At 45.1% G+C, this 72,089-nt stretch overlaps 1 long non-coding RNA gene across 1 annotated transcript; it reads left to right on the top strand.

Moving 5' to 3' along the window:
* Positions 1-37,786: 37,786 nt before the first annotated feature.
* LOC109143545 lies at positions 37,787-39,662 on the top strand. Its single transcript, XR_002043792.1, has 3 exons — positions 37,787-37,901; positions 38,598-38,750; positions 39,400-39,662. It is a non-coding gene; the product is annotated as an uncharacterized LOC109143545 (long non-coding RNA).
* Positions 39,663-72,089: the final 32,427 nt, after the last annotated feature.

Here is a 72,089-nt window from a genome sequence, read left to right on the forward strand (position 1 = left end):
GAATAGGAGAAGTTCCCATAGTTTTCTAAACGTTTTGCAATCACTGCTCTCCTGGAGCCCTCTCTTTTCAATGCAAGACTGGCCCTCCTTAGTAGCCTGTGCATGACCACTGTGTTTTCTCCAGCAGCCAGCTGGGCTCTGCCTCCTCTTGTGTGTTGGCACAGTGGTCATGCCAGTTGTCACAGGCAAGCACCGTGCAGCAGCCAGCAAATCTCTCTGGAACATGGCCCAAGTCTAGCTAGATCTCAAGGATGGTGATTGAGAGGCGAAGGTCCCTTTCTTGTTCTGTGATTCCAGGCTCTTGGCCTCACGCAGGTCTGGCCTCGCGCTGCCTCACTAGAGGTATGTGAAGGGCTGCTTCAGAGTTGTGTCCAAGAGGCTCTCACACCCGTGGTGGCTTACACGTGGCACATTCCCTGTGGCCCTCCAGACAGGGTTCACCACCCCAGGGACTGCCAGCCTTCCCAGCAAGCTCAGATGGTGGTTCCCTGTCTTGAAGTCAGCAGCTGCGAGCTGGAAGAGGTTGTGGCCACTCACAGAAGGCACGGATGCCCTGTGAGAGGGATGGCGGTGACCCTGGAGATTGGCTGTAATGAAGGACAAGCTGGGGTTAGCATCTTGCCCTCCCGCTGGCAAGGGAAGGTAGGGCTGTACCGCCTTATCTCCCATCACCTGTAGATGGCTCTTGCATACTCCGGTAGGGCTGGAGCAAAGCTGCCTCAGCCCAGCACTCCTGAACAGCTGCCAGCGATACAGCTACAGTGTCCTCCAAGAAGGAGGAAAGGGGAGGAAAATGACCCCACGCTACCCTTCAAAACTATGTTTGGCTCACATGGAAGCAGAAAGGAAAGCTTAAGTCCTGCGCCTGCCCGTTCCTCTGACTTCCCACGCCTAAAACGAGTAGATGCTTGGCTTTCCTGTGATGATGTCACAGAAACAGAGCTGTTGGGAATGACCTCACGCTTTTGCCCTCCTGCTTGACAGGGACACGGGGCTGCTGGGGCACATGACTGTGGGGCTTCGGTAACACAAGATGGGAGCCATTTGCCCCGGTTATATTAAGAACATTTCACAGGCTCCAGCCTCTTGGTTTAGTTCACTCACTGGGATCTGGTGTCAGCAGTTTTGAAAACACTCCTCTTTCCAATAGCAGTGGAAATTTGTAGGGTCCCTGTGAGACCATCTCAGAATCCACAGGAGTGCCCAGAGTGCCAGAACAGGCTAAACATAGCACTACTAATTTTGGAGAGGTTAGGTGATCACATAAGGAGAGATGGGGGTAGGAGGAGATGAGGAGAGTCAGTGAAACTAGCAGTGTTAGGCAGGGATAAAAGGGAATGGGTAGTTAAAAGGTCTCACTAGTGGTTTCCTAAAAGGAGCAGGGCTATTCAATGCCAGTAGCTGGCTGCAGAAACTTACTTCTCCTGCAGTGCACCCAACAAAGCTTTGTAAGGCAGCTCCCATTGAATGCAGAGGATGTCTGCCTCTCATATAGAATAACCAGGAAGGATCCTGTGGTTTAGGTAAATGACCCAGGCAATGCAGTGCACAAAATGATCTCTGCCACTGAGCACAAAGTTGCACACTCCCTTTGCAAGTGACCAGGAAAAGTTTTGTGATGTTTGCACTCAATACCTACTTGCAATGATGCTTCTGCTGGAGTTTGTACGACATCCCACAGCTCTGCTAGGGTGGTGTTCCTTGGTTGAAGAAGGACAGAGTCACCTTGTTTAGCTCAACCTACTGCTAAAACTGGTTTGCACTAAAACCTTTGCACTAAAACAGATGAGGGAGAGCTCCCATCAGCCAACAGGGAGTGACTGGCAGTTGGGCTGGGTGATATCTTCGCTGGCTCTCTTTAGGACCACAAAAGGATGTTTTTCTCTACCCTGGACAAATCAGTCACTCAAACAGCCTGAATTACTTCTGAAGGCCCAGACATATGGTCTGTCATTGGAGATTGCCTTGTGTCAGCTGGACAGAGGAATGGATTCTGTGTGTGAGCACTTCACAAATATGAGGTGGGGGGTGCAGGTTTCCCCGCTGCCACAAAATGCATTTAAGTCCTCCTTTGCCGTGGGTGAGGAGCCTGGGCATGTCTAGGTACTGTGACTCAGTTGGTATCTTGGAGCTCATGAAGCTTTTACAATCAGTTGATCTTCTGAGCGCCACAATTAAAGCAAAAGAGCAAATCATCTTTATCAGGTGGACTCTGCTCCCTTTTTAATCCCAAACTCACTGATTCAGTGGCTAGGGTGGCAATATTTCTGCTGGTAGAAATAGATATGAGGTCATCTAAAGTGTGAGGGCTCTTCTCACCCAGGTCAGCTGCAAATTCACAGCTGTGCATTTAGTTCCCTGAGTCTGCTCCTGGGACAAGAGCAATTTCCCAGCAGTATCTGCAGGGAGATGAGAGGTTCGTAAGTTGCTTGGCCTCTAGCTGGCTCAAATGTTAACGGAGTTCATGCTCTGGGCAGGTCAGGGACCAGCTTTCCTCAAACAAAAGGGTGAGGGCAGGGGAGAGGGAAATCCTCCTGAGGAGCTTCCACTCTGCAAAATGTTCCTGAATGGCCCCCCACACTCGCATGATTTGGGCATTTGGCGTGAGGACAAGTAAGGCCTGACAAAGCTCATGCTACAGTATCAGGCGCATGCTTTAGAGACAAAAATAAGTATTGGCTTCATTTCCATGTTCCCTTATCACCAAACCCCTGGCTTCAGCCTGGCACTGGCCACTGAATGGCTCCCTTTGCCAAGACTCTGGACATAAGTAAGAAATAATGTGTAAGAGCTGGACAATGAGATTAATAAGATGCCACAGGTGGGATAAAAAATTGTGAGCCCCTCTGAAATGCCCTCTAAGGGCTACTTTACTCACACCTGCTTATTCTCCACCTCTCCTCACAGCCATCTCCCCAGCTCAGCTGGCTCCTATGTGAAGTGCGGTGCCATGTGCTGGCGACTAGGACATGGTGGCTGCTGGTGGAAAGGATGTCATTTCTGCAGTGTTAACTGCACTTCTGGAGTAACCAGCAGCCTGTAGCCATGTATCTGGGGGTCACATCACTTTGCAGTTAATTGATGAATGGATGTTAAAGAAGTAACGAGCAATGTGACCTTCTATTCAATTCCCATGCTAACCACATCATCACAGTATCATTAGATGCTATGCCTAAGCCATACTCCTCTGTTCCATCTTGAGAACCCTACTTTCTTGTGAAATTGAGCAGTAAATGCCAACACATGAAACCATGTGTTCAGATCCCCTGAAAATTATGACCTTTGCATCTAAGCCCCATTTTTGTGCTTTTTCTAAACCTGCTCTTTAAAAACTGGAGCTATCTTTTGTGTGTCCATGAAGGCAAAGCTCCAGTGATTTGGTCCTGCAATCAGCTGACATTTTCCATGTGGTGATTGTCTTACTACTCATTAAAGCTTCTGTCTGAGCATCCAGAACAGAATGTTACTCTGAATCCTGTTCCTCAAACTGTGACTCACTTATGGGTTCTTATCACACCAACTCACTCATCAGGGCTGTAGAAGTAAAGGTTAGAAGCCAGAGACATTTAAAAGCTCAGACCTCAATTTAGAGTGAGATGGCACAGAACTGGATGTTCCCCAGATGACACCTTTACATAAGGCTCCATAGGTCTCATCTCTAGCCAGATTCTTCAGGTGTGTCCTGCCAATACTCTTCCCTGCTCTCCCAGTTCTGGAGAAATGACTGGACTTGGGGTTAGGAAGGTCACCAAGCCTTTTTGTGGTAGCCTTTACTTGGACATTTATTCCAGCAATACTAATTATCGAACAGTTTTCTCTCGCTCAAAGGAGGGCAGAGTTCTAACTGCCTTCATGGAGACAGTTGTAGTCCTAAGGTGAAATAGGCTGAGTCTTTGTATTCACATGGTTTCTTCTCTCAAAGAACCTCCTATCCAAAGGGAGGCTATTACTATCTCTCATTTTCAGAAACACAGATTTTACAACCTGGGGTTTGAAGGACCCTCTCAGTGACTCGGACATCTGCTTCTAACAGGATGTTCTTGAAAGCCTCTTCCCTTAAGTTAGACCCCTGGGCTTCCTATGGTTTGTTTTTAAATTCACCCATTGGTAAATCTTTCCATTCCTCTGCTACGTAGAATCATGGGCCCATTTTAAGCCAAGCCTTCCCCTGTGGCAGGCAGCAGTAGTGAAGGTCAGGTGAAAAGCAGTGCCAAAAGGATGGGTTTATCTCAACAATTCTGGCTGGCAAAAGTAAGCTGCAGGAGGAGCATGGGCATTGTTCAACACTCAAGCACAGCTGCATCTCTATACTCAGGTGTCTATGCTCAGGGGTGTGCTAAAGTTCACACATCTGCAAGCCTTCCACTTTTTTTTTGGTGTGCAGAAGTTTTTGGCATGTGAGGAGGCCTGTGCCTAGGAGTTTGTACGTGTGGCAGCAGAACCTTGCGTGTGCTCATCTCAGCTAATGACAAAGAATCACTTTGATTAAAGCTCTTCTTAACATTTGAGAGCACATTTTCCTGGATATATTAAACTGTGGTCAAACATCATCCACATGCTTTGCAATGGCCTCATTAGAAAGGAGGCAGAAATGATGAAAGCTTTGAGCTAGAGCGAGGGTGTGTCAGGCCTTTGGATCTGGGTGTGTAAACAAGGGTACAACAGATTTTGTGAGTATAAACTCTGCAGACCTATAAGACTAAACTCCTGTGACATATTTATGTTTCCTCATACACAAATCACATTGACTCTCACACTCCCCTATCACGCGGAGTCACCGGACTTCAAACGGAGCGGAGGAGGCAGCTGGATTCACTAAACAACATCTTGGGCACTATGAACGTGTGCCAGATAATAAGGGGAGAATCGCAATTAAAATGTCAAACTGTATCACATTTCCATAACAAAGTCAGAGAGGATTTCCCTCTCTGTGCCTTTCCTTTCTTGTTTAGGGAGCTGAGGCTGCTCTTTCCATGCTGTGGTTTTCAACCCCTGCAAGACATATGAGGGACATTGTTCTTGTGATATTTGCTTCCTTCATGAGATAATTTGTTGAACACTTGAGTAAAACTGTGTAACAGAAGGAGCCAAAGTTGTCTCAGAGGAAACTATTTAAAACCTCCTGCTCAGCATGATGCCTGCTTACAGAGCTCTGCTCTTTGCTCTCTGCTAATAATACCTCCACTTTGTTCTCTGGAACTTGAAGCGTTTTCTGAGCACTCTTACAAGGTATATAAAGCTGATTTGTGTATGAAGCAAATGAGAGAGATTTTAATGTGAAATCCAGTGTTGCACAGGCTCTCTCTCAAGACTATTGCAGATGTTGTCTTCGACCTTTAAACCCTGATTCCAGGCAAAAGATTGAAGCTGTGCTAGGGTTGTCCAAGACTTGGATAAAAATGGAAACTATGGGGAGTTTCAGGTATTTGGCAATGATAAGAACCAATTTAGACCTAAAAATGAATATCTCTATCAAGTATCCATCTTCTGCCCACCTGGAAGTAAAGTGATGACTTGCCGAATAGGGAGGAACTAGGCACTGAAACAGGAAAGAAAAAATTCAACATGGACCAAATATCATCTACTTGGAGAAAAAAAAATGCTTCGCAGGCAGATTTTACTGCAAATACTTAACTGAGTGACCATTTGCACAATGTCTCAAGGCTGTTAGTGCTGTGAGCATTATCAACTCTTGTTTAATGGTTGCTGTTACATTTGACATGCAACTGAGGACTAAGATGGAGGTTGCTTTCTGTAGCAGCTGGCTCTTGTCCTTTTGAAGAATATCTCAAGTTCTGAGCCAGCCCTTTCTGACCTCCATAAACACATCCCTTGGTTTTATATACTGTAATAAAGGAAGTTACACTCTGCTTTGCCTGGCTGTGGCTGCCCTGGCCTTGCAGAAGCACATCCAGCAGCTGGGTGTAAGTTTGAACTCTGGGGTTCCTGCAGCAGCACCATCTGTGAATGAGAGCATGGAAACAGATGCTACCGGATAATGTCTGAAGCCACCGAAGCTGCCTCCCAGCTAGGAAGCTGCAGGCAGACAGCAGCCCATGTTCTCAGGCATCCTGAAGGCTATGGACTTGCTGAGGAGAGCCATTGAAAAGGATTTGGTGCAGTGTTTCTTCCTCATAGAGGAAAATTGGAAATAGGGTTCAGACCTTTTTGTGGCAGAGGACCATGGAAGCCCTCCATGGTGGTGTGTACTAGCTGCCACTCACTCCTTCTGTGGCCTTGTGAAATCCTTCCCCTCCCTGCCACCAAAGGAGGAAAACACCATGGAAGGAGAATGGCCTGTTAAAGAAGAGGAGCAAGATCTCTCCATGTTGCTTGAATGGGTATCCTGTTGTAGAGAGACCTTTGTGGGATCTTGTGAGCTCAGCTATTCAACCAAAAGGGAGAGGAAGTGGTTAAAATGGATGTGAAATCTCTGTTCTGCTTTCATCCCAGTGCTGCAATGGAATCACTTGAAAGAGTGGTAGGCTCTGTGTAAAACAAACTCTAACAGGCGAGTCTGCACCGTTCCTGCCTCTCCATCTTCCCTGTGCACATGACCTCTCCATACTTACCCACCTGCTCTGCTTTTCTGCTTCCCTCTAAAGCAATTCAGGATCACCCACAACATTTTAATGGGGTTTCTCCATGGAGTTCAGTTCTCAATTTAGAGATATCTTTTTTTTTGTTGTTGTTGGGACCCTTTCTTTGTGCGAAGTGTAAACTCATCATATTACAGAGTTACAGAATTGTCAAAGTTGGAAGGGACCCAGAAGGTTCATCAAGTCCAACTCTTACATGAATGGCCCATACAGGGATCAAACCCATGACCTTGACATTATTAGCACCATGCTCTATCTTTCAAAGGGCCCCACTACTACCTGTAAATAGGTTATAACTGTAACATGACAGCTTGCATTTCTACCCACTGACTCCTCCAGCATTTTAACATCAGATTTATCCATACTGAAGCGATAGAGCCCCTTGCCATGGTCAGTGCATGTTCCCATGCTCAAGTTCAACCAGACGTCAATGACCACACAGTTGTAGCAGTCCAGGACTCAGCTGGCCTGATAGGATATGTTTCTTACGTAGACCCTGAAGCCCACACCGAGTTTTACCTTTCCTCCCCTGCTTAGCTGTGAGGTCCCCAGCCCTTGCAGCTGAAACTGCACCTTCCTCCGTTCAAAGCCACTTCACACCGAAATCTCTTGCTCAGCTTTTCCTGGTATCTGCATCTCCCTGCAGCACTCTTGGCCAGGACATCTGTTATATTGTGTCCTGCAGTATCTCATGAGTCATCTTCATCCTGCTACCTAATTGCAGGCACAAAACCTGAGTTTGCTGGCTTGTGAAGTGGCTGGTTTGTGCCCATGAGCATCACAGAGGTATGAGTCACCTCTCTCCCTTGGGAAGCCCCTGCAACATTTAGCAGAAAAACTTAAGCCTGCCCACGCCTGGAAGTTTCTCATGCAGGTGGTGTCTACTGGGGCTGCTGCTCCTTTTGCTAACCTTGACTGTTTCGCAGCTCCTTTGTGTTCCACCCAGCTGTTGCCTGCCTCCACTTTTTGGCTGCCTCTGGCCAAATACACTGATTGTCACTGTTTTGAAGCAGACACCTTCTTTCCAAAGTATGTTCAGGTCTGAGTGTGGCAAGGGTGAAGGGAAAGAAGACAGGGCCAGGCAGTCCCAAATCAGGCACCAGTGGCCCTCTGCCTGCCCAGTCCAGCTGCAGGTTTATTTGGAACTCCAGCAGAGTTTTTAGTGTGATGCACAGTGCAAACATGTCTGAAGGAATTGTTCCTGTGGTCCCCACAGGTTCCTCTGCTGAAGGTTAGGAAGAGGAAAGGCCAAAGAAGCATTTCTGGACCTTATTTTCTACTCTACCTTTCTCCACATTCCAACTTTCATCCCTGCCCTTGCAACAGTTAGGCAATTTCTGTAGCACATCTTCCCACAGCAGTGCCCCACATGCTTGTCCCTCCTTGCTGATACAGAAGGAGCTGCCATTGCATGTTCTCATGCCCAGAGTCTCCCCAGTTTTGTCATAATATTCCATCATGGAGCCCCAAGCCATGCGTGCAGTGTGGCCAGTGAAACCTTGGTGGCTTTTTTATCATTTTTTTAATATACCAGAAAGGGATAAAGGCCGCAGCTGCTGGCTTATCTTAACTATCTGGCATATGGGTGATCCCACAGAACCACTGCTCCCAGCCAGGTACAGGAGCTGAAGCTGCCATTTTAACTTTTGCTATATGCTGGTTATTTTGGTTTTGTAAGAAGGATGTTTTGTTGCTTTTTTTTTTTAACCAGTTTTGTGTATAGTAGATTTCTTTCCGAAAAAGTGGAAGGGGAAATGAAGAGAGCAGCTATTGCTGGAAAGTGTTGTTTGCCTCAGCAGTCCCCTTCAGCCATGAAGGGGTTTCTGTTCTGAGGGGACCCCCGCTGTTTGTCCCTGCTGCTGCCCCAGGCATCCTCCAGGCAGAGAAGGAGCGTAACACAATCCCTAGGCTGGCAGTCTAAGCTGTTAATTTGCAGATGGAGAGCCCAGGTTTCTGTGTGACCCTCCCTCCCAGGTGCCCTTTCAGAAACTTAGACCAAGCAATGTCCTTTCCAAGGCACACAGAGAAGCAGCAGCAGAGGTGGTGACTCCACCCCAGTCTCCTGCTGTGGCTTTAAGGAGGGGACTGTTCCCTCCACATACTAATGGGGTCCTCAGGTCACCAAGCACCCCTCCTGTCCTGGATGCATTTGTCCTTGTGCGAGTGGAGGCTCTTTGCAGTGGGGACACCAATGCAGGCTCTCTACAAGCCCAGTGTTCAAGGTCACACAAAGAGCCCAGGAGAGGAGGGAACTGGACCCCGGCTGCCCTAGTGCCAGGTTACCCCTGCTGCCACTGCATGGCTGGAGTATTCCCCACCATCTGCACTGCCTTCCTAGAAACAGGGAAGTCACTCCTTCTCTGTCTGCCAGATGCTGATGTTGTTTTTTGCCTGCTCTCATTTCTCATGGAGTCTAAACAGAGAAGCTCAGCTCTGAGTCCCTTCTGGACTGTGCACTGGTATCCTGGGAGACCTCAGTGTGGTTCTGGAAAGAGGCTGTGTGCTTGTTTGTGCCTCTGAGAGAGGGCCAGGTGCTGTCTGCTGCAGGTGAAGCTCCTGAACGCAGAACTACATGGGCTTATAATTCCTCTGGGATAAGCCCTGGAAAATGGGGATCAGAGGCATTGCTGCCACTCAAACATCCCTAATGTTCAGCTTCTTCCAAAGGGCTCTTTTACTTTGTTGGATCATCCTGCATGTCAGCAGCAGTTACCAGAGATAGGTAGGCAGATGCCAACCAGGGCACTGGTGCTCGCCAGAACTGCCAGAGCCCCACCTTTGTGTGCGGCAAGGATGGGCAAGCAGTAATGGCATCTCTGCAGCTGCTGCAGACCCATAGCGCCTTGGCTGCACATCTGCCCAGAGGGGGTTAGGCCAAGCCTGTCCGAAACACCTCCTGTGTCTGGATACACCTAATCTCCAAACCTGAAATCTCCACCCTGGAGTTCAGTGTCAGTACTCAAGATGTCTCTTTTTAGGAAAGAAAATAAAAAGAAAATGAAAAATAATAAAAGAGAAGCAGAGAGAAAGAATATCCCTCTTGTTTACTTCATTCTTTGTCAGGTAACCTTGTGATTCTGTGCTATTTTGGTACTGACATTCCTAGGAGCTTACCGTAATGAGAAGCAAACACCACAAACTAAAATAACATCATGAACCTAAGTGTAAGCCCTGGATTCCCACCTAGAGATTGACTCATCTCCGAGGGCTGCTGGGTCTGCACTTCAATATGACCAGTGGGGAATTAGTGGGGCACCTGGAAGGAAGGGAAGGATGAGTGGGGTCCAAATGGTCCAAAAAGCTGAGATTCCCATGGTCCCTTCCCACCTGATGCTCCGTCTGTTGCAAAGCAAATCTCTGTGTTGCCTCTGCAGGCACAATCTCCCCTGCAGTTTTTAAATCTTTCCTGCTCTCATGTCCTGTGTGTTATGTTGTCACACACAGCAGCAGTGCCCTCAGTCACACAGTCAGTGTCACGCAGTGGCAGGGTGGGAACACACTGAGTGTTGGCCAGATACTAATCAAACCCACCAAGGAAGGACAGGACAGTGAGTGTGTGACACAGCACCAGGAGACCTCATGTACCTGATGAGAACAGCAGTGCTCACCCAGCCACCTGCCCCAGGCCCCTGATAGCATGTGCCGATAGACTTTGCAGGTCTGTGGGGTGAAGCACCTCAGAAGGGCCAGCTGGCTGGATGCTAAACCCGCTCAAAAGCTGGATGGAAACCTGTGTGCAGTCTCTTAGACTGAATTGCACCATTTCTGGCTCTTGCTTTGGAAGTGGGCAGCCACAACACAATATTTGCTCTTATAAAACCAAACCATTTTCATTTTCAAAGCCCTGCTGCAGTTTTATGGAAAGGAAGATGCATTTCTCTCCTCGTGAAAATTCATGTCATTGGACAGGGTACAAAACGGAGGCAGACTTTCTCTTTAATGGCCATCCCGGAGCAGGCTGTGCAGCATCCAGTTTATCACCCAGCAAAGTCTCCTATGGATGCTGTTATATAACGCAACCTGAGCCGCCGCAGGACCCCATCTGAATTCACCTGATTAAATTATGAGCCTCATGTCCTGGCAAACATCTCACAAGGCTGCCTTGCGAGCTTCATAAATCTAATGCTGGGTTTCGGGTGTCAGAGCAGCAGGGAAGTGTAGCCCAGCTTAGAGCATTTGCTTCAAAACCGGAAAAGCTCTAAGCCCACGAGACTGCAAAATTCTCGTGAGGCTGCTGCCTGTCCAACAGCGAAGCTGCATCCAGCCTGATGTCAGATCGCCTGCCCCCTAGGGCTGCTGGGACCCCATTCCCTGCACACCATCTTCTGTCACTTCTGGAGGTAGGGAGAAAGGCTGAGATGCAATGTGGAAGCTGTCACAGAGGTGTGTGAGGAGCTCCCTACTGTGCTATTCCCTTCTGACCACATCCATAGGTGTCCCAGAGGGTTCATGGCATTGTCCGCAGGCTGCCTGCTGTGCACTGGCCAGGCTGCTTCCTCCCTGGCATGGTGCTCCCGGCCATCACAATGTCCCTTTTCTCTGCTGGGGACAGAGGTACGGAGCTGCGTGGCAGGAGGACTCCACATTCAGCTCATGACTTCTGCCAGGCTGCGTTCCCCAGAGTACAGTGGGCATTAGAAAATTTCTCAAATTAGAAACTGACTTTTGGGTGTGTGCAGTGCCTGGCAAGCTCTGTCCTGCATTTGTCTAACCTTTGGGAAAGGCAGCCTTGGCATGCTACACCCCCCATCGCTCTCTGACTCTCTTCGGGCACCAGCACCAGGTTAACCTGGGTAACTTTTTTCTGCTAGGCACAGACCCACTTTTCCTCTGACCTTGGCCTCCACCTCTCTGCAGACACTATAGTGCTGCCTTGGATACCTCATGGATGCTTTGGAGAAGCTCCCAGAAGACCTGCAAGTGCGGAGTGCTCACGCTGGCCTTCCCAGTGAGGAAGGGAGCAGGCAATGGCACACAGCAATTCACAGAAGCATCACAAGGAAAATAATTTCTCAGCTCAAAGGCTTCCCCATGAAGCCTGCTCCTGGGGAGAACTTTGGGATGTGTTCAAGAGGAACCAAGGAGTCATCATGGGATTTCTCAGCTGCCCCCACTGCTCTGCTGGATCATCCTTTGTGGGATTGCCCAGCTGCTGCCACTGCTCTGCTAGATCACCCGGCACTGCTGGTAGGAGCAGTGGTCTAGAGGTCTAGAAGAGGCCATAATGTAGCAAAACAGAGTTGTTAGAAAGTGGGAGGGAAATCAGGACTGAGCAGACCTTGCAAAGATCACTTTGATCTCTGTGTATGACAGGATGAATTGATGTCTACAAAATTCAGCTAAAGCAGTTGTTGAAAGAAGCAGTACTGCCTAATACAATTGGCATTGATCTCCCATGAGTGTGAGAAGGCTGCAGTGTGACAGGATATATCCTGGTACATTTTCTGCCCAAGAGATACCTGGAGGTTTGCCTGTGGTTGGCTTTTTATTCATTTCACTTGCTGTAAGTGTGCTCAATGGGGACAAATCTGCTGTTTTGTAAAAGGTTGTCCGGCTCCCAAGCAGCCCAGTGACTGAGTATACAATGCAATCAATGTTACAAGCACTGCTTATGCTACACTCTGGTGCTCTGCCAGGATCCCACACAGATCAACCTGACCCAGCCGGAGAAATCATTGAGAAATAAGAGAGAGGGAGAGGGAGCAAGAAGAAATACCCAAATCCCCAGAAACACAATGTTAAACCCTCCCACCTGATCTGCAAAGCAAAAGCCAGCCCAGACCAAATATAAACCAAGGCTGCACAGCCAAAACAACCAGACTGCAGAAGGTCAGATAATCTGAAATGTGCATATCGCAGCAGGACGGACGTGCCTGCAGCCAGCTTGCGGGGGGGAGGAGGAACGATGTCTCCCTGCATGGGCTCACTTGAGATCCTCTGAAACTCTGGTCCTCTTGGAAATTGCAGGAGTAACTAGGGAGGGAGCCCATAGTCTACACAGCCGTTGGCTGGCATCTATGTGCCTGGCAGCTGCCAGCCCAGATGCATCACTAGTGCTGTCCCTCCCTGCCCACACTGGGATGCCACTGCAATTTGTAGGATGAGTGACAGGAGTAATGGAAAGGCATCTTTGAAGACTCCAGCAGGCTTATACCTGAGGCAGGAGGGCTAAAGCATTAAAGAACTTTAAAGTTTATATTGCTTTTTTTCTCATACAACACGTCTGATCCCTTTTAATCTTAGTAAGTGAATAGTAAGTCCTGCTACAGCAAATGCCCCAGGACTGCCAAAAGTGTTTTCTCTTACTCTTGTTAAAATGTTGTTGTTTACTAGGTTTTACCCGTAAGTCCTAGAACAAAAGTGTCCCTTTGCCACACTAGCAGGAGGAAAGATAATTGTATTTCTAATGGAGAAGTTGAACAGTTTTTCCCAGAGTTGCCAGCATTCCTGCTCCACAAAGACGGGATTGCTCCTCATGATGCTGGTGAAAGGGTTAAAGGTGGTGACATTTCCTTTGGTGTCTGTATGGGTAGTAAGCTGGAATGTTTAGCAGTCACCACAGGTTCCAGCTTCAGCTCAGACCTCAGCAGGACTGTCCCCATGGTGTGGCCTCCCATCAGTGCTATGTAATAAACAGAGACCACCCGTGTAGCCCCTTGGTGCTCCTCCCATGGAGACTGCCATGGGATATAGTTATTTCAGGCCAGCTGGTGACACTGTACTTGAAATACACTTCAGGCTGTCAGGAGTCTACCTTTCTCCAACTCCACTTCTGGCAACCCCTCCCCTACAAAAAGTATCTTCATCTCTGTATGGTAATGGTATCCTTGAAGCCATTGACTCCATCGCCTCCAGGTGCTCCATCAGTTTTGTGCTCCCCACCTGTGTTGGGGATGGGAGCTCACAAGCACTGTAGCAGCCAGAAATTGCTCTCTCCTCAGGCACAGTTTTATCTTTCTAATGGTTTTGGATTCCAGTACCATCCTGAAAGACTTCAGCTGCCCATCCAAAAGGGAGGATTAAGGCTGGAGCTCATAATTTGAATGCCATTCTTTGCCAACCCAGCTGAATTTCTCAGCTGTTCTTTACCAGATAATGCACAGCCCTTTGATTTCATGCAGAGATGTTTAGCCTATGGTGTTTACAGTCACATGTTATCCTTACCATGACAACATCGAAGGGAGTGTCCCTCATATAATGATAACCCCTATCTTCTTAGAAACACTGAGGTTTTCCACCTGTTTGTTCCTGGACACATTCCTGCCCGGAGACTGTGTACTTATACAGTACCACAGTAAAAACATGTGCGACTAGAGTGGTTGGATTTAAAAAAAACACCCCTCAGACCCAAGGCACACAGCCTGTGTTCTGCTATCTTGGCAGGCCAGGAGATGATGGCTGCCCAGGAGAAAGCAGAGAAGCTCATTAAGGACTTTTGCAGCTTCTCAGAGGGGACATTATACAGCTATCCTACAGGGCTCTGACACAGAAAGCTCTCCTCCCACCTTCCCAAATCCCTCTCTCTCCAGCATTCACACAAGCCTCAGTATGTGACGGATCTTTGTTTTCTCACACCATGAGCATAAATTACAGGTTAGGACACTTGTGAGGAACTTACGGTGGACCTTTGGTGAGCCTATATCCATCAGCTGCTGGAATCCATCACTGCATAGACTGTAGAGCTCTTAAAGCAACTGAGAAAATTCCTGCTAATTTTGCTGATTTGCCTTGGAGACTGTGTTCACATGGGACTACCGAAGTGTGCTCATGTGGGTGGGGGGCTGAGGTACCAGGGATTCAGATGAGTTCTGGTACGTCAGTGTGCTGACCTGAGGCACACTGGCACACCCTACACCTGGGGTGTAGGTCATCGGCTAGCAAAGGCATACTGTCAACATTCCACAGTATTTCCCATTTGTAGGTGCTGAAATCAGGTTCTTGCTCAAGGATGGCTTGTTTTATTTAAAGGTGTGTGTGGGGTGGGGGTGTGTGCAGCAGAGAAGGCTGCTCTAGCTCAAATTGCAACTGATGAATGCTGAAAGCTGAAGGCAAACACCACTTCTGGTTTGAGGGTGAGTGGGTTATAACTTGTTATTACAAAGAAAAAAAAAAACACTCGAAGAGGAAATAAAACATGTCCCCAAACATACTCCAGGTGAAAATCCAAAGGGGAGTGAATAGAAGAATAAGAGTTGAAAAAAGGTGAGTTTATCCATACTTGTACAATGGACAGGTAGGGCCCTGCACTTGTTTTGGGACTGCAGTCATTACAGTAACCATAATGTGAAGGAGGGAAAAATACGTATGTCATAGAGAGAAAAGGTGTGAGTAGTGGCACTAGCAGAAGTGCCTTAGCCAACAGGAACCCTTCCAAAGGGATGGCTTAACTCCATGACTTGACTTCATGCTCTGCAAATATTTGCCTTTGAAAATGACAATATTTGTGGGTACTTGCAATTTTCTTTGACAGCTGCTACCAGTAGCTTTCCATAGCAAAGCAAACAAGATATTTAATTTCCTGAGGAAATTTCCACGAAAATGTAGCAGGTAAAAGCTGGCTAATGTTACCAGAAATGTTACCTTTTGCACCATAAAAATGCCTTTCTCTTTCATGCTAAAATTATGGCAAAGGAAAAAAACCTCCTCATTCATACCCCAGAAGGGCAGCAATGAGAACAGGCTTCCTTCCCCCTTCCCCCAACAACCACACTGACTGGGGAGGCAAACGTGCCAGGAAGAGAGAGTTGTGTTGTTGTGATACAAACTTTTTAATTTATTCAAAAGGATACAGGGGAAGCTGGGACGTGCTTACTTTTGCTAGTTGAGAAGTGCCAAGAACTTTCCAGGAGCCTGACAACTGGTAACTGTAACCAAAATGTTAAAAATTACATTTGGAGATTATGAGAGTTGGGATAAGAAGAAAGAGCATAGTGAACAATGATCTAGCTAATGGGCTGCAGGTATTGAATAAATAGAAGAACAAATAGGCACAGAACAAAACCTCATGTGTCTCTCACATGTTACAGCTGAAAAAGATGATTCAGTGCTAACCCAAGTAACTAGAATAAGAGCAACAAGAAATCTGTAGCCTTTTGTGAGCTATTAAACTGATGGATTTAAGAGGAGAGGTAGTCAGACAGGGCTGGCTTGCAAATGTACGTGTCTCTAGGCCTCACAAGAATATTGCCCTGAGCTTTTTGGCTTCGTGCTGCAGTCTCCTCTCTCCCAGGGATGTGTTTTCAGGGAGGAACAGTGTGGATTCACTTCTGGACTGAGGCTGCTTTGCCTTTTCTAACCCCCTAAATCTCCTTAGTCCTGCTGCCTCTAATTCTCCTCACCTGAAAACACACTCAGCAAGGTCACTGAATCACACATATCACACATCTACAGTGTGGTTGGCTTGGGCAGGCACCTCTGGAGAAACCTAGTCCAACCCACCTGCTGACAGCAGGGTCATCTGGAGCAGGTTCTTCAGGGCCATGCCCAGTTGTTTCTTAAACAGCTACCATGATGGATGGAAACTCCATAACCTCTTTGGTCAGCCAGTTTCCAGCTCTCCCTTATTGACAAATCCAAGCCTTTTCAGCCCCTAGCTTGCAAGCCGTGTACTAATAATCACTGCAACAAGGCTGCTCTGACGCCAAACATCTTGCAGGTGCTACAGCAAGAGAAGGCCAATAACCCTCATGCAAATATATGCTAAGAGCCCTGTGTATGCAAAGTGCAGTGAGACGTGCAGATCACCACGCAGTGTGGGAGCCGTGCCCATGCACGCACCGACGGGGAAAAAGCCCAGCACTTCCAAAGGGTTAGTACCCTCAAGGTCACTGCAGCACAGGCTGACGTAAGGCCGTAACCTTGGCAGGGTGGGAGAGGGGGAGAGCAGCGTTTCCATTTTGTGGAATAAATAATACCCAAGGCTTCCCTGATAAGAGGGGCTGTATCAATAGAGAACTTTATTCAGGAGGTTAATGAATTGATCTGATCATTCCTGAGATCATCTATTAGTCCGGTGCTTGCCCATGAAAGAGAACTGCCCTGGAGCATACGCTGCACATCAGTGAATCAAACGTGCAAAGAAAGACACACGACTGGAGAGAAAAGAAGCCTGAAGCAAAGCCTGACACTGAACAGCTGGACAGCAGCATATAATAATGGAGAGCATGTTGTGAATGCTGCATTATCCAAATAAAACAGTGCAGAGGAGATTTAGAAAGATGAGAGGGACATGTGGTAAGGATGTAAGAGCTACCATCTTATTCTTTCCTGAAATAGGCCATAAATATTCTATGGGACCCTTTGTGACAGAAAAGTGCTCTGAGCCTGATTTTTATCTGAAACAAACTGTCTCAGACACAGCAAGAGAGCAAGGACTCAGTACCAGCCTGGAGTACAAATGCCTGCAGTTGGAGCACACCCTGCATCTCCTGCAGCAGTGGGGCCTTCCCCAGAAATCACCCCTAAACCCTGTGGCTGTGAGAGCCAAGGGGAAGCATCTCCCAGTGCAGCGCCGATGGCCACCAGCACTTTGTCTCAGCTCAGCTCCCAGGTGCCTGCCTTGCAAAATTCCCCATCACACTTGTCACTAATTGGTACCTTTGTTAGGAGGCTTATCAAAGAACGGGAGAGCCGGACAGGGTCATAATGGCTGAATTATCTCCTTGTTCCTGGAAGTGACCCTGCTGAGCCGAGGCTGAGGCGACTTGACAGGTCGCTGTAGTGGAAGCAAATGCTCGTGTTGTAGTGCTCTGGGAGATGAAGAGGATTTAAGGCTCCAGGGCTGCCTGTTCAGCACAACAGGCTGCCAGCACTAAAGTTACTGTAATGAAAGCAATAATCATTGTAACCCTGTCTGTGTTAAAAATCCACTTTCATGAGGATTGACTTCATTTTAGGAGTTGTCTTTATGGCTGAAGTGCTCCTTAAAAGACTGAACTAGCTCATTAGGATTAAATTGTGCCTGTGGCATTCAAAGGGAAACACTAGCAATGCATATGCAATACATACAGGCATGTGTCACTTCCAGACAGGCTCTACATGTATCTTGAATTATGATCTAAACCCACTCCAACCAGGGAATATGTTTTTCGGCTCCACTGTGAGTGTTACATAGGAAAGAGAATGGACCTGCTGCTGTGATGAATTATAAAGCAGCAGATTGCCTGTGGTTTGGCAAGGATGGTTATATCGTACTTATTTATTGTTATTATTCATGTGTATGTGAGGTTAAGACAATGGTTTGCCTGAACTACACAGGAGTCCAAGAAACTAGCTTATGTGTCTTCACATCAACCTTTTCTTTGGCCTAGACATAGCGTCTGCTGACCACATGGATGCAGGAAAACGCACTTTCAGTGCTGTGCACTGAGAAACTTCAGTGGCCAGTGCTCGTTTTTCAGCCACTCTGACAGTCCATCCTTTACTTTGGAAGCACTGGTGATGGGTAGGTGAGAGGTAGATTGACTAGAGCCACATCTCTGTTCGTGAGCACTGCATTTAACCCTGAATGGCTGGTTCATTTGCTTGTGTTTAAACCCCTCATATGGAGTTATATAGTAGGCACAAATGCTCTCCTTTCAGCTGCTGAGATCCATGCTCCTGTTGGACACCAGATTGGACCGTGAGTGTGGGTTCATTCAGTCCTCCTGCCCCGACTCTCAGCCTGAAAGCCCCATTGCTTGGTGTGAAAGCCTCATTGTCCAAGTCATTTATAAAACAGAATGGGCATGGAGAATCCATCCGACGGTATTCTGCTCAACAGCAGCAGATCTGACAAAACCCCTTGGCAGTGTCAGCTGGGGCTAGATAAAAGCACCTGGTAAGCTCATCAGCCATAGGGTTGTAAGGTCAAGGAGGAGATAATCCCTCTGAGCCATGTCAATGGAACAGGCTTATTTCCAAGCTCTCCCATTCAGTGGTGGGGTCAGGTCTCGACCAACACTGTCGAGGAAGAGTATTCCCACTCATCCTCACTTTCCAGTGCCTTCTGCCATCGGCTTTTGGCTCACCCACAGAAAGCCCACCAAAAGAGAGTGTCCCACTCTAAAGGCTTTTATCATCTTCACTGGAGATTTCACAGGAGAGTGTGCCTTATGAAAGCAGGGATATCACAGATTCTCTTTGGAGTCACACAGAACAGCCTGTCCCACTGCATCTTCCTGCGTTCAGGGCCAGTCTTCCTCTGAGGGCGGGTCTAAGACTTGCGAGCTAGTGAAACATAATCCGGACATTTCTATGCTGTCCCTGTCACAGCCTTGAGTTCAGGGACATGTTGAATTCTGTGCTTGCTTTGCCCTGCTTTGATGTCCCATGTCGGGGGCGTTGATTAGAACACAGAAAGTAAGTGTATCTGTCCTTTGGTTTAGAGTGTTATTTGTCTCTTCAGCCACTTCAGCCTGTTGATTGCATAGTCCTTCTCCTCTGTAAAGTACAGCTCTGCCCTGAAAAGTAAAAATGGCAAAGGTTGCATCTGCTTGTCAAAAGTTATAATAAAAACCTCATGATAGCACAGCCCATCAGCTTTGTGGAGACATGCAACCTCTGTTGCATGCCCGATCAAAAGAGCTGGGGAGTGAGCTTGAGGAATTGCGCTCAACAGTTGCTCTTTGGGGGTCTTATTTTGCTGTGACAGAAGAAGAAAGTGGAGGTAGCATTGGGATCTTCTATTTCATCTGAGTGGAGCAAAGGGAAGGAGATGCTGCCCTTTGTGTAAATCCTCATTTTTCTATCTAGTTCCAAATAATTTCCATCCTCCCAGCTGTATTGACTATGAATTCAGTCAGGGTCCTTGGATCTGCAGCAAAATCCTGCTCCAAAAGACCACACATTCTTTGCTCCAACACACCTGAAATTCTTCTTCATGCCTATTGTGTGGACACCAGCAACAATTTTCCCTGCTAAGCCAGAATGTGTTGTTTTTGAGGTCTCTTTTCCTGTTTCTCATTGGGAATCAGGTAGGTATGGGAGAGGATGCATTTATTTCATCTCTGGAGCTGCATGATGAAGTGATTTTGAGCTTGGCAGCCTCACTGGAAAATAATTTAGATTCAGAGAAAAAAAACAAATGTAAATTTTTGGGGGTTTAACTCACAGGCAGAGGAAGGGGATCAGTCTTATTGTTTTCAGTTGACACAAAATGTTCCGTGTAATCCAAAATGAAATGCTTTGCAATGGACACATGTGAACAAAGGCAAAGAGGGGGTGGGTTATGCAACTGTGTAAAGAAGGAGCAATTATTGCAATTGCAGACTTTTATCTGTTATAGAGGGGGCTGTAAGAGATTCTCTGTCTCCAAAGGCCCTGGTGCCTGGTGCAAGGCTAGTTCAGGCTGAAGTCCCTGCTTGGAGTAAAGCAGCTGCCCTGAGCATGGGGCTCTGACACCTCCTTGCCCAAGAGTCCCAGTCTCTAAAGGATTCTGGGCTGGCTGATCTTTATCTCTCCACCTTTCCTATTGAAGACATTCCTGTTTAAATACTGATTGGGCCAGAAGACAGCCCTCTTCATCCTTCCAGACAGGAGTACTGTCCCACAAGATGAGATGCACAGATTCCCCTCCTTTTGGGAGGGACTATGAGCTTTATGTCAGGAAACGCCAACAGGAGACTGGAGGCTGAGAGCTACTCTCACATCCTAGGGTGGCCTGGACAGGACACTCTGTGTCCTGCTGCCCATAGCTACGCTGAGAGGCAGGGTTGCATCTTCCCTTGCTGTGTGGGAGTTTAATTTGGTTGTTCCACACTCTTGAGACTAGACATAGAGGTACAGTTTGAAGAGCACTACCTCCTCTTTCCTATTTGTGAAGTTAATTCCATTTTTTTTCTCTTTTCCTTCTCAGCTAGCATCATTGATGAAACACAGTAGTAATAATACATGAACAGTTTCAGGACAACTAAAACCACATTCACAGAGTATGTATTATTCTCTGCAAAAGTAACAATTGTTCAGGTCTATTAGTGAACAGACACTTGCAGAATTAGTTCCATATATCTGTGAAGGAATATTTTCAAATCCTCTTTTGAAACAGAGCTACTGTTGGTTGTAAAAAACTGATCAGAAAAATAGGATGAGACACAACTGGAAGTGCTTAGAAGCTACCGAAGAAAATGTTATTTGCATTGGTGTCAACCTCATTGATATTAACTGAAACACAACTTCATTCACCAAGCTTCTTCCTGATCCTATTGTATTTGCCAGTGGTCTTGCTTATGTGAAGAGGATGTGCTGCCTATTAAAGAGCTGTCTTTGCCCGTGTTATATTGGCAAGGGAATCCACTCAGCGTGTGGTGTGGGATTCATGATGGGATCTGTGGCGCTGAGTGTGTTTAAGTGTAGGCTCTGTCCTCAAAGAGCTCCCAAGCGAAGTTAGAACCAGAGGCACCAGGTGATGGAAAGACAAACAGGCAGTTCATGATGGGATATGAGGCAGCAAATAAGTCAGTGCAGGGAGTCTGGATGACTGCCAGTGTGAAAGGCTTGAGTATGTGTGGGCCACAAATCACCTTGCTCCTGAGAGAACTGAGCAGTGCTAACAAAATATGTCTACCCAGAGAGCTACAAAAATGCAGGAGGTGTGAAGGGAAGAAGAGATTTGATATAAGGAGAAAATATTGTAAGGGCAATTAAACTCAGGTGAGATCATGAGGAGGGGAAGCAGGAGTATGGAGTAATGCAGATGAGTCCAACCACCACTGCTACTTCACTTTCCAATAACACAAGACCAGGAATCTCCTTTTACTTTAAGAAGATAGACTTGAAAGGATAAAGGGAAATACTTTTTTCTGGAAATGCATGTAGTACTTTCAGAGGGCTCTATGCTGCAGGGTGCTATTGAGACAGAGGGTTTAGATTGAACATGTGATAGATGTGGGACTAAATTTACCTTTGCTGTTAGGTAAAGGGGATGGACCGTGTCCTAATAAAGCATGAATAATGGCATCTGCACTTACAGTACACCAGCCATACATGTGCCTTCAAAGTCCAGGCTGGCCAGGATGAAATCACAAGCACTGTCAGTGCCCAGGATCAGGGTGTGAGATAATCAGCCATGAAAGGGGCAGAGTAAGACATCCCTACTAGCGTGGAATTTAGGTAAATGAGGAAGGGTTTTGCACTTGTCCTTCAAGCATCCACTACTGTTAGCAGTAGTTTTGGCATTGGACCATGCGGACAGTTTTTCCTAATGCAGCAGTCCCTTTCTGTCACTTTCTGTTCCCCAATAAGCTGATCCCAGGAACTTTCTGTGCAGCTTAACCCAAGTGGATTTCTGATAACATTTTGTCAAGAAGGCTGATGTGGTTGGCTATTTTATTTCTGTTGAAGTCTGATGGACAGGGTGGGCTTTGTTAAATTTCTGCTGTTACAGGAGGGAATTTCTTAGGGCATGGACCAAGGATATATTGTTTCTTCTGATGAACAAGTTGCTAGCAGCCAAACAAAACATTACAGAACTAAACAGGACAGAGTGTGTTCTGCACTTCAAGAGGCTGTTCTTGTTTTGACAAGAATCTAAAGCAAATGTTAACGCAGAGGACAAATCAGAGAGAACAAAAAGCTGCCTCTCCAGACTCGTCAGAAATCAAGTCAGCCTGATGGGACAATTCAGCATGCAAGACCTGCCTTTCATCTTAGGCTCTTGAGGAGGAGACACTGCTCTCTGAACCTCTTGGCAGGTGAATTCCTTTGCTTAGTCCATGGCTGTTGATATACAAATCAGAGATGCACCTCATTAAATGGAAGACAGCACTCTCTCCTCAGATCTGGTTGTCTGCTCTGGGTTTGTCTCTCTTCCTTGGCATTTTATTCTCACTGGCCAGGTCACTTGTAGCTTCTCTGGCCCCACTCTCTCTCATACTTCTAGGCACATGAAGGAAACAATGTCTGCATCACCCAAACACTGACATTATTTCACCAGGGAGCAGGGAACTACTTTGCTCTTTCTGTTGCCACAAAAGGTCTCAAGAAGTATTAGATGCCTGTGGTCTGCCATAGACCAACCATACTGGAATAAGCAAGATACTCAAGCGACTATTAAAGGGGACATTTTTGGGTTCTGCTCTGCATTACCCCTGTCACTGCTGGGGAGGTGGGCGGGCTTGCCCCCAGCCTGGGTCCTAGCTGGAGCTGTCCCTCTACCTGTGCCCATCCTGCCCTCAGCTCTTCCCGCTATGATGTACCTGATCTGCCAATGGTGGGGGCCTCAGGAGACCATTTCATGCTATTCTAGGCACACTTGCCCTTGGATGCCTGTGCTGCAGAGACGAGGTGTTAGTAGAAGACAGCGGCCATTGCTTCCAGGGTTGGGTGACCCGGACACAGCAGCAGGTGATGCTCACAGATCAGGAGGCGGCCAGAGCCCAGCCCATCTGTTGGCTTCATTTTCATTGGGACCACAGGAGGGGATGGTGGAAAAGGACTGAAGGAAAGGTAGCTCGTGATGTCCTCAGGGGTAATGATGAGCTGGTCACCAGTCAGTTATCAGGATCCATCCCCACAAATTCGCCACCAGTCAGACTCCAGAGCAGTGTTTTCAACCGTGACCCTGATGTGTCTAAGGTCTGCACAGTGCTCAAGATGGGGAAACAGCAAAAGGTAAGTATGTGTACACGTATAATCAAGAATAAAAAGATGAAATACAGAACATGGTTTTCATAATGGATAGGATTTACTGCCTGGCCCCATCCTTCAGGACACAGATATGCAGTCTTCCTTGAAGATACTTTTCATCAAGAGGGGAAAAAAACCTGGATGGGCTGATATTTTTTTAGTGCTAAGAGCTGCACAATACAGTATTTATTTAGCAGAATATAAACTTCAGCAAAGCCAAGTCTGAAACGTAGGAGGGTCATTCTTGTATTATAAAGACGAGAGGAAGTGGTGAGCAGTCTGGAAACAACACAGAGTTGGAGAGGCTGTTTTTGGAGGATTTCTGAAGAAATAAAGTGGTTTTAATGGTTTGATAAATTTCACTGACCTTCCAGTGGAGACAAATCTGTCTTTTTATCTTTTATTTGATTTTGTACACAGATGAGCCTTTTCAGCTATTATTTCAGCTCTTGGAAAGGCATTGCAAACCTAGCTGTGATGACAGACATTTGAACTCAAAACGATCTTTTCCTGAGATACAAGTCCTAGACTTAATGAAATGCTTGACTTCACAACACAATGCATCACAAGATACTGGTCTGTGTCCATAAACTGACCTGCTGGCTTCCCCTCTCTTACTGTGCAGCCATTCTCTATCCTGCTATCCTCTTTCTTCACACTACACTGGCCGCTTTTATTATTTAATTGATAAGAGTTTCACCTGACTGTACTTTTGCAGCTCTCCCTACTTACAGCTGTTGTGCTGAGTTTAATTGCAATGCCTCAGACAGCACATGATAGGAAAAGGGCCAGAAGGGCTGTCCCCAGTTGACAATTCCAATCCCTTGCTATTACAGGCAAGTGTGTCCTGTCACATCTTTCATAAATACAATAAGCTCCGTCATCAAAAAGCTTTTAAAGTAACCTTTTTAGCAGGTTGTCTTGCTGGAAACTTGTTCTGCACCTCTGCTCCTCCCCCTTGGGTGTTCTGATTATTTGTACATCTCTCATTGCACATTGCTTTGTTTTCACAAAGACGGATAAAGAGATGACTTCTTAAAACCCCTCCTTTTATAACTTCGGCACATAGTTAATTCTTTGTTGTTGGTGATTCATCCCCTGGGAGAGCATTCGGAGCCTGGTAATATACAGAGTAATTTGGAGCAATCAGAGCTGATGTTGATTTAGTCCCAATACCAAATCAATGCCAAGGTACATGACTTCTATCTGCTCTCTAATATATCAATAAAGGATGAATGCATCCTGGCATTTGAACAGAACTTAGCAACTACCTCAGCATTGTGGTATGTCACTATGGAGCGCTGAATTTCACCCATAGAGAGCACATTCTTATGTGTGTAGCACTCTGCCTTGGGCTTTTAAAGACCATTTCCAAGCACTGAAGAGCCAGACTTTCTCTGGAGTTAGAGAAACATATGCTGCACGTGCTAATGCACCATAAATCAGTGCTTGCTAATTCTCCATGGCTTTTCATGTCGGGGAAAGTTTCTAGAAAGCAGATAAGAGAGAAGAATTTATCTACAATCAAGGAAGGTGTGAGACACAGGCTGTGAAACAGCCCCAGAAGCTCAGAACTTGCCTGACCTGTTCATGCTTTTAGGTTTTGGAAGTGCCCAGACCTCTGGCCACCACAGCTTGAAATTCCTATAACTTTCTAGGGAATTACACTGTTGGAATATATCCACATTGACTTAGCTTTTCAAATGCAGTCAGTTTAGTGGACAGTTTCTAATTGGCCAACAGAAAATTAAGCCATAAAATAGTGTAACCAGCCACAAATAAATGCCACCAATATTATGTGTCTGGGAGGTATACATCATATACTGTCATTTTCCAGCTTAGTGCTAAGTCAGTATCTAGAGCAGATGCACTGGAGGCATATGATGTTTTTGTAACAAGCCGCCCAGGGTAATGCTCTTGGTTTCACTGTGAAGAAGACACATGGGAACTCACCAAGAAAACACTCCCCTTTGTAGTGAACATTCGCAATCAGTGTTTGTCACAGAAGCTTTTGGAATGGTGAGTAACTGGAAGAAATGAGAGACACAGTATCTGCTTCTTCACACAGTGACGGGATGAGAAGGGTTCCCTGTCCTGCTTGTGGGGAAGAACACACCTCCTTCTGTGACGTGGCCTGTCACTGCAAAGGAATTCAGAACTTAACTAGATGCATGCATTTAGAAAAGAAAAAATTCAGATAGAGGAAGGATCATTAAAAAAAAGAGTGAGTAAAGTTATTCCAGGATTTTATTTGAATGACAACATCAATAGAAGATACCAAAAACTGGCACATTTTTGTGGACAGAACTAACATTTCCAGAAGAAACACATGTTAGACTTTGGGGGATTATGTCAAGCAAAAATTTTTTTTTTTTCTGGTTTTCAGTTGTTGAAAGCCAAATGCAATTACATTTTTTAGGGGCTGGGTACTGAAAATTGCAACCCAACACTGGAAAACTTTTCTTTGCAACCAAAGTAATTTTTCTTCAGGTTGCTCAACAAAAACCTAAAATACTTCTACTTAAAAGATTTAGTACAGACTTTTCTGGACTAAACTTGCAGAAACTGTTGAGGCTGCAATTCATGTGGCTGTTCTTAAAGTCTGAGAGCTCTTCAGACAACTGTAGTTGAGCGGTCACTACATGGTCACAATATCTGAGACAGTTTGCAGTCCATACAGAATCCTTTGCAGAGGATCTTAGGGTTACAGCACAAAAGACACTTATTCTTGCATTAGAGGAAGTTTATATGACTAAGTCAACAGAAAAATGCCAGCACAGAATGACTAGAAAGCCTCAATGGATCAAGAATAAAATGAACAAACCGATCTATCCTACCACTCCGTAACAGTGTGTATGCAGACAGTGGTGACTTACTGCATTCTTTAGGACATAAGAACCCAAAATCCGTATGTGCCAGTGCTGCTGTCAGTGTGAGACAGCTGACTTTTGTACACCCTTCTTTTCTACAGTTTCCAGCATGGCTCTCTCTGTTGTCCAGGAACCAGAAGTTTCTGTTCAGCAGAGGACTTGCATATGAGTCTTACTGGAGATTAACAATATGGCCCCCAGTATTTTCATGAACACTAATGGATGTGAGCAGATCCCTGAAATGAAAGAGAGGCTTTGCAGAAATGGGATTGCAGAACTCAGCGTGACAGAGGAACCACACTGACACAAACCCCTGGGTATTGGTGCCTGGAACTTGCTACCTGGGACTCAAGCACAACCAGTTGGCACTGCCCGTCTGCCAGCCATGTAGGTATGATGGAAGATCCAGTCAAGCACTGTGCAAGTCTCCCAGATTCCATCTGGCAATTGAAAGAAAGGAGATGCTCTTCTACACTCCACAAATATTTCTTGTTTCTGTGCCACAGGCTGAGGAATTGCATGTATGTTTCCTCAAAGCCTAGCATAATGTCCATGTCTTTCCTATATTTTGGGATCAGTGCTAAGCCTCAAACAAGCCAGATTGACTTCTCTTGTGACTGCACTTGCTAAATAAGGCTCTAGAGCTTTTTGTGTGTGGAAAGAGGCCTTTAAAATCTTTTCTGATCATATCTGATGTGAATGTTTGCCAGTGACATTCTTGAGGAAGTAAAACCAACATCAACTATTAAAAGTAGTAGAACCCCTCCTCTTTTTCTCTTCTGTTCCTTTATTCTCTCCTTCATGATGGAGAAACAGGACTGTAGATTAATGCTCCATTGATGATTTTACTGAAGGTCTCTCCACCCATTTATGAATGCCATCTGTATCACTCATGAGGTTTTTGTGCTAAAACATTTAGCATTTCAACCAATTCAAGCCTGCATTTTCTTTTTTCTTTTTTTTTTTTTTTTTTTGAGCTGTAAACTCTTGTAATCAGAGATTTTCTACTTCTCTCTGTGTGTTTATACAGTGCCAAAGGCAATGGGGTTGTTCTTGATTAGGCACCACCATAGTGACAGCAGTATGGACAACCTGCTCTCACCTGCACTTTCACGTGAAGATTTGTAAAATATCTGCTGGTGATCCCTCTCTAATGTGAAACATCACTCTCCTCCAACATCAAAAGTTAGGACATCTTTATCTGAAAAAATTCATTTGCATGATAACATCTGCACACTGTGTTCTGCTCAGAGGGAGAAGCATGCTTATGAATGCCAGTGAGGAGCTTGCTCACAGGTATGAATACGAATAGGTTGTTCCACGCAGGTAACTCAACTCTGATGTTGTTAGGGCTGGTAACCTTGGGTACTGATGATAGCAATCAAGCCTGTATTCCACATGTAATCCTGGGTACCAAGGTCATCCACATTAACTTGCACCATCACCAAGCATAGCTTTTCAATGATTGTGGGGTCATTGGCCACAGTTAAAGAGATCCAGTCAAAGGAAGGTATAAGACTACAGGTCTCTCACAGGGCTTGGATCACCATGAGATGCTCTAGGAGCATTTGCTGCAGAAAAATGTCATAAATCTGAAGGCTATTACCTTGCTATATTTGACAAAGCTGTCCTTTAGAACAAAACTATCAGTTACAAAGGGCATTTGCAGTAGATGGTGAAGGATCTCAGGTGCTTCTGCTTTGGGGAAGCAGGTGACACATCATTCAATGGTCCATCATTGTCACTGATATCTCTCATTCCACTAAGCATCAGTCCTGATTTGTCTCTCCTCAGATGACACAGTGGCTAGATTTAGATGGTGAGTACACATCTTATCTATCATAACGCCTATAAATAGTTATCATATCCATGTACAGTATCTTGCTGGACTATTTACAGCGTTACCCAAAGCCCCTTGAAGCCAATGAAAAGGATGCCATTTACATTACAGGGATTTGGAGCAGGCCATTATAAACTCCTCACTTCTAGGGTATATGATCACACTCTCCCAGGCCTACAACTATGTGCATGGTGAACCACGGTCAGTGATAGGCTTCCATTAGCACCTACTACATTTTTCTGACTATTTTCTGGGTAAATGGTCTCAATGGGAGAGAGGAGAAATAAAAACACAGAATGTAAGCAGATAGGGACAAGGTTTGGAAGGAGTCCATCTTCTGCTTTGATATATTTTCCTGATTACGATAAGAGAAAGATTAGAGGGGAAAAAAAGAAGGGAGAGGGCAAGGTGAGAGCAGGTTAGGAGAATATGTGGTGGGAGGCACCAAACTCTGTGGCTTGAAGTCTGTTTTCTGCATTGAGATGCTTAGTATTTGCTTCTTTGCTTAGTATTTGTCATTGTGTCTCCTACCTCAAAATGGGAACAGCAAGTCCTGAGAGGGCATCTGCCCTTAGTCCTTCTGCATGGCACACGTACCAGCAGAATTGGGCCAAACCCAAGAAAACTCTTGCAGCAGGTAACAATATGTTTTCTATAGCAACAGGGAGAAGGGACGGAAGAAGTGTCCCAGCTTGGAGGACTGTCTTGTCACTCCTCTTCCAGCCCTGTCTTACTCACATACTCCAATATAACCAGCCAGCAAAGTCAGCATTGTACCTGGGCGGTGACTACAGACCCTACTAACCCAGTAAGATCCTTGTGTTTGGTGCTATAAAAACAGAGCGGGAGGATGGTCCCAGCTCCTGGAAAATTGCGATCCAAATATAAATAAAAGTCAGCAGTTCAGGGAGAATGTGTAGAAAATGAGACTTTTCTGGCTAGCACACTAGACAGTAGCTCTCATCTTTATCCAGCACCCTGTAGGCAAAGGGGGGTTTGTATGATTGATATGAAGGAGGGATTAAGGGTATTTTCCCCCCTCATCTTGCCATGCATCAGTGAAAAACAGAGACAAGCATGCTACAAAAATCTTCATCCCTCTGTAACTCAGTGTTTTGAAGCAAATGGGGACACCTTTCATAACCCAACCTCAGTAGGGAGGAAGAAGGCAGCTGATAATGAGGAAATGGATATCAATGCCATGGGCCACACCTCAGCATGGAACTGTAGGCAGGCATAAGGGGCCGATGGGCTCTTCTTGGTGGGAGCAGGGAGCTGGGGAGACCCCCAGTGTCATGCTTTTCCCTCTCAGGATGCAGGAAGAGAAATCCAAGGTGGGTAAGGAGACCCCCACTTCTTTCCTGCAGGCAGCATGTGCATCCAGGTGGAGGTGCCTCTGCAGGTGTGTGTGGACTCAGCTCCATCAGGTCCAGCCCCATGTCTATGCCTTGCCTGGTCTCTAAAGTCTGTGCTTGGAGAGAGGGAGAAAGGGAGTAGGAAAAGGCATCAAGGAAAGTGGGGATGGCTAAGGCTGAGGAGAAAAGAGCAGCAGTGACAGGGAAAGAAAACCAGAAATTTTCACTTTAAGTTGTAGCAAGAGATGATTGACAAAACCCAGGATGAACAGCGGAGAGCTGGAACCAGCTGCATTTGGAGAAAGTGCATGCAACAGGGCGAACAGTCTGCCTCTCCAGGCAGGGGCAACAGCTGGCAGCAAGCAAAAATCCTGATAGGTAGTGCAAGAGGTCAAGAAAACAGGCCAGGAAGGAGGAGAGGAGGGAGGGGATGCAGGTGGTGCTGGCTCCTGTGGAGAAGCTTGTATGAGCTCCTACCCTCAGGCCTGGCAAACCTGCCAGAATCTAAATTGGTTTGTGCCCTGAAGTAGGAGGGTTAACTTCTTTTTCTGTTGCAGTCTTAGCTAGACTAACTGCAGATATTATTATTCATACAAGTATCTAACAAAAGATGTAGTGTGGAGCAGCTGGAGCAGAGTTCTGGAAGGTGAATTATATTAATATTTTTGTTAAGGACTTGGCAGAGTTTAGATCTTTTCATGCTCATCTGTCATGAGACAAGATGGATGACAGAAGAGTGAACAAATAGAAATATATGAACTGGTTGGAGGCTGTGCCTCAGTGCTCAGGAGAAGGCAAGTAGCTGGACAAATTCCTTTTTGCCAGTGTCCTCATTTATCCCTGTCCATGGAGAGGAGACATCACTCCTTTTACCAGAATTGTGATTCACCCATCCTTTTTTTTGTGCCAAAAAGTGGTTGCAGATACCTAGTGTCTATGCATGGGACTTTTCAGGGAGCAGGAGACAGCCCAAACAAACACCTTGGATAAAACAAAGTCAATCCTGAAGCAGAGTACTCAGCTGTTGTTCTGGAGAACACGACCTTTTGGTTTCTGTGAACTATGGGGTCAGAGCCTTTGCTGACCTTCCTGAACCCCTGGAACCAAAGGGGGGAGGGGAACGACTTACTACCACAGAAGACTTAGTTCATTTCCTTTAATAATGCAGAAGTTACTTGTTCGTCAGCCAAATGAAAAGAAAGAAAAAAAAAAATCTCCAAATGTTTTGGTTTGGATAGAAACAAATCTCTTCTTTTGCTTCTCTGTTTTGTTGCTGAAACACTTTTAAAATTTAGTCCAGTCACTGGAAATCTTTAAGTCAACTGGAAGTACCATATGGTGATGAGTGAGTGCCATCTTAAGCTGACATCTTGGCCACCTCCCAGATCTGGGCTCACACCCCCAAGCACTCACCCCAGTGGTGAGTGGCTCTCTAGGACTTCTGCTGATGGGGCTCAATTTTGCAAAATTAATGAGCTCCTCCCTGGATCAGAGCTTATACATCAGGTAACTCCCCGTTCAATCCCAGCATGTTCTAACCACTGAGCCAGAAAAGTAGGCCCTTGCTATATTAGCAAAGCTTGAACTGCTCTAATGAGGTAAAACAGAAATGCCAACTTGGATACCCTTTAGCTCTGTGGCTGCTTGACAAGGGAGAGACTCCAGTTCACTGTTACATGGTCCTATAGAACATCCCTTTTCCTTAGCAGTGAGTCATTCACTGGACAGGTTTCACCAATACAGAGGCTGCTGAAGGATAATTTGTGTCCTCCATCCTGCTGTCTGCCTTTAGGCTTTCATTGTGTTACTTTTGCACGCACAGTCCAGAGTTTCTCTGGTCTTACTTACGCAACTCTCGGAGAGTCTGCTTGAAACCCAAGCCCCAGAGGAAGACTTAATGATAACGTTGAGAGGGCTCTTTTCTTTTAACTTCTGCTCCTCCTCCCCACATTCCTTTGCTCTGGGCTGACATTAGGTTGGTCAGTCTGAAGGCAGGAAACATATCTAGGGTAGTCACCAATTCCAGCTTCAGCTACATGGCAATGGCTCCTCACCAAATTGTCATGAAAGAAAGCTCTTCCACTGACACCACCACCAAGAGTTTAGTTCATGGATCACCAGATGTAGTTGCAACCTCACGTTTTGCTCTGCTTCATGAGTCCCATTCCAGCTACAAACAATTCTGCCTTTCATGGCTATGCCATGGTAATACACACATGAAAAAATCTCCAGGTACAGCTGATCTGGTAGCGAGGGTCTACGTCGCAGTGTGTACTGCCCGGGGAAACAGATCTCCGCATAGCATAGCAATTAGGGGAAGGTGGAAAGCAAACAAACAAACAGGCAAAAATAGTGCTTCACAGTGTCTAAAGGAGTCAGTTTTAGGAGTAACCTAACTGTATAAACCTGTCAAAGCACTTAAGTCACCTGGTGATTTATTAAAGTGGTTAGAGGTGTAAATAAGTGGATAGTGGTGTAGAGCAGATAAAGGTGGTTTAATTTTAGTGACTCAGGTCTTAGGCTACTGTTACCTTTACCAAACATACTGTGAGGGATTTGGAACTCAACCCTGGAAAATTTAACTAATGCATGTGTTTTAACAAAATAAAACATAACCACAGTCTTTGGGGTTCCTCCTGAATAGCTAATTCTCTCCTCTCCTCTCCTCTCCTCTCCTCTCCTCTCCTCTCCTCTCCTCTCCTCTCCTCTCCTCTCCTCTCCTCTCCTCTCCTCTCCTCTCCTCTCCTCTCCTCTCCTCTCCTCTCCTCTCCTCTCCTCTCCTCTCCTCTCCTCTCCTCTCCTCTCCTCTCCTCTCCTCTCCTCTCCTCTCCTCTCCTCTCCTCTCCTCTCCTCTCCTCTCCTCTCCTCTCCTCTCCTCTCCTCTCCTCTCCTCTCCTCTCCTCTCCTCTCCTCTCCTCTCCTCTCCTCTCCTCTCCTCTCCTCTCCCAATCAGAAGGGACAGGATCACATCCTTAGCCTGTCCAAAAGGTCTTTGTTGCACTAACTGCTACTCCAGGAATCCTGGTTTTCCTTTGTCTCACAACTTCCAGGGTAACCACGCTTGCTTCTTCCCATGCAGCTTCCTTCCCTATTTAGTCCTGGAAAATGCAACCGTGCTTACTACAAGCGCAGAAGTTGGCTGCCTGATGCCACACAACACCTTGACAGGTTTCATTTCAGGTGCTTGATGAACTCATGTATGGCAAGCTTTACTGTGCTTAATTGTCTTGTCTTTCTATAAAGAAGTGGAAAAGAATAGCAGTGCTCAGATGACTCTGGAAACCAGTAACAAGATAGAGAAACTCTCACTAGGTTACCAGACCATGTGTGAGTTAGGTGTGGTTTCATGACCACCCTGAACCCCTCCAAATCTGGATTTTGCCAAAATGTGTAGAATTGTTTCTATGTAACCTATGACAGCCCGTCCGTAATTTCCCATCCCTTCCTTTGTGCCAGCCGTAGGGCTCATGCATCTGGGAAATGGAGCACATCAGGCTGAGCCAGATAAATGCTCCACCCAGCAGAAAACAGGAAGAAAAGGGAAGGGTTCCCTCATCCAAATCCCCAGTCTGTCTGACAGATTGACATGATAACCAAGGAACACTGGTGGTGAGGTGGGAACACATGATGCAGGGTTGAGTTATTCCTTTCAGGTGTAGTCCAATTGCTTAAGCAATGATGAAAACAGAGAGAAAATTTAAAAAAACCCTTTTCATGTAGGAATTAAAAGAATACCCATTTGCCATCATTACAATGTCTGATGTCTTTACAATAATTACTGCAATACTAAAGGATGGGGCTCATCTCTGGTCATGGATCCAGCTAGTTGAAGCCAGTTTTGGAGATTCCTCTGGCCAGTGGAGAGAGAAGCTTCCAAAGCAGGATGTATTTCAAACAAAGATGGGTGTTTCAGGGATCTGAGACACCTGGAGATCAAAGAATCATAGAATGGTTTGTATTGGAATGGACCTTAAAGATCATCTAATCCAACCCCTTGGCCATGGACGAGGACACTTTGCACTAGATCAGGTTGCTCAAGGCCCTGTGCAGCTTACCATGAGCACTTCCAGTGATGTGGCATCCACATCATCTCCGGGCTATTGGTTTCTGTGTCTCATCATCCTCATCATAAAGAAAAGAGGAGGGTGGGTGGGACATCTTGGCTCTTTATAACTACCTGAGAGGTTGCAGCGAGGTGGGGGTTGGTCTCTTCTGCCATGTCTCACGTGAAAGGCAAGAAGAAATGGCCTTAAGTTGTGCTGGGGTAGTTCAGATTAGATAATAGAAAACATTTTTTCACTGAAAGAGCAGTTAGGCATTGGAATAAGTTGCTCAGGGAGGTGGTGTAGTGGAAGTGCTCAAGAGGCACCTGGATGTGGCACTTGGAGATATGGTTTAGAGGAAATAATGTCAGTGTTGCATTGTGGGTTGGACTACATGATGTTGAAGGTCTCTTACAACTTTGCTGAGTCCATGATTCTGTGAATCTATCATCTTTCACTTTAAAACTGTCACCCTTTTTCCTGTCACTGTAGGTCTTGGTAAAAAGTCTTAAGAGCTTCCTTTAAATACTGAAAGGCAACATTAAGGTCTTCCTGGAGCCTTCTTTTCTGCAGGCTGAATAACCCCAACTCTCTCAGCCTTTCTTTCAAGGACAGTTGCTCGAACACCTTGATAATTTTTTGTGCCCCACCCCTGGACCTGCTCTAACAGCTTAGGTACTCTTTACTATAAATTCCAGCTCCACCTCCAGGACATCTGCATTTCACATTCCATCTTGTTCTTGACTAGAGTTTGGCTCAGAAATGTTTATGCTCTGGGGACCAGGCTGAACAATGCAGGCACCCTCCACACTGAAGTATTCCTGGTGTATGCCTGTTCCCCTCCATCTCTCTTCCCCTCCTGCACTGGCACTGCACCTGCCCAGGCCTGACATTTTTCAGTCAGCTTTGGCTCAGACTTGTGAGGCCAGCAGCTGGTTCACAGAGGTAGGGTTTATCACACCCTAGTCATCACCACAACAAAAATACCACATCATAAATGGCAGCTTTGTTGTTTCCTGCTTTTTGTTTGCAGCAGAATAACCAGGGACAAGTGCTGGGCATGAGGCACCCCAACTTTCTACCAGAGCAAATCAGACAGAAGTGTATCTTCTCAGAGAGCAAATTATTTGGGAGGGTAGAGGGAAGAGACACTATTTTAGGAATAATTTTTTTACAGATGTTTTCCCTCCGGAAGTCCTTTTCTGCTATCTTAGGGCAAGGTCTAAGAGTGTTTAACTTAAAAGATCTGGTACGGAGATTTTGATCATAAAGACTTAATTAAATGAGGTGTTTGGGGAGTTTAATATTACATCTTTGCTGATGGCTGGCTGATTGTTTTACTTGCCTTTGATCAACTGTGTGAGTAGAGGGTCATCCCAATCACCGCGGGCCTACAGTATCCGTCATCACCCCTCGGTCCTATTTGTCTTGTGTGTGTATGCAGAAGGCCTGCTTTTGATGAACTGTGAAAAGAAAGATGAACTGTTGTAATGAAAACATTCCCTCCCCAAGATCCTCTTTAGACAACATTCAATTGGTTTGACCTTGTCCCCTCTCATGGAGGATGGTAATGATTCCTGCAGATGGCTGGGTCATTCCTTGGACACTTGGGAGCGAGGGAGCTGGATTCTCCATCTGTGTTAGCTCTCCAGCTATGCAGGCTGCAGCTGGGAAAAGCAAGCACAGCATTTGTAGACATACCTGAGGTAGCTGGTTGGAATCCTCAGAGATGTTCTGGGATGGCTATTTACATTTGAGGGACCTCACCTAGGCTTGTTTTGCTCGTGGCACGTGCATGCACTGGCTAGACACAGAGAGATGGATCTCCCGGGTCTGCAGTTTCCTCTCTGAAGCAAAGGCCTGGCCTGAGGGAAGCCATTCAAGATGTCAGCCCAGCTTTCCTTGCCCATCAGCCTTGAAATAGCCAACAAATATTAGTAAATGGTCCATCAGCTGAGCTAGTGATCTCCTCTTTAAACCCTTCTTGCTCCCAAAGAGGCACCCTTCTCTTGATTATGTCACATTTGGAAAAGTGACATAAAAGCTGGTGATGAACACAGCCTTCATGTTCATCATCATAGTTTTAGGGAAATGAAATCCCTGGACCAGCCCCGGGGAGGTGTGCCTGTCCCTCTGTCAGATGAAAAGGTGACTGTGTGGGAATTAGTTGCCCATTTGTCTTCACAGGAGAACACAAAGGCTTTCCAGTACTTTTACTGCTTAGTAAAGAGACAGTGGAAAGAAACAGCTCTATGTATTAGAAACATTTGACAGTATTGGGAAACTAAACTGGTAACTTCATACTTAGAGGCATCAGAGGGCACATGAACCCTTGTAAGAACACTTAGTAATGGCCTGTGCATGGCCTGAATATTTGGTGAGTGTAAGCAAGGAAGAGAAAAGATAAATAGGAAAAAGAGAGCATATGAGAGTGATGGGACTTGTCCCATGTCACGCACATAGAGCTCTAAACCAGACACCGAAGACATCCCAGTTGATGTCCTGTTTGTGAAACCACTGAATCTACTTTGGTGGCCCTTGAAATACTTGGTTTTAGATGAGGTCAGTTCCCACTTCTACCTGAATAGACTGAGGATGTCATGACACATCAAGTTCTTGCAGCCTCATAAACTTGTCCACAGATCCTCTAGCAGCAGTGTCAAACCAACTTTAAGGCAGTTTATCTTCTTTAACAGTGCACTTATCCTGTCCTTCTGTGGCTGTTCCAAAAGCAGCTGCAGCTACTTTAATGACTTAAGTCTTGCCTGTGGAAATATGCACAAACAAAGGGTATGACTACTGGCCTCATCCTTCTGATTTCCTCATACTTCCTCCACTTCATGAGTTTCACGAAAATACAGACACTGTGCGTTGCAGTTATAAGACACCTTGACACTTAAGCACAGGCCAAACACTGACCATTCCTGCTTTGTCATGCTTCAGTGAAGCAAAAATGACACCCTTTTGCCAGGAAATAACACAGATACCAGCATCTTGGTAGCTACAATAAGAAGTGTTTAACAGACGCTGCTATCTGCAACTAAGCGGTAGGGGTGGGATTTTCTGCCTACCTCTGCTGCACAGGATTATGTAGGCGTGACACATTTTATCAGTTTAATCATGTTTCCTTCCATTTTGGGTCCCTCAGATATTACTGCCTAGCCTGGCCTCATTGTCTCTTGACCTCTGCCATAGGCACAAGAAAATTTTGTCTCCCGGAGGACTGCAGCCCTGCCATTTGCCTAAAGTCAAGGGCTTCATAGAGGGGTATTCCAGTTTGACAGGTCCCAGTGGGATATGAGAGCAGCCAGAATGCTTTGTTCTTGTACCACAGCTTACTCCATAGTGCATTGAGTGCTACAATCCACCACAATTGTACTGTGTGAAGAGTTCTTCCTGCTGAGGTGTGCAGATTTAGCTACATTCATTCAGGCAGAATTCCTCAACAACCTTAAAAGTTGTTGTTTAGTCTCGGCATGGTCTGCAGTACTAGGTGTGCAGCTGGCAGGAGTGGCAGTCGAGGAAAGATCTAGCTTGGGATTCCCCTGCAGGATATTTTCCAGACAAAGAACCTTACCCAAACACCATTGCATAAGAGAAGAGGAGGTCCCTCTGACTGGCATCTGAAGCAGTGCCATGAGGCTAAAACCCTGAGCTGGATTCATGAGGCAGCTGCCTGGGTCACAGCAGTTCGTGGTGCATGCGACAACATGCATGTGGAGATTACTTGCTCCAGTAACTCGGGCTGGGTGTTCAGGACCCAAAGTAAATACATGAACCACAGTGCTGTACAAAGGCTTAATACCCTCTCTACATAAAACACCTTCCATTCAGCAGCATTTTAAAGCATTAGTACATCCTGCATACATGAAGCAGAGGGTAGACCTGAACTCGGTAACCTTTGCCCCAAGCAACGCTGGGAAGAACAACCAGGCGCTCATACAGAGCCTGCACCCCAGCTGCACCAGATGCACCCTGCTCCAGCCCTGGCCCTGCCCCTGCATGGCTCCTGGCCATCTGGGATCCAGGCGCTTCATGCTCTCAGAGACAACTTGGGCACACACAGTGTGACTTGTAATCACATCTGTTGTGTGTGTGAGCAAATGCACAGGAAGTAGGTGTCTGGGTCTCATGGGGAGAAATACTCCCAAATATAAAAATAACTGAATGCTTTGGCACCCTGTCAAAGACCCCTCCAGACACAAAATAGCAAAAAAACCTAAATACTGAATGTGATCAGCAAAATTACTTGACTTATTTCATTGGACAGCGCATGAAGGTCACAATCCTTTTGTCCAGGACACACACTTCTCTGTCCTGCTCAGTATTTCTAAAGCATGTGATGGCATTATTATCCCAGCCCTGACTTGGTACCAGAACTAGACTAGTCAGAAAGACAACTTCCTCCTCCCTCGGTGCTTGCCAGCAACTGTGTTCAGAAGCCACATGCACATCCCAAGTACTGAGCTACTGAGAGCCCCAGCCACAGGTCCTCCAAGCATAGAAAGCCTTCCAGCTGCCTGAGGAGAGGAGTGGAAGCAGAAAAAATCCTCGAAGTGTTGCCATCTTGGGAGCATTATTCTACCAGACCTGTATGTTTTCAGATGTTTCAAAGGGGGGGGGGGGGGAGATAAAAGAACTGATGCGCATAATTTGAAAATGGTTTCCTAATTTTCAAGAGGTTCACTATATAAACCAAAAAATCCCTCCATCTGCAATGGAAACTTTCTCCTTGGTAAACTTTCTCCACTCTTTTAGGTGCAATGATAGAACCAAGGTTGTGCATCATTTATATTAAGCTTGCTAACAATTTTAAAGGAGTTAAAGAACGACATGCCTGTTCCTCTGCAAGTATTTTTGGAAGTATTTCCATTTTTTTCCATTGTCTTTTTCTCTAGCATTTATTCTAGATTTTTCAATTACCATTTCCCTTGATCAGCATGATCAGTTTTTCAAAGGCAACAATTAAAAAGAATTTTTTTCTTGAAAGAAAATTTTAAATTTGAAGTTAAGAATTTAATATTCATATTTTTTCAAGTTGAGAAAGATGAATTAAAAAATCTGAGCAACTAGCAAATCCATGCAAAAATAAACACTTTTGAAACCTATGGAAATTCAACTGAATTGCTGACCTTTAAAACTGTGGAAACGAAAGAGAAAAATATCCACCCATTTCTAGTTTTTGGTGAAATTAGAAATTGCATGCCTCTGCACTCCCAGATGAATGTCAAATCTTGCACCTCATCAGCATCTATCATTATTCCTACTTAGAAATGGGTCTGTTGCAGATGAAGTGGAAGGTCGAAGGAGCTAGCTGGCCCTTGGCTGGTGTGTGCGTCTTGAATCTAAATACCAGAAGAGTCACAAGAGAGGACAAAAGGACACAGAAGTGCAACAGAAAGGAGCTGAACTCACAACCAGGGGAGAGTTGCTCTCCATGGGTATGTCTGAGATGCCTTTTACTTCTAAACTAGTCACTGATAATTGTGCTGGCTTAGCTGCATGGAAGAATTCTGCCCAGCAGTCCCTGGCTCGTGGCAGCAAAGATGAGCTCCAGCCTCTTTAGAGAGCAGCATCATGGGCAGTCACAGCCTGGGGTGCCCTCAGCCACCACTGCCACCCAAGCCTCCCCTCCTCCTGTGCTGGCCCATGACTGGGCCGTCCTGCGGGTGAACGCCAGTTGCATAATGTTCCCTCATTAAAAATGGACAGGGTTACAGAAAAGGAAGTGCTAAAAATACAGGCACAATGAACCTGCTGAAAAAGCAGCTTCTTTGTTGGGTCCTAAGGCCCTGCTCACCTCATGGTGTTTAAATCTGTGAGGGTGTGCACACTGCTGTTTTACCCAGGTCTGATACATGCATGCCAGGGTGCCCTTGGCTTTTTACTTTTATTTAATCTTTGAGTTTACAGTGTTGGAACTTGTTTCCCTGTGAAACCAGAGAAGAAGGGATTGTTGTGTGCTGCTTGTTGTGTGCGTCAGGTTTTGCTTTTGTTTTGTTTCTATTCCTTTTATTGAGTTACATAAAGAAACTCAGCAGGTCCTGGCTGCTTGGGTGTCTGTCTGATTCAGTTTGCTTGGGCACCTAGGTGTACCTCACTGCAAGCCCACCATTCCAGTCACTACTGGAGAAATGGTTTAGGACATTGCCCAGGGCAGCTGGTCCACCAGGGAGACATATTTTTACATCAGGTGAGTCCTGCCCTTCATGGTTGTTTGCATCTGTAACTCCCTTGAAGAGGAGCCCCTGTGGTGTTTTGAGGATATTCTTCTGCACAATTTTAGGATGAACAACTAATCTTTTCTCCCATCAGACAGCAGTCTGTAAAACCAGATGGTGGCCTGATCACAAAACACCTACCAGAGAATTAAGAATCGGCTTTGTGACTTTTTGCATCCATAGCAGAAATCACGCAAAACAGAGCTGGAAGAAACTTTTCAAGGTTATCTTGCCCTTCCACCAGCTTCCAGATAGGATCATCCGCGCTGAAGGTGATGAGATACTTATCTCAGCTGCTGCTAAAGCCTTTCCAAAAGAGCACTTGCAGATAGCAGACAATCCCAGGGGTGCACAAGTCTCACAATTGGAAAATGACTTTTAACATCTCACCTGAATTCCCTTTGTTTCACTTTAAGCCAGTCACTTCCTTTCCTGTCCTCAGCAGACATGAAGAACAGCTTATCCTTCCTCTTTGCAGTAGCCTTTCACATACTTGAAGGGTGTTAGCACATCTACCCGTCTTCAATTCCCCAGACTAAACAAACCCAACTCTCAGTCTTTCCTCATAGCACATGTTTTCTAGCCCTCTAATCACTCTTATTCCTGCCTGCTGGACTCTCTCCAGTTGGTCAAAATTATTCCTGAAGTTTGGTGCTCACAAGTGGATGTAGATTGATTCAACAGGTTACTTCAGGCCAAAGGAGAGAGGGGAGTAGTTTCAAAGCTGGGAGATCCTGACTGTGAATGACCTATTCACTCTAGTTGTGGCAGCTCTGCAAAACTTGGCTCTGAGTCAGCCTGGCAGTCTCACAGAGAAGCAGCAGATTCACAGATGGATATCAGCATCTCAGCACCTGGAACCTAATGGGCAGCCATAGAAAGGAAACAAAAAAAACCCAACACAGAAAATCCCACCACTAGAACTGCCATAGTGGACTCACTGCATGATATTCTTTGTGATAAATGCACAGTTAAATTTATTTCTGCTTCAGTTTCTGGATAGATTTACAATGAGTTCCTCTGAAGAGCATGCGAAGAACAAAACAGTCTGTTAGCAATGAATTCAGGGACAAGTGACATTGTCCTGTTGTCCCAGAAAAGGAAATTTGTCCTTTTCATGTCTCAAGTCTTACTCTCTGGGTGAGGGAATATGCTAGTGTGCCTATACTGCCTTTGCCAAAATTCCAGAGCAACCCCCAGACTAGTCTGTAAATTGCGTACAGCACAAAAGCTGAAGGACGGTGAGCTCTCTCCTGAAATCATGGCATATTGCTCTCTGAGCAGACAAGACACTGACACAGTTGTTCTGCTCCTGGTCCTGCCATTATCTCAGTGGCCAGCACTGGGATCTTTGCAGCATGTTTCACTGCATGCTGCGGACGTGCCCCAAGGAGCTTGTTGGGTTTGTGGGAAAGATTCTCACTCCCAGAGTTATTTTTCAAGGCAGCGGGGTTTCTGTCTGGTTTCATTGTCATGTTGCAAACTTTTTCCCCCTGGAAATTGCTCTTTCTAAACTCTAACCTTAACATCCCTCAAAGAGCTTGTCCTTTTTGAGCCAAAATCCTTGGATTCTGTCAAGTGAAGACAATGGAAGGACGTGTTAAAACAGCAACACTGCTACACCTCAGGCAAGGCTCAGCTCCACTCTTTTCTGGGGAGCTGCTCAAATACATATTGGCTAGGATTTGAGCCAAGATTTTTTCAGTTAATATTTGCAAAATTTAATCACAACAGCCCAGATGCGACATCGCCTTAATCCCATTGAATTGTTCCTTAGTCTGCAGCAAGCGCCTCCGGTTTCAATTAGACCATTCACGGTTACAGGCACTTTTGAATAGGAAGAGATCAAAACCTTATTCTAAAAACCTGGTTGTAGAATCCATTCATTCAAACCAAGGTTGCATTTCAGCTGTCCAGTCCACAGCATGTCATAAAAAGGGAAGATTTAAATAAAGACTGTATTGGATCATTGTAGCAAAAGACAGCGAAGACCAAACTTCTTGAAAGAGAAGGTGTAGACTGGCTCTTTGCAAAAAAAAATCTCCATGAAAAGCTCCCTCTTTAAATGAGAGATCAAACCTGGAAAACAAGCCATACCTAACGCAGGAGGCAGGTTTGCCTCCTGAGTGCCAGATAATAATAAATGTTGTGTCTGTAATCGATAGCAGAGATGCAATGGCATTTTCCTTGACATCAAATGCTAAAGAGGGAGTGAATACTTCTGTAAAATGCTTTTTCCAGTGCAGGGTGAAAGATCTTTCACCAGAGAGAGGATGATCTCTGGGGATGGTTGTTAGTAGCTTTTCATTCCCATTAGCATGAAGAATCCAACTGTGTTTATGTACCTAATACCAAATAATTTCAGGAAAGAAAGAGATTCAGCTACGGCTAAAGTGAGTCAATAAAAAAGACATATGCAGGAAGGGAGAGAAACTGAATGGGAAAAAGCTTGGACTCAAGGGATAACTATACCTTTTTGCGCCGAGCGTTTTTAAGTCAGCCTGAAAACTTCTTTCAAATGCAAGGGAAAAGAGGGTTAATCCCACATCCTCCTAGAGGGCAGCCACAGTGATATTTGGAGAGCACTTCTAACAGCAACAGTACAGCACAGGGTGGTCAGGGAAAATCAGGATCTGTGTACCTCCAGTGGAAGGAAATGAATTCCAGAGAACTGACTCAGTAATAATTTGATCAGATCAATCTGTATCACTCCTCCACAAATACCAAATGCCATACAGAATGACCTTCTGTTCAGCCAAATAGTCTGGGCTCGATCCTGTACCCCATCAAAAAATTAAAGAGCAAGCTTAAATTTACAGCAGGACATTTGAATTCTGTGTATTAATACCACCTTTAAAAAAGTGCAGCAGGTTTTATTCCCTGGTTATTTCCTAAGGCCACAGGTTGGCTCAGCAATGCCGGATTTCACTGGAACACCTGCTCTTTGCAGGCTCCTCAGACTGAAGGACAAGTTAATTAGGTAACTTACCCAAAGGTCACATGGTGAGTAAAGTAGGATTAGCACTCAAGTTCCTCCTGGCAACTAGTCCTGTGCTGTGACAATTAGAAAAGGTTAACCATCCTCTTTTAGCTTTTGTTTTCCGTCTTCCAGAATGGTGCAGCACGTACGCAGGGCTGGGCTGTGTTATATTGCCTCTGCAGTATTTTGGAAAAAAACCCACAAAAACAAACAGAGAACTCACCCCAAAAAGGGCTTTGAAAAGTCATCATATCTGGTGGGATATGGTGCTTGAAAGGGAACGGAGCAAAACAGTGGATTAAGCTAAGCACACTGAATATGAATTCTGGAAAATGCCCCACTCCCTCGCTAATCCCCACGCTCAGCCCTTGCGTGCCCGCTGCTCTGGGACACTCTGTCAGGCTGCTGCCCGCCTCCTGCTCAGAAGGTGCCCTGGCTCCCCCTGCCCCTCTGCCCTGCAGGCAGATGTGAGCTGCCAAATATTAGTGAAGGGTGTTACATGTCTGTGCACCTACAGTGCCATTTTGCTCCTCAGCTGGACTGATCTGTCCATGCCATGTTTCAGCCGACATGCCTGGGAGCGCAGGGCAGCAATTTTCCATGCATGCTGGTCCTCACCCTCAGCCCACTGCTGTCTTCTCCAGCCTATCCTCACCCTGCCTTGCCTACAGCCCCATACCCTGGCACTTGTAGCATATAAAGGGGAAACTGTGCTGCAAAGGAGCACAGGCCTCTGTCCCTTCTTGTCTTGGGGGGAGCTTGTGCTATCCTGGGCTGACAAGCACCCTGTAACTCAGCTTGGGTCTGCATGGGTTGACACCTGATCTCCCACAAAATTACTGATCCCTCTCAATGAGCTGCGCAAGCACTGGGGGACAGACAGGTCTCCATCTTGATTTGGGGACAGCTGTGAAGGGACAGGGTGCTGGTCTTCCTTTTTGGGGCATTTTTGTGCTACTTTTGGCAGGAAAGCAAATGTAATCTAAAGGACTTCTGGTCACACCAGGGAACATTGTTCCTCCAACCCCACCTTGGCAGAATCTATGTAACAGTACTATCACAAAGAAGTACTTGAGGTCGTATCTTGGGACCACTGGCTGTGCCCTCTTCTCCATTATCATTAGTAAAAAGAGCAAATGCGAATGTGTCTTATCTTGGAGAGTAGTGACGGATTTTGGCTCTGGCTGGGGATGAAATGTGTGCCACCTGATGACACATATTAGCTTGCCCTGTGCACTTAGCTCCCAAAGTCATCCCCCCAGGACTCTTCCCATTGTCCTAAGCAGCATCCTTGGGGAAAAGGGATTTGGCTGTTTCCAAGCAAGGATAGCAGAGTGAAAATGAATCTCCTGAGTCCTTCTCCAGTTCCTTGAGTACTGCACCTCCCTCCTCCTCTTGGGGGTGGGCAGATGTGAAGCTCAACTGCTTATCGTATTGCTGGAGTTTGCTGAATGCATTTCACCCACAGCCTTCAGCAGCAGTAATGTGGGGTGGCCACTCACCTGCCACAGTACCAGAAAGCACATTCCACACCAGGCAGAATACGTGGGAGGAGTGCTGCACTCCCCGCCCCTGCTATAAATACAACTTTAGGATAAGAGTTTGAAATGGACAAAACCCCATTCACATTGCATTGTGCAGTGGCAGACAGTAATTTCTCTGCTTGCCAACAGCCTTAGATTCAGGTGTCTTTGTCATGTGAGAGTTTACTAGACCATTCATCAGAAGCAACAGGTTCAGCATCAGCCAGGGACCATGTCCCAAGGTCCTAGTTTTTCAGGGTAGGTGTAACTTAAATTCACAGTCATTGAGGGTAATCGCAAAGGTGAGATCTGCTTCTAGGCTCTGAGAAGGACAACTTGACTTTAAAAAGTCAGCTCATATTTACTGTAGGTTAGAAAAAGCACCTGTTTAAACTCGGCAGATCTGAATGGGGGCATGTTTTGGGCACTGACCCGTTCATAGAAGGGTGGGGCTTTGCAGTCATTAAGAGCAACCAGCAACTGAAACAAATACAATGAAGGGAAACCAGCAGTTTCTTTAACCCAAGGATAGGAAGGAGGGTGAAGACCATGACTAAAATAAACCTTTAACAAACACGCTGTCTCATTTCCAGTTGCGGGGCTTCTGACATGTCCTCCACTAAGAGGCAAGAACTTCATACATCAACTATTTCTGTTCCTAAAGAGATCCCTAGCACTGAATGGTATCTGATGGCCCTGAACTGGCCAAAGGGTCCAAAGCAGGACATTATAATTGAAGTAGAGTATTCCCACACAGAAAAAAAGTGTAATATTCCCTCTGAGAATACAACCTTGATTAAAATCCTGAGAAGAAGGAACAAACTCTCTCTGCATGATTTCACCTGCAAGCAGCATTGAGGGGCTTGGATGTTTCGCCACCTCCTTCTCACTTCTTGCAGAAAGGACTGTCAGAGGGAGGTTTTCTGCCTGTCTGATCTTCAAGTCTCCTCCACCTAGCTCCTGGGCCAATCTGGACTGTGAAAACACCTGTGAAAACACTCTCACAGGTATTTTCAGCATGGTCCTTTTTTATCTCTTTCATAAACTGCTGTGCAAGCAGGACATATTTCTGATCAACAGCTGTGTCTATCTGCCTTTCTCTGAAAGCAACTATCTATGAGTCACCTAAAATAAGCAACTGGGGCTACCCCCTCACCTTCATCTCTGAGGATATCACCAAGGCTGTGAAACCTTGGCTGGCTGCCCATTACCAGGGCCAGCCCTGGCAAACATAATTCTCATTGGCTCCATGTATTAGCATTGTCTGCCTCAGCAGCCCAAAGGGTTGGATTGCCAATTTATGTACAACTACTGAAACAGGCAGCAGCATCCTTCAGAGAAAATAGGCTCAGAAAATATTCCTGGTACCTGCAGTGCTGTCAATCAATCACCAAAAAGCTAAATGGCAGAAAGCATTTGGATATGAAACACGCTGTGTAGGGTTTACAGTGTCTTGACTTTGTGCCGAACACTTAATACTTTTGGAGAGCTCCTGTGTTATGGGACTCCCTGAGTCACATAGAGCCCTTGCTCTGTCACAGCCATGTATGGCCACTTGAGACTCAGTAATGTGACATTAAAGGTCACCAGCTTCATAGAAAATACTTTAATATACAGTTATTTTTTAAAAGATCAAATCTATCAAAACTAGTAGAGTTTTCTCTACATCAAAGACACTTTACTGACACTCAATGAAGCATGTCTCTTTACATCATAGAGAAAGGAATGAGCCTCATAAAATAATAAATATCATTGCATTTCATCTCTTGATGCCTCTATCTATGGAGGTATTTATACAGCCCCCATAACTAGTCTCTGGGTATTTATCTCACCTGATTAGAGTATAGATCTACTAAAGAGACATGATTTGTCTGCATAACCAACCTAATTTTCTTAAAACAGCTTTCAGGAAGGAGAGACAAACCTGTTAATGCAGTTAGTCATAGAACATTTCGCTGCAACATGGGTTTTTCTGCTGTTTAGCAGGATGCTGCTTGGCTGGTGCCATGTAATTTAAGAGCTATCTCTCAAGATATGACAGCAAAACCAGTCAAAATACCAGGAGGCCAAAACCTGACTGTATTTCAGAACCTTTGCAGCAAAGCAGAGGAGTTCATACACCTGAGTCTTTTGTCACTGTTGAATTCCCCATGGGGCAGTAATATCAGCAAGAGAGGTGTGTATTACTTGCTCTTATAATCCTCTTTGCAGAGAGGTTGGGCAAATGTCCATGACACAATCTATGGTCTACTCCAGCCATTCCCAGCTGCCAAAAGGAGGCTTTTCCTGACATCATGAGCAACCCTGAAGGTGCTCTGAGCAGTGGGATATATTTGTGACAGCCCCAGGGGTCATGGGCAGTGCAAAGCTAATTTCAGAGATCACCATGGGGGAGAGCAGACCCTCTTCTGCTCTCTGAGCTTTAGAGCAAAGAGCTGCCTGTATTTCAGGCCATGGTAATCCCTTGGATAAGAGCCTTTTCCATCATCGGTGTGCCCAGTTTTGCTTCACAATCTGACCTGCACAGAAAAGAGGACAGATTCACCAAGACAGGAGTGGTGGGCTAGAGAACCCTCTCCCTGCTCCCCAGGATCTGGGGTGACCCCATCTGTGGACTGGTGGTCCATGCTCACCCGGATCCAGGCACCTTCCTCACTGGTGACTGCATCACCCTCACAGGGAAGAGAGCAGCATCCAGTGAGGGCTGGCTGCAGGGGTCTCTGGGGAGAGCCCACCACAGCCAAGGGAGCCTGGAAAGGTTGGCTTTTATCCCATCTTATCAGTGCACCAGAGGTTACTCCTGCTGGGAACTTGGCAGCTCAGCAGCTGGCAGCCTGAGGCCTGGCTGATGAGGGCAGAAGGGATTAGCATACAAAATCTCTTTCGGGAAGATGTCCCCTGGAACTGGAAGCATATCTTCATGTCACTGTAGACCAATCAGGCAGCACCAGGCTGCCACAGCCTGATTAGTCTCCTGTCACTGGAGCACAGCCCTTCCCTGGGCCTGGGAGGGCCTCCCATCCTTTCTTGTGTTACAGGGTGCCCTGTAGGTGCTATGGGATGTCAGAGCTGACAACCCCATGGGTGTGTGGGAGATCACTGGCACACCTGGCTCCGGCATCCCTCAGTCCTCTGACTTCATCCCAGCTGCCATCCCAGTATGGATGTCCAGGTAGGACATCCCCAACCCCACGCTGCAAATGCAGACTTTGGGCTACACTGTTGAGCCTCCCCTCATATCTGTACCCTGCCACTGGATGAGGAAAAGGAGGGCAAGCACTGAGCCCCACCACTAGCTAAATGTGGCAGTCAGTGATTTTGCAAAGGGAGAGGAACAAGCTGTTACCTTCCTGAGAAGGAAAAGCCACTGCCTTCAAAAGAAAGCCTACACAATAAATAATTAGTGAGAATTACTGGGCAAACCTCCTACACTGGAGCATGGAAGCCAGCAGCACTGCAAAACCTCACCTCACCTCACCTCGCAATGCCACAGTCCCCATTGTTTTCTAAAGCAATACACCTGTACTTTCAGATGAACCCAAATACCAGGATGCCCCAGCCACTGACTTGGAGATGCCACTCACAGCCACAGAGGGCCTCAGGAGGCCATAAGACTTCCTTGTTGCATTTTCTTTTTGCTGTGTTTTTATCCCATAGAAAGCTGGACTGCCAAAACCAGACACAAAACCTCCCAAAGCAAAGCCTTTCAAGCTCTGACTTAGCATAGTCCCAAGCTCCCCAACCATTCTCAGGGGGCTTTCACAGCAGATGCACCTGGGCTGCAGCCAAGCTGGCACAAAGTTTATGTGAATCTTGAGACACTTTATGACCTTAATAATGTTTAGCTGAAATTGGTGGGGCTGTTTACAGCCCAGGCCCAGCCCACCTAAAAGCACTTCTTACTAGGGCACCAGGTACATAAATCCTCTCACCTCTATGTCATTGACCTTTCTGTGGGAGGAGAAGTGGTGCAGAGGCATGTGGATAGCAGAGTACTCTCATTTGTAACTGTGCCGGCACCATATCCATTTCGAGCTTCTGCCCTTGTTCTTAGAGGACAAGTTGCAGTAATAATATAGCCCAGTGAACATTTCCATCATGAGATCATGATTTTTTCTATGGCAGACGCAGTAGCATGTTACGATTTACTGGCCTTTAGCTGACCAATAACGATTTTCTCACCGTAGTAACATAATGCTGCAAAGCTTTCTGCAGTGAAAAAGCAGTGACCACACTTTTGAACAGAGATTTACTTCCATATTTGCACCTGCAAAAAGGAACTTTTGTCTTGCATGTAAGAGAAACTACATTTTTATATACTGGATTTTTATATGCCTGATTTATGCTTCCCCTCAGACAGCTCTGAAGGCCAAATATTTGGACTGACAACCATGAAAAAATTGGGAGCACAGGGACAAAAAGCAAATGCTAATTTTGCTACTGAGCACCCTGAAAGGGAGACTTATACTTTTGAAAATGCCTAAAAAGAAAACTCATGATGTTGTGAATAAAACTCAATATATTGTAACCAGGACAGGGCATCCCTGTTGATTTACATTGATGCAATATAATCATACTTGTTTTAATAGTTTCAAAGGGAAGAAGTTAACTGAGAAGTGCAATAGATAACTCAAGTTTTTGTCATTCCAAAACAATACAAACTGCAGAATTTATTGCTGTATAATCAAGTTTTTATTAACACCAAATGTAATCAGATAATGAAGTCTATCTCCTAAGTCTTTTCTCAAAACACAGTCTGGCCAAAGTTTTTCCCTCAGTGTTGTTCAGCTCAGATCCCAGACTGCATGAAAATGGTTCATGGTAAGAAAATTGCACTCTACAAACAGAGATTTAAAGAAATTCTATCTATTCAGCCGATCAAAGAGACAGCTAGGAGACAACTTGATTGGGGTTAAAAAGTGTCTGCACAAGAAAGTATCTAGATTGAGAGGTTCTTTACTCTGAAATGTGGAAACTGAACTGTAAAAAACAAGAGCAGAAATAAGCCTCTAATAGTGAGGGTGTTAGCACTGGAGTAGATTCTCATGAGACTTCCAGATTTTTCATTGTTTGAAGTCTTTGGCCAAGAATGGACTTTTTTCTAAAAATACATCTGGTTCAGTCATAGATTATTTGTGGGGGCAAATAAGAAAAGAATGATAGTGTGAAATGCAGCTGCCCATGACTTGGCTAGAGCAGATCCCCTCTTTAGGCAGGCACAGAACTGTTCCCAGGGCCGTCACACACTGCGGCTGACCGCAGCTTCCTTTTCTCCATGGCCTGTCTCAAAACACATCTAGGCCACTGGCTTTGGTTGCTGTCCTGTGTAGAGACGAAACAACAACTCAGCTCAAACATAACTTTTGGGCTTTGTATTCCAGCTGCCACTTGCAAAGCACTGCATTCTTCGGGACCACAGGTACTGGGAAATCTGGTGCTTCTTTTTAAGTGTTTAGAGCATGTCATTGTTGTTTTGGAAACGTGGGCTGAGATGGGATTCAGGAGCAACTGAGCTCTTTACTCAGTACCAGAAGTGCACAGAAGATAAAATTCAAATAAAAAGCTCTGCACAGATTTCTGTGTTTCAATATCCTCTCTGTGGTGGGGTAATATTAAATTTGAATCAGTTCCTCTGCTAGCTCTGCTGATAAAGCAGACTTCCTCCTGGTACGAAATCACACTGGATCCTTCCCTTTCCTCCACAAAGATTATTCTAGGTCCTTGGAAAAATGCCAAAAGAGTCTTCTTCATTTTTTTAATCTCCTCTGTTCTTTGCCCTGTCCTATTTTCATTCTCCAGTCCCTCTCTTTGTAGATAGGAGCTGCGTTCCCACCAACGTCATTAGCATATCAATTGTTTGCTCAGAGGACAGTCATTATGACTCTGTTCCTCTCTGTTATTACTCGTTGCCCTTAGACTGGTGCTAAAGGCCTTGTCAGCAAAGATGGAAACCGAAAACATTGCAGGATAGAGCAATGACCATAGCAACAACATCACATTAATCAGGGTCTGTAGTCTCTGCAAAGACAAACTTCCCAAACAAACAAACTTCAGGGTGCAAGACACCATCAAGTTCCCTTTCAGCCCAGGAACTAGAAACCCCCAGATATTTGCTCCTAGGCCTCCCCTCCCCAGGTGAGAAAATGAATCAGCTGGGAGCAAGGTAACCCTGCATAACCCATTCACTGGACTATTGACACTTACTGTCAGGGTGGATGATAGAGCAAAGGACTTCTGTATTACCTAAATAATTTAATTTACAGCGGTCATGGGGCTGATGATTTGCATTCCCCCACTTCAGGGAACATACATGGGACAGATGGGGCTGAGAAACCAACTTTTCAAATGTCAGAGGACTTCCGAAAAATAGGTTTATTGACGTATTAGGAAAGGAATAATAATAATAATAATAATAATAATTCATTTATATTGAACATATATGAATTTATATAATTTATTAAAAATAAATAAATGTATATATATAAAATGTGTCTCAACATCTGTTCCAAGAACAGTGACATGACTGTATCTTGGGAAGCCAAAATGCGCACAGAATATCTTCACCACTGCTGATTTGTCAAGGTGACTGTCTCAAGATAACAGCAAGCTTGGGGTGCACAGAGATCCCATGGTCAGCATCGAGGTCATGTACACAAACACATTTACATTCACCCCCATCACTTGTTAAGAGGATGGGAATTGCTGGTGAGTTATTTAAGAGGGGAAAATAAGATAAATATCACTTCTGAGATAGAAATTTTCTCTGAAATAAACATATAAATTCAGGAAAGGGGACAGTTTAAAACTGCTGTCTGCTTATCTTCCTGTCTTATGTTCTTCCTCTGCCGTATCTCCAGGAAGTTAAAAATCTTGGGCTGCAGAACTGAGGACAATGCTGAGGGAGACTGCACATCACTGCAGTGCAGCCAGGAGGGTCTGTGGGCCTTCCTGAGCAGGTGCACTGACAGCACAGGTCAGCACAGAAGAGCAGCGCTGCACAGGTCTCAGAAGGGCACCAGCTGGCCTAGGCAATCTGCCTGTCTTACCACGGCTGGAGACAATCCTTGGGCAGAGGGAGATTCCAGGCTTTGCCACATCATGGGCTCTACCCAGAGATCCAATCGCTGAAATGTAGCCATGGAAAAGTTGCATGGAACAGAGCATGAGCTGACATGCTGAATGTGCTCGTTGACCAGCAGACACTTCCAGCCATGCCTTTCCTGCGAGGCAGGATGTGCTGCAGGAAGTTCCTGCTGTACGAGCCCAAGGCAGCCAGCCCTGAGGGAGGAGACTGAGGTAACAGGTGCTGCTGCTGTACTGAATTATCAGCACGGAGGCAGTCTGACAAGAATGATCAGGACTTTCAAGGGGACATGGTGGGAATGCCACCAGCTGCCAGAAAGGACAACCAAAACAGAGCAGTAATTTCTTCCCCATGGTTCATGTTTGCCTTTTCACTGAGGCACAGGGCATGGGACTGTTCATGCTGTAGGGTTGATGATGTAGCTGTGAAAGACTGGAGATTAGCAGGCAGCTGGGGTATCAGATCAAAGAGCAGCCTGCCTCTCCAGGAGAGACCTCTGGATGTGTGCAGACATGGATTCCACTATGGAAGCTACTAGGCTTGCAAGGAGAGCAAAAGGAGATCTCCCTGGGACTGAAGCCCACTGTTTTCAGTTTGTGGTCATGGCACATTTGTTTGCAAAGCAGCATTCAGTCAGCCACAAGTCACAAGGTTCAACCTGCTTGGACTGTGTTTCAGGAACTTTAAACAAACAAACACCAAATCATGAGATAAGGAAAAAATAAAATTTCCTGGAGAAATACTCTGAGACATGTAGAAGATGGCCAAACTCTCATAAACGAATGTGTGAGCCAGGTTCTCTCCAGGATCTTCTCTGTATAGTCAATGTTGAAACTCAGCCTTCGGCTTATTACAGGGCTACTGGAACCCACTTCTGGGCTAGAGAATTCAGTGGAGGGCATGGCCCAGCCTACTAGGACCCACATTGCCCATGGGGGCAGGATCCACATCCTGGTCAGTACTCTCCTTGTGCCTGTGTGTCCCTGGCCTGCAGATCGGTGGGATCAGCCTACGTGTGAGCCAGACTATGACCAATGCAGGCAATCAGAGGTTTGGAGATGGAGTTTGATGTTGATCCTACAGATGTCCCCTTAGCAGTGAAATCAGGTGACTTGTTTATATAAAGCAGTGCAGATAAGGGACACTTCTGTCTTGGGAGAGAAATGGCAACCTGCCAAGGGGGAGTGCATGGTCTGACATGCACAGAGCGTGATAGGAGCCAGTAGAAGACCTGGATCCTCCTCTGATCTATCACTGACTCATGGGCGTGTTGGATAGGATGCTTGTCTATGGACCAGCTCTGAATTTAAAATATTATTATTCAAAATAAATATTTACCATCTATCTGGGAACTTGCTACTGACTTTTGAAACAATCACTTGTTGCTAAATACTAATCTTGCTAAAATACTTCTCCACAAACCCATCTTGGTTTTTCCATGAATGAGCTCTTCCTTGGGTATATCTAGGTTTCTTCTTATGAGGATTGGTGAGGTTTGGCTGTTGGTTTTGACAACTCCAGCTTCTTTTTCCAAAGTCTATTCCCATTGGCTGAAAAATCAAAGCCTCTCTGAAGAGAAGAGCAGACAGTTGACAAACAGAGTAACTATTGCAGAAAGCAGGAAAATACAGAGCTGAAGGCATTAGGGAAGATTTCTTACTGATCATCAGCACACAGAGTCTTTGTTTCTAATGATGGGCTGCATTTTCCATCCCTATCAGTTAGTGAACCTTCCTGAGTGTAGACAATAATATGACATTACCAGAAAAAAACCCATCAGATATATGAATGTGATTTCTAGGTAATTCAATGTGCAAACCCAATTTCGTTAGAGAAGGTTGCAGTTCAAAAGGCTTTCAGTGAGATGTGACGTGTGGCCACACCTCAATGATTTGTTTTCTAAAATTACAATGGTTAATCAAATGTAAAATTCACACAAAAAATAACAGAAGAAAAAAGAGGAAGAAAGAGAGTAATATAATGAATATCAGTACCTTTATTTGCAGAGGACACTATAAGGTCTGATATGTATAAGCTGAGTGCACCATTAGCAAGTTTGCTGATGATGCCAAACTGGGAGATGCTGTTGACTCTCTTGAGAGTCAAGAGGCCTTGCAGAGGGATCTAGATAGATTGAAGCATTGGCCTGTGGTAAATGGGATGAAATTTAACAAGCTGGAATGCCAGAGTAATGCTGAGCACAAGTAAAAATTGGGAGACGAGTGGCTTGAGAGAGCAATCTGGTGGTGCTGGTCAGCAGCAGGCTCAGTGTGAGCCAGCAGTGAGCCCTGGCAGCCAAGAGGCACCACATCCTGGCATGCTTCAAACACAGCACAACCAGCAGATCAAAAGAGGTGATTATACTGCTGTTTGCTCTTCTAACCTTGAGCACTGTGTGCAGTTCTGGGCCCCACAGGTTAAGACGGGTGTGAAAGTCCTTGGATCCAGATAAGGGCAACAAAGCTGGTGAAAAGACTGTAAGGAATGCTCTATGAGGACTTGTCTAGTTTGGAGAGAAGAAGTCTGAGGGGTGATCTCTACAGCTCCCTGAGAAGGGAAATTAGGAAGGGAGACACTGAGCTCTTCTCCTTGGGATCCAGTGATAAGATGCATGGAAGTGGTTCAAAACTACATCAGGGGAGGTTTAGATTGGATATTAAGAAGATTTCTTTACTGAGAGAATTGTCAAATACTGAACAAGATTTCTAGAGAGGTGGCCGATGCAATTCAAGAAGCATTTGAGCAATGCCCTTAACATGGTTTAACTTGTTTAGCCCTGAATTAATCAGGCAGTTGAACTAGACGATCATTGCAGGCCCCTTCCAACTGAAATAGTCTATTCCCTTATTCCCTAGTATTATGACTCATGTCCTTATTGGAGCCACAGTTAGGGCTTTCAGTGCTCTTTGGAAGACAAATGTCTGGTTACTTCCCTGGTAGGAAGTTCTCTGGGAATGTTCCAGACAGCAGGTATTTCTTCAGATATTTGGATCTGAAGAAACTGAGGCTCACGTCCTCAGGAAGCAGGCAAGAGGAGAGCTGAAACACAGGTACTCTTCCTTTCTCATTCCAGTCATCCTTGCTCCCTTAACTCAGGGCTCAGGCCCAGGTGAGCAGCTGTGTCACATGCAGGGTGCATGGTATTTACGGCTAACTGGTACTGTGGCATCTAATAATATAGACCATCAAACCTGTGAGCTGTGTATGCAGACTCAAGGAACTTCTGCTGTTGCTGTTTGCATCAGCACGGGTCGGCAAATTATTTTTCTGGGATGTGATGGTTTCAAGTTTGGGTTTACGAGGCATCAAAGATGTCAGTAGTGTGACCAGTCACAGTACACCATGCTGATAGTATTCATCCCTAGTGCCTGTCAGTGTCTCTTCTTGCTTGTGGAGTTTTAGGGCAGTTCTTTGCAAATGAGTGGGTGAATAGTGATCACTGGCAGAGGGGAGGGAGAGGAACAAAGCAGCAGAGGGAACAGGACAGGGATGATACCAACAGACAGACGAACTTATACTCTGCTGACCAGGGAAACACCCTGCCCTGGCTAAGATAAAGTGGGTATCTATAAATGATGTCACTGAGCTATGTTTCAGGTTCCTGGCTGCCACTTGAGTCTTTATGAGGAAGGTGAAAACTACAGTCTCCAACAACATACATGGCCATCAGTTGGGTTCAATTGGATGTCTTTTTACTGCATCAGGACCCATGGCCATAATTGCACTTGCATTAATTTTGCTCACAAACGACCTGTCTGAAATCAAAGTGGCCTTTACCATGTAAATCTTCAGTGACAGTGGTAACTGTACCTGCAAGTTAGGAGTTTGAGTTCATAAAGCTACCCTATTTTATTTGCTCGCATTTTCCTTAGTCAGCAAACTTCAGCTGTTTTGTGATGTATGAGGAGTGCACACAACACCTGGTGAGTGCAGGAACTACTGTCATCCCCAGATGTCTCTGGCATGCCGCACACCCAGTGCTCTGCTTGGAGCACACCAGCACAGCTCTGGGGCAGCTGCAGGCCACTCCTTGTGGGCCCTCTCACAACACCTAAAACAGTAACAAAGCTGGTTTTTTGTTTGGGTTTTTTGTGAGATAACCCCTGAAAGAAGTGGGGCCGTGAAAGCACAGCCTTTGCAAAGTGTCCAAACTCTGCTGGTAGCACACAGCATCAGTCATAGATTGTCTCTGCAATGAACCAGACTCTCACAAAGGCGGTTGTTCTGTTTCCATTGTCCAACACTGAAAAAAAAGAAGAAAAGCACCATTAAAGGATGTGATGCGCACGAGAGGCAGGGCATGTTTAATTAATTTTTAAGGTATTGGCCATATGGTCATTTCCATCTCAGAAAACTTGTGTTCAGCAGGATCCCAAGTGTGTGCACAGACAAAACGAATGATAAATGAGCATCTGCTTGCTTAAAACCCAGTGTTTGACATAGTTTGTTTTCTTAGGAAATTAGAACACATCTTGGCAGTCTCCATCCCATTCCAGAAGGGGACTAGTATCTCTTCCTTTCACTTTGATTAAATGTTTGCTTTGATAAAATACTTAGTAATATGATTTTTTTTTAAAGTTAACTCATTCACAGAAGAGACATGACTAATTGGGGAGGATGGAGGAGGATTTATACTTTAGGGGGCCTCTGTCATTTCTTTACTCTTTGTCCGGGCAGTCAAGGAGGCTTATGAGTTTCCCAAGAAACCTAAGTTACTTTAAGGAGAAGAGATTACCATTCAATTAAAGCTGATCAAAAAATTTCTCCTCTGGTTTTATATCATCCTAATGGACAACTGAAATGTCCACAAGTACTGCCAAGAAATTGCCCATTAATCTCTGAAGTGGTGCAGGTGTGTTTCTTAACACAAAGGGTATCCTGTTTAAGAAGGCTGGAATTGCCACTAGTACACCAACCGGCTGCCACACATTTCGAGCTTCCTCCTTTAGCTGCTCGGTGTGCGTGGCTGGCTGTTGTGTGCCTTTCAGAGTTTCCCCACAGGTAGGCTCCCATCAGCAATAATTAAGACCAAAAAAAGCTAATCACACTGCATTCCCAAGGGTTTCCAGCATAACATGAAAAGCCTATTGGAATGCACTAATGGTTATTCTATTTTAAAAGGAAACCGATTATTTGGCCCAGCCCAGCAATATGAAAATTCAGTGGACAAGAAAGAATTTAGTGAATAAACAGTGAGAAGTATTTCATTTGGCATCGGCAAGCAGAACCCTGGAGAAGCAGCCATTTTGCTGAAATATGGTATTTATGCTACTTTGACATTTCACTTTGTTTAAACACATTAAGATAATTTAACCACATCTGTAAGAGGCCGAAATGCTTGCTGTTCAGCCTTTCCTCATCTGCCAAATGTGTGGCCTTGAGTGTAGCTTCAGAGGGAGGTCAGAGGAAAAGGCGCCGAGTGTGCTGCCTCACTGGATAGCTTTCATTTGGATGCCTGAAACCAGAGAAATGGTGCAATGACTTCTGCTGGCTTCAGGAAGCCCTGGTTTGGTCCTTGGATGCCACAGCTCAGTATGAAACACTAGTGAAACACATCAGCATTTACATTGAATCCACTTCTGGCTTTCTCTCACCATAAAATTAAATGAGATCTGATAGTCTGCTAAAAGATCCTCTCTTTGAAAATATTAGTTTCTATCCATCCTACTCCATCTGGGCATGTTATTGCTTTAAAAACTAGGAAGGATTTCAACAGGAGGGAAGTCTGTGTACTAGGTTATTATTTATATCAAGAAATAATAGCTATAACATGCCAGGGTGCTTTACAAAAATTGAGTATTGAAATGGACAGGATAAATTTTGCTTATGCAAAACATTCTAATCATTTTTTCCACCCAGAAATGTAAAAAAGAAGTCTGAACTCTGCACTGTAACTTGCTATATAAATAATATAATGGTGCTACCAGCAGGGTTACATTCCCCTTGTTCAGGGAAGGCCAACTCAACATGATCTGAGTACTGCACTAAAGGACTGAGAAAAGACTTACAGCTATGAAACTTCTCTCAACTCTGACCTGCTTTAAGGCTTGAATCCTTAAAGAATTGCTAAACAGGTGGCGAAAAGGAGCAAAGCAGCACAACAGTTCAGTAAGACAGCTGTCTTTGCAGGAGGGTCTTTCTGCAAGTACGCGATGTAGCTGGACTGTGAAGCTTTTCAAGCAAACATGTTTAACTGGGTATTGCAACAGCCTCAGCAACACCCACACAGAGCCTGACACCTCATCTCAGCCAAGAGACAGGAACTTCATAAGCTGGACAGGTGTGATTGCAAGGGTCTGCTTCCATCTCCTGCTCAGGTAGTCTGGGATGGGTGAGCAAGATTCATGCTAACCTCTGCAGCTGGCCAAGCTTAATCCTTACTGGATCAGCAAAAGTCATCTCGACTCAATGCTGAGTGAAAGCAGAATGTGATGCATGGAAAACAGAGCGCATCCTGCAGTATGCTCCCAGCATCCTCTGAAGAATGTGTATTCCATGGAAAGCACAGCCTAAAAAATGAGGATGCAGGCAGAATCAGGTATGTAGCAGAAAGGGAGCAAGGAAAACCAGAGATGTCCTGTGCACTGCCCACTTCACAGCCTTTCCTAACTTTCTCACTGGTTTCCTTTTCTAGCTGGAAACTTCTCATGCTTAGTTACCAGCTGAAGCCACATAGCGAAACATATGCGTAATTCATTCGTGCATATAGAGCTAATTACATGCTCCACTGGTTGGCTAAAGGAATTCACACATCCCACCAGCCAAATAGTTTTGGACCAAGGAGCTGAAAAGCTAAGGAGTCAGTATTACATGAGCTAAAATTTTCAGTAAAGGCATGACTAAGAGAGGAAAAAACACACACGTCCAGGAAAAGTTTGAATGCCCCTTAGAAATGAACCATCTGAGCAAGTTTGTTACAGATGATGTCCATATGGTATTTTGCAGGCAGGTGTGAACTTGCTCTGCCTGCATTCAGAGCTGGCCGAGCACAAGGAAGTCTTGGACAAGTGAGGTCATTAACTTTGGTTGTGCATGCTGTTAACACAGCCACACAGCTCTTCAGCTGGGGCACAGGGAGACCTTCTTTATGCCTGCCTGTGTAGCAGATATTCATCTAGGAGCATCCGCCTTTTATGCTGACACTTCTTTGCAGAGAGAATGGGGCTTTGTTTAAGAGCCGCCAACTATTCACTGCCAGAGAGACCAAGAAGGAATTCAGACATGACCCTATTGCGTGCAGCCCTCTGATTGTTGTTTGTGTAAATGGTCAATAATTGCATAAAGTCACAGCTAAATGACCAGGCTAAGACTTTTTCAAGAACTCAAAGGTCTAAAAGCCAGCTACTAAATCCATATGCAGACACTTCAAAAAGGCAGCTTGGTTTCCAGAGCAGCCAAGCCTCCCAGCTGTTCTCAGAACTAGTTCAGATGTGCAGCCTTTGTGAAAACCACCTTTCAGGTGTGTAGCTGTGGGTGTCAGGCAGCCTGCAGCAGACACCAGCATTGGCACATGTTGGTGGCATGGTGGTGTGATGTGAGTGGTACCTGTAAGACGTCAGCCTAAAGGAGCCATATGAAGGAATTTATATTCCAGCCTTGTTTCTCTGTGTCTGGCTGCCAGATTCCAACTCGGGTTTTGTCTCATCTCCTCCTCCCCCACCTCCATTTTAATTCCTTTCCACTGCTTTCACCCTGCTGTGGTCTTTGACCCACTCTCGTCCCTCCTGGTTTCTTCCTTGAGAACATGCTCTTGCAGGGAAAGGAAGACAGAGTGAAACATTAGACTGCATGTTACGATGATTAAAAGGCATGTAAGAAAACCAAGGCTGTCATTTTAATCTCTCACTAATGTTCATTGGCATGTCTTTGAGATAGGGTACCGTGCTGGCAATGGTGATGGACAGGGTGTGAGATTGGCCCCTTGAACCCAGGGGCCTCCCAGGAATAGATCATGTCTAGACCTGGCTTGCATCAAGGGCCAAACCGGATAAGCTGATTAGCCAATTAGAAATAGTTCAGCTAGTGGAGTAGAGGGACCAAAGAGAGCTGAAACTGGAGGTCATGTGGATATCACAATTGATTAATAACCCCGTGGTGATGTGGAAGCTGGGAGGGGTTGGCACTGAAGTGGGAGGAGAAGCCTCAAGTACAAAACCAGAAGATGAACAGAAGATGTTTTGTGTGTGTTTGTGGTTTTCCTCACTAGAACCTGACCAAGAAGAACGATTAGACATCAAACCAAAATGTGGAGAATGGTGGTATTTGATCTCCCACCAAAATATTTCTAGCATGCCCTTTAAATGTCACATGAAAAAGTCTCATTCTAGAGGTTCCACTTCCGATCTTTACCAGCATATTTCTTTTCGTTCACTTTATTACTGCCAGTCCCTACTATATATGGATACTACTAACTCTAAATATGGTTTTCATCACGAAACTCCTAGAATTTTCCACTGTGGGCACCATTAGTCAGGGATAATATGAATCACAGGAATTTAAAATTACTTACTTGGAACATCATTGAAAGCCAAACAGAACCAATGCAGAGGTGATAACTTTAAATAAAGGCAAACCTAAACTCCATTGGGAATGACACCATCTCTGAATCACCAGTGCCCTAAATGCAGGTCTTACTCAATTAAAGGTGATCAGGCTACTGCTTGCTCTCTTGATTCCCAAGATCATGACCTTTCTAGTGGTGTGCCTCACTGGCAGAGTAGCATTACCCCTCCTTGCTGCCTTCCACAGTGGGTAAGGCCTAAGGAAAGATGGTCCCTCAGCACTAGCGGATGTGCTCCTCTGCAACCTGTGCTGAGCCCCTGCTTGTTCAGTCCACCTGGAGACAGGAAGGTGGGAGAAGGGTGAAATGAGGGGCCTGTGTGCTTACACACAGGTGGAAGCAGGTGCTGATATGCTGCCCTATGTCTCACTCCTGCCCTGATCCCTGCTCACATCAGCATTTCAGGGAGAGAGCAGAAAGCTGCAGTCTGCCCCAGTGAACTGCAGCCCAGGGGGTGCCTTCCACCCAGGCACACCTGAGGCACTCAGGAGCTGTCGAACAAGACATTGTCAAACATCCCCAAGTGACAGAAAACAACAGGCTCCTGGTGCAGTGGGAATACCCACTGTGAGCATGTAGGAACAATGTCTGATTTTTTTTAAAGAGGGGGCATGGCCCAAAGTTGCTTAGATTCAAGACAGAATGGAAATGGGTAACTCCCTTAAGCTTCCTTGTTCAAAATACTGCTTTATCTCCAGTTTGTAGGCCACAGCTGTGCATTCACCTAGCCACACCTTTTGGGGAGGCTGTCCAAATCTTTCTGTACCAACAATTCTCCTTAGCTGAAGATCCATGTCTATAGACTTTGCAGAGTAGAGATCTCTTTCCAGGAAAACTCCTTCTAATTTTCTGACCAGCAGGTAAGTTTTTTAGTAATGCCTGATCTGCTTTTTTCCTGCTCCATTTCTGTCTTTCAGTTCTCAGGCCGAGAGAACGGGCAGTTTCCTTCTGCTCTGTGTAAGCTTGGTTTATCTAAAATTTATTTTGTGCCTCTTCCACTGTTAAACAGCCTCCACGCAAACTTTTTCTGCAATTCCCATTTTTCCAGACTCCTGAATTACTGTGTTGGTCCTGTCCTGCCTTCTTCTAAACACCCTGTATCTTTTCATAAGTGCAGTGCCCAAAACAGGACCATATATTGCCCCTGAGGCCCTACCAGTGCTGAGTAGAATGTATCATCTAATGTATCTACCTATTCTCATGTATATATTCCAGGATAATATTTGACATTTTCACAGAAGTATGATACAGTTGGCTCATTTGACAACTTCTGTGAGCTGCCAGAATTCTTCTCAATCTTTTTTGCGCAAACTTTCTAAAAATTGTCATTATGGGCTTATGCTGCTGATGAGTATTCCTGTCTAAGTGTATGTATTGCGTGGGTTCTTATTGAATTGCATTCTATTTAATTTTTTTTTCAAACCATGCCTCCAGTTCAGCAAGATCATTTTGAATTCTAATCCTGTCCTTTACCAGACTCACAACTAATCCCTGCCTGGTGTCATCTGCAAATTTAATAAACATTCTCAATATTCCATCATGAGGTCATTAGCAAAAATATTCAACACTAATTCCAGATGGCGTCTTACATTTCTGGGCAACACAGAATGTGTTGAAGTATTCCCATGACTGACAATTCCCTCCATTTGTGTTATTGCTGAGAACTTTGAGTTTGGGCTGTGTGGTCACCAAGGTGAGGAAAAACTCTTGCATGTAGATGAAGTGAGCATTCCTGCTGGCACGGCATGCTACATCCCCATCCAACTTAAGGAATGGAAAGAGCTGTCTATATTTCTAGTCTATAGGAAACAGATCAAATTCTGCTTAGTAAGATAGGCACTTCCCCCTCATTTTCACTTATTCCTAGTGATGTATTTATGTCCTCAACTCATTCCTGTTATTGAAATCTCATTCTTGAACTGAGACAAATGTAATTTTAAGGCAACTGCTTTTAGAGAAAGAGTCACTACTCATGATTTCTGAGAGCAAATGCTGGGTTGAAAGACTTCAGAGTAGTGTCCTAAGCACCAGTACCCACAAAAAGAGTAAAATAATGTTTGAGCCTCAAAAAACCTCTGGTTTTTACCTATGGCATGATGTTTCAGGAAAAAGACAATGTACAGGGAGTCAAAACCATATGATCAGTGTGTGCTCACACAGACAGCATAGCAAACTAGAGGAAGACCTTAAAACGAAGAAGGAAAATGCTTTTTGTCACAATGCCACCGAAGAAACGAGAATAATGCATCAGTCTTAGATGTTGGCATAGTAATGAAAGCAGCATGGTGAAATCAGCATTTAATAAACATTCTCTTTATTCTATCTGGGAGTTTTAATATAGGGTCAAGATTACAGCTTTGCTGAATCACAGAGACATGGTCGGATCACTCATATGACTGGAATGCTTGACAGGAAAGGATGCTGCTTGTTCAAGAAGAATGGATAGCAGAGACATAAAAGAGGTGTTGCTTTGTGAGTCTTGTAGGTATAAGCTTCTTCTGAAATCCAGAAGACAGATGGAGTTAGCCTTGCTGAAATTATGCAAAGGTGGAGATAGGATACCATTGTCGGAGTTTATTGGAGTCTGTTAAAGGGCATCCATTAATGAAGATTAGGTGTATGAGGCTCTTTGAGAGTAACTAACAGACATGTCTGAAGCACAGGTCTTGTGGGAACTGCAAGGTTTTAGCGATGTTTAGAGGCACTTGTTGAACAAATAGAATTCATCAGCTTAAAAATTCTTCAGCACTTTTATAGCACAGATTATCAAACTTTTTGTTTGTATTCAGAAGACCCAGAAAGGAATTAAAGGGAAAGGTCCTCTGGGTTTGAGTCTTAGCACAAGGAAGGAGCAGCGTAGGAAAGGGAAGGTGGAAGGCACTGTGGATGGGCGTTACCATGAAAGGTAGATTTCATGGTCTTTGGAGAAGCAAGTCAGAAGAGAAGAAACCCAACCCAATGGGTTTCAGACAGACAGACTTCAATAAGCTTGGGAAACTGACAAGAAACAGAGGGCTTAGAGAGAGTTAGTAGTTTCCCAAAGAAACAATGTTAAAGGCAGAAGTTCAGATGCAGGAAAAAGTCTAGAAATGAAAAACACTGACTTCTCTTCATTGATCTCAAAGACAATAAGGAACCACAACAAGTAGAAACAAAACCAGATGTCCAAGGATAAGTATGAACATAGCCATGTAAAACAAGGTCTGGAAACTTGAAATTAAATTAGCAAGAGACAACAAAGGTAACAGAATTCAATCATTGACTAAAAAGAAGATGGAGGAAAATGTTAGCTCATTACTCCATGAAGAGGGAAGATAATGGGGAGATTACAATGAGAAGATCAAAGTGTTTCACATCTCTTTAAATTGCATCTAAAATGGCCAAATGTGAGGATGCAATTAGCACAGCCAATCCAAGGAAAAATAGGTGAGGTTTAAGGCTAAGTGGGAAAAGCACAGCCTTGGGAGTATATAGGAAAACAAGACTTTACACACAGAGGAAAAGCTATTGCATTACCATACATCTCAACAAAACATCTGACTCCAGATGATTCTAACATGTTGAAGAAATAGTCTGAAAAAGGTGTGAGGGATGACAGAGCAAGATCAATGGATTAACTTCAGGTAGACTCTGGAGATTGCATACATAGTAAATTTTATGATGTTAAAAATGCAGAAGGACATTTTGATTAGAAAGGAGTCTCTTGGACAAAAGGATTTGTGGGTTAGCTGAACCAGAAACAGCAATGACAGGCTGGTGTGGAAAAGGCAAATTATCACATGGGAGTGTGCAAACAGAAATTCAAGCCTAAAAATCATGAAAAGTGATACTGCACTCAACTTAGTAGTGGGAAAGCCTTCAGTGAAATTTTATTCCTTAAATTTAAGGAGGCACTTCCACAAAAATGAAGAGCAAGGACTGCTCAAAATGTAGAAAATGCTGTCTATGAAAAAAGACTAAAAGGGTCAGGGTTGTTTAAGGAAAACTGAAGGAGAAATGAAGCAGATGGCTTTTGAAAATAAAAGGGATCTACTGTTTTAATTGTACAGACATAGTGAATCCTTGGGTCTACATTACTACAAGAAAAGCAATTTATGCATTCAAAAAAATTTTCCAGTAACAAGTATAGGTTGCTTGAGGAAGATATAAAGGATCTATCTCAGAATGTCTTTAGGACCAATAAGCACGTACCTTTATTAGCAATGGTATGATTGATCTTGCTTTAGGACAGAGAAAAACAGTGTATCACATTTTGAGCCTCTCTCCCACTGGTATGTATGTTAACTTGAATAACTTGAACTTCTTGTTCTGTCACGTCCCTGAGCAAAGGCAATACGAGGCATCAAGTCCCATGCCTGCAAAGGACACTTGAAAGTTGTCTACTTCCACCTCTGTGCCCTATCACATGCAACTGGGAGTAGATATGGCAACAGAACTAGAAGAACAAAAGAAAATGGTGTTCTTTACATAGGCCAGGAGCTGCTGAGCTCCTTGGAATTCAAATTTCCTGACTGCCACATGGTTTCTCCAAGACCATTCCTAAACCCTTGCTGTGTTGAGGTACCAATTTCATTATCCTTGCCTGCACAGGACCTCTGCCTTCATCTAGTCCATCCTCTGGCCACCTTGATAGGGCAAGACAACCCAAACTTCAGGGCCTCTCTCTTTGCACTGCACTTATCCAAGCCATAAAATAGTGTAGAGTCAGAAGGGAGCAAAATAAACAGGGCAGACAGCTGTTAGACAGCTGCATCAAGCTTTTTGACCCCTGTTATATCTCCATTAGTTTTGTTTGTATATAGTACTGTACAAAAAGGCTAACTGGTGGCACTTTGAAGGAGAATTTTTCTATTACTCATCTTCCAACTTAACATGATTTTCTCTTTATTTATTTAGCTTTCCACTCTCACTTGAGTTTGCAATAATTTAGTGCAGATGTTCTATCTTTCTGTTATTTATTAATATTGACTTGCCTTTCCCTCCCTTTTCTATAAATGTTTGTCAAACGTTCACACTATGACTGTGTGATTTCCCTTGCTTGCCTCCAAGCAAGGGAGGTGCAGGCTTGCAAGAAGAGAGTGTGCTGGAGGTGTTCTGTCAGCTACAGTACTGCAAGCAGCTAGAAGCAAAAGGCCACCCAAGGAAGGGAAGTGGGCAATGAGCTCACCCCAGACAGTGCGTACAGGAAGGCTTTTATGCCCAGCAAGAGTGTAGAGTCATGCACAAAAGATGCAGAGAATAGGGAGAGGTGTTGATTTTAGACAGGAGATGGGTAGCTTCTCCTTGGGATCCTCAGCTGACTCATTTTCTCTGCTTTGAGGAGAGATGGACTTCTGGTGCTTACAGAGACAGTGGGAGAGTGACCATCTTCGAAAGGTCACTGAGAAGGTACCCAGCCACTGATTGACTCAGAGCAAGTAGCAGCGAAGGGCAGAATTGGCACTGGCCCGTGTGCCTGGTTTCAGAGAGAAGGACAGAAGGACAGTGGGTCAGCAAGCTTTTGCCTTGATTATGCATTTTCCTATCTCCTGAGGATGGACTTCAAATCGCCCAGCCTAGGAGATGGACCCAGAACTTCCCATTCACTTCTGCTCAGAGGATAAATGTGCCGAACAGTTCATTCAACGGAACAACTGGGAGGGGAGGCTGCCCATACTGTAATGGAGGTTTATAACAATGATGAGTGTGCAAGGGAGAGAGCTGCATGTTGTTGTCTGTCTTCCATGGGAAGGTTTAACCCCATGCCTTCCAGCATCTGGAGTGAAGCCTAGCTGCCAAGCTTTAGGGTAGTCTGCCTAGTAGACAGGAGGGTGGAAGGCCCTGGTCCCCATCTTTTGATTCACCACTGGGAATATACCGTGCATTAAGCAATTGTTATGAAGAAAGCAGAGGTGGCAAGAACAGAACAAAACAGAATCCAAAGCACAATTCAGGATCTTCAGCAGCAGGTTGTCCCCAGACAATCCCCTATCTGAAACATGGCAAGAGCAGTCAAGAGTGCAAGCTACTGATTTTCAAGTCTTCCTGCAAGGTAAGTGCAACTCTTCAGATGTCTCTCTAATGATGGAGAAGGGAAAACACCTATTTAAAAGAGGTTTCCTTGGAAGAACAAGATGGGCAGGCACCAAGAGGTGGATTCCGACCTGAGTTTCTGCCAGACCACCTGTAAGGCAGCAGCAGACTAGCAGAAATTTTTGGAGCCCATCAGCTGCTTGTTCTTCACCTCCCTGACTGTGCAGCTGGTGGTGACTGGCGCACCATGAAGATCAGTGATGTATCCAGCACTACCTGTGCTTGCTCTCTGCACAGCATGGACCCAGTAATATCCAGCACACCCAGAAACTTAAGGAAAGAATGTTGTTTCCATGACCGCAGAACACTGCAAGTATATTTTGGAGCTATTGTATGCATTAAGAGGCTCAGAATGGCGTTTTCCAAAATGTTTTTAATACTCAGTAAATTATTTGAACATGGATCAGCCTGGGTAAAGCATTCTTGTATCTCCTCTACTGGGTTTCCAGTGGAGGTCTCCAAAACCTTAGTGCTGCCTAGGGCAAGTGAGAATTAGAATCTGCCTAGGAGAGAACTTCTTTCCATTTCTTTGTGTCTGCCTGCTTCTCTCTGTATTGTGCTGGCCTGTGCAGGAGCAGTCCAGCATGCTAAATCAGCTCCAAGAAGGGAAAATATTTCCAAAAGTAGGAGAAACAGGAAGCTACATGAATTCTTTTCTTCTTAGAACTCAGAACAATTGGAATAGGGAATGCTGTCAAATAAGGATGTGGTTGTGCTGCAGTCACACATCTCATGGCTGGCCAGGCTGAAATCTGGAACCATGAGCACTATTTTACACCCACCTGTTCCCTTTGAGCAGAGGAGACAGTTTCCTGCTTTCAGGAGGTAATACCCTTCTGGATATGCATGGTACCTTTTCCTCAGACTATCTGGTGATCAAGATGCTGAAAAAAATCATGGTGGAAAAAGGGGAGAAAAGTTCAGAAGGCTGAAAAGTTATCAACAGGCACCTCACGGCCCTTTGCAAAGCAAAATCACATTCTGTGACTGCAATGCTAGGGAGTAAGGCTATATTTCCCTTCTGCTCCTTCTCCCTGAAGGTGCTCCAACTAGACCCTGCATAATATGGCCATCAACCCAGCTCCACAGATATCCTCCTACAGGCTTCTCATCCTGTCTTCCTGCTACACACCACATGATGTTTTTGTCCATGTTTTGTTTCTGCCACTGCCTGCTCCCTTCTGTGACCATGTACTGTGGGATTTGGGCTCCTAACAGTATGGGGTCCCTTCAGCTGACTACAGTGAAATTTTCACTTGGTGGGCATAACCTGGGAGCTATAGAGCAAAATGTCTGCGTTTATATCCCACCCTTCCTTGTGCTCTATTGACATAGATTATTTCCTGTAGGTACAAGGAGCAAAGCTTCATTTCTGCCCACAGAGGCCATGCTTGGTCTCCACTTCACTGGCTGAAGAAAACAGTGTCAGCCCAAATCCCCATCCACTCCCTGGGATGTGTGCCCCATGGAAACTGGAGGCCCACAGCCTTGCTGGGTGCCTGCTACCATATCTCCATGAGGTCAGCAGAGTGGGACGCTTGCACACTCACTGTGAGCGTGGCCCTGCGGGGCAGGGATGATAAAGTAAACAACAGGAGGGAAATTTGAGTGACAGCGATATCCGTTTTGGCTCTTCCACAGAAGTGCTAGCAGAGAATGAAATATATATTCCAAAGCATTTTGCTCCTCTCTGTCCCAGCTCATTTCTTATCCTTACAAAAGCAGTTAGCAAGCCCAATTTGGCCTAACAGTCCATTAGGATGCGATCTGCTCCAAGCTGCCCACAATGCAAAATATTTGAAAGCTCAGATAAAACTTCTGCTCCATTTTCCATCTCTGCAAGATGTGGGGTGGGCGATGTGGGGAGTGTGATGCCACACTCAGGGCCAAGTATGATACATGATGGCACAAACCCAAACCAACAGGGAATTGGTGCTGATGCTGCCCCACCAGCTAACTTCTCCTCTTTGGAGTTACTGTGGAAAAAACAACACTGTGACTTGCTTAGGAAGCTGGTTATTTGAAAATGATGGTTTGAAACTTGGGTGGCTTAGGGGCAAACATGCTAAAGGAAAAGCAAAGGTGGTTTTTGTGCAGAGGAAGTCAGAGGATGAAGAAGTAGTACAAGGGATTTCACAAAAAAAAAAAAAAGAAAAAGAAAAAAGAAGCAGAAGATGTTTTCTAAATTGCTAGGATAAATCTGTCTCCACGAGGGAAAACAGACAACAGGAAACAGAGGACAAGACAAAATGCAAATGAAGGATCTGGGTAACATCACTGAGTTGCATGATGCCCCTCCAGGACCCACTTCAGAGCTGATTAGAATCGATGAATGACTTCCCACTGACCTCAGTGGACCAGGTCCCTGTTTCCCAAAAAATATGTTCTCCTAGGCAGAGGAAAGGTGGTACTGTAGGATGTCCCACATATTTGAGAAGTGCAAAGCAACACGGAGAGCAAGGGATTTCAGATACCTGAACTGACCTTCCAGTTTTCTAGGCAATGCAATATTCTATGTTAGGTAGCAGTGTCTTCTTGTCCCTGCAGGAAAGTTTCCATACCCAAACACTATCTATGGATTGTGAAGTCCTGGACAAGCCAAACCAGTGCCCTGACTTTAGAGCTTCAGCAATGGATCCACATAAAGGAGCAAGCCAGTGTGCCCACTTAGAGAGGTGTCGGACAGCAGTAACAAGCAAGCCAGTGTCACTGTTTGGGTGAAACTACCCTCGTGAAGTGGGGGTCAGTGTTCAAGTTTTCAAGCCTTTCTCTTCTGGAGTAGTGTAGGTCTGTGGTCTTATTGCATCTCTCCACAACTGCTTATGAATTTCTGCAAGCTGCTCCAAGCTTGAAAACAGTGCTTAGAGAGACTTGGCCTTCAGTACAGACAGCCAGGACAACAACATTTTAGTCAGGAGTGGCCTGGATTCTTTGCAACCATTTCTTTCTTCACTTTTGACATGGGTGGGATCAGGGAAGTGTCTGCTTACATGTCCAAATCACAGGATTAAAAGCTCTACCTCCCAGGAACACATGATCAAATCTTAGTCTGTCCCACAGGACACCAAAGACTTACTGGGAGGTAAGGGAATTAGAAAGGCTTTAGAATCTAGGCTCCAGCCCGCTCCATGTGGACATGGTGGATTAGACACAAATTTTCTTACAAGCGGCAGTCTGGCCTGATTGTACTTGGCCCAACGTTCCCTCTTCTGAGAGTCATGCTGTATCATGGGCACAGTTGCACTTCAGGGACTAATAATTCCCACAGATATACGATCCACTGTAATCACTCAAGTATACAACACTGTAAATTTATATAATGAACTGCAACAGCAGGCCCTTACCTATGGGATTTTGGTGTCACAGCTAAGATAAAACTATCGACAAGAGGAAACACAGTGAGGTGTGGCCGTGAAGGACTTTTTGCACTGTACAATGGGTGAGCATTATTTATGATGTGAGCAGAATACCGTTTAAACAGTTGCAATCAAATCCCCCAAGGTACTTGATCTGCCTTTGGCCATGTGGGCCTTAATGATTATTCAGGGTGAAACACACTCAGTACAGCAAGCTGTTGGTTTTTTATGGTCTTTTCAGGATCTTTTTTTGGTGATGAAAAAATATCCAAGGATTGAGGCTTCCTAGGATCTCAGAATTACCATCTGAACTGGCAGAAGCACAAAGAGGAGATTGAAGCTGCCCAGATGCTGAAACTTAATTAGGAGTGAATAAATCAGCCTTGCTTGAAAAGTCAAGAAAATACTATATTCAGTGGTGCTTGGGATGTTTTTGGTTTTGCTCTTGCTGAATGAGAGTCAGTAGCAGGACAAGGAAGGATAAGACAAAGAGGGCCATTAAAACAATGTAGCAGAAATTATCTCATAACAGAACTATGATAAGGAAGGTGTAACTTTGTTTTCTTTTGCAAATATCTCTGTGAGTCTTCATGTGATGAACCCACACATCTGTTTCACCTACACAGGTAATGCTGTCACACCACCATCTGTATCTGACTGCCACCATGACAGATGGACACCAAGTCCTACTGTATTGCTGATCCCACAAAGCCCCTAAGCAATCTGATATTGATAATGTCGCAAGGCTAATCACTTAATAATAGGACTCCCTGCAAACCAGACACCTCTTCCACACGCCGTGGGAGGAGAAGATGCTTTGCATACATCATCCTGTCAGCTGAGTTTATTATTCTTGCATTCAAGATAAACTGCAGCAGCCAAATGCTGGCCTGTATAAATTCCAGCCTCAGGAGTCCAGCAGGCACTGGGCTCCTTGTTAAACACACACACACATGCATAAATCCAGACGGGTAAATAATACGACATCTTTCTATTCCCAGCAGATCCTTCAAGAGCTGATGTTTTCTTTGTTACCTGGGGTGGTCCTCAGACCAGCTGTATAAACCAGGGATAAGGAGTGAGTGCATGGGCTATGCAAGAGACAACAGGCAGGAGAGATTTCTGGCCACATGCAGACCTTGCTGCTTTGTGCTAATAAAGCTTTGTTGTGTGTCATTTAAACAGACACCAGGCAAACAAGGTCTGAGCTTCAGAGTCTTTATCTCTTCTGTTTACCTCTCCCCAGGATTCACCAGTATATCTGTTAGGCAAAGAACATAGGCATCTAAGAGGCACAGAAAGGATATAAAACCTTCTGAGCTCAAGCCAAAGTCTTCTTAATGGGTTTGCTGAAGAAAATAATTCCTTCCTGTGAAACATCTGTATTGGTCTGTACTGGGGATGATGACCCAGCAGAACTGCAGGTCTGGCTAGGAGGCTCACTCCTACATTTCTTGCAGAAAGGATCATCAGACTGAATGGAATATTCTCACGGTCCTCTTTTTGATTGTATTTAGCTTCTCAGTGATTCTGGTTAGGCTGTGCAAACAAGGAGACTGACTTGGCATTGTGACTAGTTACAAAAGTCCCAAGGAGTGGAAAAGAATGAAACCTTTCCTCAAAACTTTCTTGTCATTGATTAAATTAACAAAGAAAAGAGAAATCTGGCAGAGTAACACTGGCTTCAGAAATACTCCTGTAGGCCTGAGCCAGAAGTGACATCCTCTGGCACTGACAGAGGTGGGTTCTGAGGTTGCGTTAAGACCAGGTGCAAGTCCCAGGAAGAGTCTGGCACACAGTACACCCTCAAGGGTTTAAGAGCAAGGTTTGTTCCCGTTACGGGAAGCTGTCTTGGATACCAACAGGGACCAGCACATGAATACTGTACAGATCCATTGCTACTGCAGTAGGCCCTGGTGTCACTTTAAAGGGAGAATGTATTTTCGAGTTTCCAGTGTCCCCTCACACTTCAGGTTAAAGGAGATTGTGGAACTCCCCCTCATACTTCCCTCTGTCAGTACCAGGGATTCCTGGTCCGTGCATATGACACCCCACCATGCAAGAAACCACCGATGCGCTGCCATGGGCTCTTCCCATCCTCTCTGAGCTCCTTCTTGGTGACACAAATAGGAAAAGACTTCCATTCTTCATTTTCCCAAGTGTCAAACTAATGTCTCTGCTGAGACATTGGATAAATGAACCAATCCTACCAATTCATCCTAAGAGATCAATAGCTTTTATCACTGTTAAAAATTGAAAACCAAAACGGTTTCAAGGATACCAAGCCATGGGAGCAGAAGCGTGAGGTGATGTTTCCTGTCCCCAAAGCCACCAGAAACAGCAGGTGACCCCAGGGCTCAGGCCTGGGGAAAACAACTTTTGTCAGTGCAACCTCCACTAAGTTTCCAGGCTCAGAGCTCTCAGGAAGGAAAGTTGTCCACAGTCATTGAAGCAGGTTTCTATTTTCTCTTTCTTTGACAGGGTGATCATAAATAAAAGATCTTGGTGAAAAGAGTTGACTCACCCCATAAGTAAAGTAAAACTGGAACTGTTAAGTGCCCAGTGAAATGAGATCAGCATGGAGATGATGTGCCAGACTTTGGAGCAGTTGAAATCAGGGAAGAGATGTGGCCCATTACAAGAAAAATAAGGGTGTCAAAATAAGATGAGGGAAGAAGGGCTTAAAAACTTTTTCTATTCCCCTAGATCAGCCCTTTCTCTCAGCACTCCTCTCCCTACCCTGCTCTGTCCACCACAAGGGACCAGCATTCATTTCTGAACAGCTGAGATTTGTCCTGATGTACTACCAAAAAGTAAAATACAGGGGTTATGCACTGCCTATTTCTTTACTCAAGCTTTTTACAGCAGTCCTAGAAAGATGCCTCAAAGGGAGTGTGACTCCTTCAAGAGTTGAGCAATGTGAGGGAAATGAAGCGATATCTGTGTTAAGGGCTGCCAACTGGATGCTGTATTCCGGAGATACC

This window comes from Corvus cornix, chromosome 3 (assembly GCF_000738735.6).
Source record: "Corvus cornix cornix isolate S_Up_H32 chromosome 3, ASM73873v5, whole genome shotgun sequence".
Classification (NCBI taxonomy): Eukaryota; Metazoa; Chordata; class Aves; order Passeriformes; family Corvidae; genus Corvus; species Corvus cornix.